Source organism: Desmodus rotundus, chromosome 10 (genome assembly GCF_022682495.2).
Source record: "Desmodus rotundus isolate HL8 chromosome 10, HLdesRot8A.1, whole genome shotgun sequence".
Classification (NCBI taxonomy): Eukaryota; Metazoa; Chordata; class Mammalia; order Chiroptera; family Phyllostomidae; genus Desmodus; species Desmodus rotundus.
In genome coordinates this window covers 4,205,998-4,278,086 of record NC_071396.1, presented here as the reverse complement: position 1 = coordinate 4,278,086, position 72,089 = coordinate 4,205,998, and the positions used below count along the sequence as shown (strand labels likewise).

The following is a 72,089-nucleotide window of genomic DNA, read 5'->3' as shown; positions in this document are numbered from 1 at the left end:
AGAGAAAGCTAGTTGATCCCAGAGAGGGACTGTTTGCCTAATATTTATACAGCACCCTCTGTATTTGACGTTCAAGATATTGCCGTTTGAGAAAAGAATATTCACTGTGACAAATCACAAGTGGGAAATGAAACAAAATCTAACTGGAAAAATGTTTCTGTGCCAGAGTCATATGTGCATTGCAAGAGGGAAAAATAAACTTCCCTTTAAAGTGGTTTTAATTATTCAGCATCTCTGACGTGATTTCAATATAATGCAACCCAAATGCTGCCTATTCTTCTTTGCCAGCTCTGACAAGGGGTGCAACAATGCATCCCACTGTCGGGCAAAGGGTCCTTTCCCTTTCCAGACTCTGGGCATGCCTTCTGATTCCCGTGAAAACAGAGTCACTCAACTGGAGCTTACGTTCACTGGGCTTCCTATGTGCCTCTGAAGCCCCTTCATGTGCTCTGTCAGAACAAACTTTTAAAGGCCAGCCCAACACAGTGTAAAACCCCAGACCCTTGGGCTGCCAGCCATCTGTATTGGAAAACTTGGCTAGATCCCTGGAAAGATACAAGTCCCACAGGATCTTCTCAATATTATGTTGGGTCATTCTCAATGGCTTTCTCTAGTCCACTGTTCTCTGACCTACAGCTCCTCGCTTCTGCCAGGGCTCCTCAGCTGCTGTTAGAGGCAGAGACATCTTTATTCACCTCCACAAGTTCAACACACCGAACCGTTTGCGAGAGCCACCCCAGTGTGACCCCTCTCATAATATACTCCTATCACTCCTTTCCCTTCTCTCTACACGGTACCACTCCCGCTGCACTAGGTGCATTTAATACGTGTCACACAACAATGTGACTGTCCTCGTGTTCCCCGGGTCACTGTAAGCTCGTGAGAGTAAAGGTGAATTGTACCACCTCGCGCTCCTCACTCTGCCCCCGCCCTCTCACCCAGTATCATTTTCAGAATTAGAAAATGGTCAGTAACATCAATTAAATTAAACACTAATGGTTTGTGCCATCCTTATCTGTAACATGCACGTGTTTCAATTAAAATGGTAGAAACCATGAACAAACTTGTTTTATCTAGTTGGTCTAAGGAGCAGCTTGTACTCTGTGAAAAGAAATTCTCTGTGGAAAATGTGAATGCCATCTATCTCTCTAGCAAAGTCCCTTTGTCTGTGTATCTACAAAGCTCCCCTTCCTCCTGGTTTGCAAGTTTCCGTCAGCACTGGGAGTGATTTGTAAATGACTCTGCCTTCCCATATTCCCAGTTGTGTGGGGAGGTAGATAAAGCAGGTGCTTTGCAGTCACACAGACCCAGTTCCAAACCACCTGGCTGGGCCGGATGACCTAACCTTGCTGCATACTCCATCTGAGTTTCAGATTCCTTATCTGGAATAGGAAAACCAAAATAACCACCACCTATGACTACTGTGAAAATTACATGGGAAAATGTGCTTAAGGTGCTCTTTACAATGCCTGGCATGTTAAATGTACTAAAAAATAATAAATCACAGGTACAGAGACCTGACTTTGGGTGGTGAACATACAATACAACATACAGATGATGTATTATAGAACTGTACACCTGAAACGTATATAATTTTATTTGCCAATGTCACCCCAATGAATTCAATTTAAAATTTTAATTTATTTTAAAAATTCAATTAAGCAAATATTGAGTGCCCACTAAGAGCCATGCATGAATTTGTTCTGAGGACCCAACAGGGAATGAGACTAGCCTGTTGTCAAAGAGCTTAGAGTCTCGTGTAGGAAACAGGTATCTGAACAAGCAAATACATTAGCTTGTGATGAGCCCCATGAGGCAGAAACAAGTACAGGTGCTTTTAGGGCACAAAGGACAGGCACTTATGGCATCAGAAGAGACTTTTTCACCTGGTATTTTCAAATCACAGTGAAAACTCAGTACCTATGAAGTCTAGTCATCATTAACAATAACACCTATTGAGTGGCCTGGCACTGGGGCCACAGTGCAAGGTGCCAGGTACCACGGAACCACATAGAATCTTGTTATAGAATCACCGTGCCTGGCAGGGCACAGCACATTCTGGAACTCACCAGCACAGTCTGGTGGAGAGAGAGGAATCAAATCTGCACACAAAGAGCCGTTCTTTAGATATGCAGACAAGCCCCAAGATAAAAGCATGATCAATACACATGTCTTGCATTTGCATATTTTCCTATCTTGGGTAACAACTTAAAACTCATGTGGAGAGACAGGGACTGGTGTGCGGTTTCCGCAAAGCAGATGCCCTTGTTATGCTTCTGAAGCCTGCCCGCTCTCTTTTCTAAAATAGCACGTTCCTTTTAAAAGGCAAAATAATAAAAGACATACAGGGTGGTGAATGGAAAAGTTTCAAAGCTCACAAGGCCAACTTCTCATTCTAAGTGGCCCCTGGGGAGAGATGAGAAACTCGCCCTGGGCTGTGCAACAGGAAGTTGGGTGTCTGCTTCACACCTCGCCATGCTGCTGAGGCCTCAGCTGACCAAGAATGTTATGGGGGAAAAACAACACGCGTTTAGGTAAATGAAGTCTGGCGGCTCACCGTTCAACGTGAACAACAGCATCGGCAGAAGGGCCTTGAGTTCATTTCCAGAGGCCATGTCCTCTGCCTCCAAACAGCATGACAAAGAGCTGTAGGAGGAAGGACCCCCTTCCCCCGACTTACACCCACTTAATTCACCCCGATCCTCTGTGCACCCAGTAGAGGCGTGAGGGTGCACATTCTGACTTATAGCCCAGTCCTAAACATCCTGGGCAAGCACAGCCTAGAAAAGATATATTTCCCTTTGTCTCCTTCAGTTGGTCAGCTCTGCTGGAATTGATTTCAAGTATTGTCCTTTCTTATCATCAAAATGTTCTGCTTGACTGTGCCTTCCGGGTGACAAATCACACACAAGTGACCATGACAGTTCCATCAAGTGATACCCTTGTAGCTCCCATCCACTCCCACTTCTCTCACCTGCATTCCTTGTTAAAGTGAGTTCGCACGCCAGTTGAGAGATTTGGCCAAGAGGAGTAACTGGGGAAAAGAAAGAAAATTAGGTAGGCTGAGTTAATGCAAACAGCAAAGAGGAGACGCTGTAAGATAAACACCCTGTAGTCTGTGCGCTCGTCAGCAGGAAGGGTGGGTGGCGGGGTCCCCACTCCGTGCACTGGCATCTGCTCACACAGAACAGCTGCTAATGGCCGCTGGAGGGCTGGCGAGGCCTTGAAATCGATCTCATTAAGAGCCAGGGGACACTGAGCCCAATTTCCTCTTCTGAGAAAAAGGAAGCTAGGAAGATCTACTTCTTAGGGTCATTGAAAGGACTGGGTGAAGTTCAAGTTCACTATGCCCATGGTCAGCCCTATGTAACGGTGCTTATCATTATTACTATTCTGATTAATAAACACTCCACAGTGATAACGCTGGGGCACCTGTCAACAGAGAACACGGCAAACCCCTGAGATACACGGACAATGACCCTGACTACCCAGCAGACACGTGTGCTATAGGGAAAAACCCTGGACCAGGAGCTAATAGATGCTGTCACTAGGCACAGTTCTACCCTGTTAGCTCTGACACCAGAGACATTCATTCCTCTTCTCCCTTCCAATTCTGTCATCTGAAATGTAAGGAGGTGACCTAGATGGTTTGTAATGCCTTTGAAAGTTCACAGAAAGCTCATTTTTAGGAACCCTCTAGATGAAGCAGGTCCAATCTACCCACCTGGGAGAACTAATGTCTTAGGTCTGACCCCACAGTTAACTTCATGAGGAAATATAACTACGTAATATACTGGAGCTTTGCAGGGGAGGGGGACAGGCAGTAGCTATTACAAGCAAGCTATGTCCCTGCAGAAATCGAAAAGGAACACTTGAACTCCTAAACTTCTACAGACCACATCCTCCTGGGCAACTCTACTAGACCCCAAATTCACTTATTTCTGTTCATAGAAAACAAGCTGCTGGACCACCTGACCAGAGCCTGTCTCTTAGGGGCTCGAGCACTTGACAGACGCTGTCACATAACACTGACTGTGATGAGAGGGCAGCGAGCACCAGCTTGTTCTGCTGATGACTCTGAAACACTGGAAGTCAGGTGACTTCCTCTGGAGCACAAGTGAGGCCAACACAATGCAACTCCCCAAATTCCTTTTAGTCATCGGGGCTTCTTATCAGGTGAATGGCAACTCTGATGTCCCCTGCGATGGACCTCTCGCCTGCAGGTCACAGCTCTGCGAGTCCCTCTGAGACTCCTCCACCTCACCTCTTCCACAAGTGGAGTTCAACACTACCCAGGCCCTCAGGGCCCCTCTGCCCATGCCTCTGCCGTCACCTCCCTGCTCGGCCACGCCACGGCCAGCTGCCCTCCTGTCGCCTTCTCCCAGCAGAACGTCAGGAGGACATTTAAATGCCGTCCCGTCATAGAGAATGACATGTTCCACCGCCCAAATGAAAACGCACAGATTTTGCCTCTGCCATCTGTGCCCTGACCTTTATGTCTCCTTCCAGCTCAGTAATGTCTGGGGCCCAGTGCAGAATGAAAACGAAGGCCTTTGATTTAAAACTATTAAGAATTTTAAGACGGAGACAACAGAGCATTAGACCAAGCCCTGGATTGTGCGTGACTGTGGGACACGCAACCTGCATGTGAAGCCGGACCCGCTTCCCAGTGTCTCTTCATCTGGGCTTGGAGCCATCTCCCGAGATGCACATGGTGGGGTCCTCACCGGCCCTGTGCTCTCCCCACAGCACCCCCATGGGTGTGCTGGTTTATATCACGCGCCCCTGACCTGTCTGGTCACCTGTCTCGATGTCGGAGACCATGCCGTCAGCCAGACTGACCGTGCCGTGTTTACCCAGAAAGTCATCCTCTCATCCCTGTGTCCAGTGTGGCCTCTGCTGTCCTGGCTGCATTTCTGACCAACCTGTCCCTCACTGACCCAGGGGAAACTGTGTGTGTGGACAGGGTGAATCTCAGTAGGGGTCACATCACCTTGCAGGTGGCCCACGTAGGGACAGGGCTAGACCCTGGAGAAAGTATCCTCGACAAAGCAATCGGTTTCTTTGCTGCAGGACGACAGACTTTTAATGCTCATTATCCAGACCCAATGAAACATCTGCAGGCCAAGAGGAGCTCTGCCCATTAGCCCGGGCGCAGCCTGATTCAATAAACGGCAGCCTAAAAATAAAGGCACGTGGTCCCTTTGGAACACTGCTTGACTTAAAACAGACCCAAGTGGAATATTCCTTAATTACTGCTGTTTCATAATACTTTTTTTTGACCCTCTCTTCTCAGGCTTGTTTGACTCTCCAGGGTATTTCTAGGCATTGCAATTTAGCAATTTAAATCCATTTCCAATCTACAGATAGTATCGTTCGTCCTACCAAATAATCCTGGGCCTTGGCAGAAAGTAAAAATAAAATAATAAGAAATATATTGAGTATATTATTGTTTACATGATCTGATAGAATGAGTATTTTAAAAGGTTGAAGTTATTTAGAAAAGTTTGGGTGTTTTTCATTTGTCATCAAGTTCAAATATAGTTTGCTTTATTTGAACTATTGGGCAGCAAATGAATTTCAGAAATTGAAACCATAGGAATTCATTAAAGGAATCCCTATGGAGTTTTTTTGTAAAAGTAAATTATTATTTTCAACATAAAAGATCACCCTTTAATTTATATTTTTATGTCGATACTTTAACTACTCTGGGAGGAGTGGGCAGCATATATTGTGTTTCTTTAGTGATGCCCAAAGTACGTAATTGGAGATGGCTAAGCTCCATTTACAAGTATCCTGAGTGCATTTATTCAACTCAGTAGAAACCATGTTAAAAACAGCACATGGAGAGACCAAGTCCTGGACATGAAGTTAATCAATTACAAAGAATACAATGACTGAGAACAGGGCAGAATCTGTGGAACACAGTGTCTCGTGCATTTCTGGGCAAGAAAGAAAAGGGTGTAGACACAAACACTCATGCGCCTGAGGGATCTTAGTGTATGGATTTCTCCAGGTCTCGAGCGGAAGAAAATCAGAAAGGGAAGGGAAAGCCTTATAGTGAAAAGAGCACAAACCTGGGGGGGGCGGGGGGCGTGGGCCTGGGTTTCAGTGTGATGGGGGCAACGGAGGCACAGCAGGCTAGTGTCCCGGCCACCAAAACAAAGGCTGTAAACTGAACAATTTCCAAAGTTCTTACAAATTCTTAGGAGCTGTGATAGAACTTTTACTTTAAAATGGGGCTGGAGAGGCAGTCTCTGTCACATGCTCTTCGACGTCCTACACAGAAAACCACGATTTACAGACACACCACCCTCATCGTGAAAGTCTCTCCCACGCGCTAGCTGCTCAGCGAAGGTAATGAGAAAACACATGCTTGATGCAGATGTCACCCGCAGAGGCACCCTCTGCCTCTCAGAGTGGAAAAGCAGTAGGATGGGTTCAGTGTCCACGAAACAGGGGCGTGTGGGAGGGGGGCAGACCAAAACGCCATGTATCATAAATCACTGTAGCTGAAAATTTTTCCATAGAGTTTAACAAACCTCAGGTCTTGTTAAATATCATTTTCTACAGTATTTGAAAAGTGTTTGGGGAAAAATGGATGTTTGTGCATAGCCTATCTTTCCACAGGTTTTTAAAATACAGTTTCATTATGTTATTTTCATATCCTAAGGGCAAACTCTGGCTTTGTGTTTTATTGTAGTTCCTTATTTGAGAGGAAACACAAGAACCCCATTGTTCGAATTTGCATGCTTCATTAAATACTGATTTGACTGAATTATACTGACGAAGCATAGCTCATCCGCTACCTACCACACTGATCGCAGGTCACAGAAGGGCTACAGAGGATGCAGCACAATCTCTAAGGAAGGTCCCCAATGTGGGAAAACACGCATCATCCCCTTTCTTCCCTAGCTCCACTGCACAACGTTCGCGTTCGTGAAAATGGGTTAAGAGCACAGTAGGGCAGTTTTTATTTGGGATGAATCGCATTGGAAAGGGAGTATATGTGTCCACTCTTCAAATATTTGTTAAGTATCCGTGATGCCCATCTCAGCGCTGTGCTCAACACACGCAGTTGAAACAGGTGTGAGAAAAACAGATCCCTTTGGTGAAGGAGAGAGAACACACAGGCCAACCCTGAGCTCTCTCCCCTCTCCTGTACCCCTGCCGGCTGATGGAAGGGCCTCTTTCTCCTCAACGTGCCCTTGCCTCTGCCTCACCACCTGTGTTCCTAGGCGCCTGGACACAACACAGATCCCCGTGAATGGGGCCTGGGGGGCTGTGCATTCCCCATTGCTCTGAGTGCAGACTTGTTTTAAGATTGTCAATGAGTTTTTAAATAGTGATCTGTAAAAGACAGTTTCATCCCTGTGATTTAAAAATAGTAAGAGTAAAACGGGAGACCTGGCAGAGGTGCATCTTGTCAGCCCCTCTTCTATAGCAGAAGAGTCACAGACTCTGCAGAAAGTGACAAGCGACACAAAGGGCAGGGCAGTAGCTTGTGCAGGAGATGAGACACCGGACAGGCCTCGGCTGGGCGCCCATGGAGCAGTGGGGCGGGCGTGCCGGGTGTTCCTCACTTAAAGATGCAAATAATGGTGCTTTCTATCTGTGGTAACAAGGGAAGTCTGAGGTTCCCATTTCCTTGATAAGTCACTGCATTTGGTTTTATTTAAAAATGAATAAATCATATAATTTTATATAAAAGAAAAGAAGTACGTAGCCAAGACCTATCTTGAAAGATCTTTTCACTACCAGACACCTCAAATTACTAGGAATATGTATATTCCTAGTAATATATATACATTCCCAGGAATATATATATTATATATATACACACACACACACACATAACAAGTAACTCCAAGGAAAAACAGAGGGAAGCTTCCATCTGAGTGATAAACTAGCATTTAGCATGTAATTGAGCTCAAAATTCCCTCATTTCAGTTATTTGAAGGGCTGGCTTTTAGTGGTCCTTTGTGAGCCAGAAAACGAGCTCTCAGGTGGGACAGGTAAGAACATGAACCAAGAACCCTCAACATGCTCCATCTTCAGTGAACGAATAAACAGGAAAAATGAGTTCCCTGCAAAAGCTGATGACAAAGAACCGTGTCTGATTCAGCATAATACCAGGTGTATGCTCTCCTGTGTTTATAGTTTAAATGTACCCTACCTGTGTGGTCTAGGAACCCTCCAAGCCAAGAAGATAACACAGCAGTCCTGGGTTGGAAGTGCCTGGGGCTGCTGGACAAAGCCAAGCTCTAGAGAGTAGGTCCCCTCAGCCCTGTTCTCAGGGGGCCCCACAGATAAACAACAGGAACATGCAAAAAGCTAATAGACACGTCCCACTCCAAATTAAACAACTGTGAGCTGACTCCTTTTTTCTGGGAAAAGAACATTGTTTTCATAGCTATTAATGTTGCCTTCAGTTCCCTAGGGGAAACAATAGGTACTAACTGATCTGTAATCTAGTTGGCAAGGACACAATGAGGCCCTAAGTGCTCAGGAGAAAATGGAAACCAGGCAGGGCTGCTGTTCTGTTCAATTGCAAACTGGGGGTCAGAACCCTGCGGGCATTACTGATTTCCTTGAAAGGCCAAGAGAATGGATTTAGAGCAGCCTCCGGGAAGAAACTATAAAGATTGGAAGAAGTTAGTTTAGCGACAGGAATTTATAGACTGGCAGAAGCATGATTGTAACAAAGTGTCTTTAGAGTAAATCATTTGAATAAACACAGGCAAAATTGTATCTAATTTTAATTGCTATGTAAGTGCACTCTGTGCTGGCAACAGCCGGGTGTTCGCCTTGTGTTGTCACTGTGTTTCAGCCTCACACAAGGCAGAGAAGCCAGAGTTACAGCATTTCTCGTAGGCAGCAAGCCAGAGAGGACACGGCCAGGCAGTGAGTCAAATCTCGGGGAGGTGAGGCCACACCCGGAGACTTGAGCACTGAGTCAGTTAAGATTCACTGAGCTCGCTCTGCAAAGATGCAACCCACAAACGTGATGCAGGCAGAAGGGACGGAAGGGAAAAGCTGGGGGTCAGATCCAGAGGTCAAGCACAGAAGGAGCAGACACCAATCATTCTGACAAAGGGGCAGGTGGAGCCTGGGGCAACAAAGAAAGCCAGATGGGTGTCTCAGGATTTGGGAAAGGCAATGGGGCCCTCATCAAACACAGGTCCTCCTCAAGGGAGCAGGGTTGTGCCTCTCATGTGGTGATATAATGGAGATGCTGGTGAAGACACTAGCAGTTTGGCGGTTTGACCAAGATATTACTCAAACATTTCTAAACTTTTTGTTAAAAACTCTGAATCTTTGTAAATAAAGACTTGAATAAAATATTTTTAATTCTTTTAATGAAGAAATGTACGGCTAAAATATTTTTTTACATCTTCTGTTAAAGACTCAGGAGGCAGTGTCTGACATGCTCACATCAAACGCTGTCTTTGCTGCTGCATCTTTCTCTACATTTTGTCCTCTTAAATTGCTAGGCAGGGCCTAGCATTCTGCTACAACATTTAAGTGTTAAGTACTATAGTAAATGTTCCCATAATTTATCATCTAACCTCTTAGTTTTCAGTTCAGCTACAGGAAATGAAAGCATACTTTAAATGAGTTTCCTTAAATATCAGAAATAGCTGCTGAGCAGTATTATCCTAGAAAACTCTCCGTGGAAGTTCTCGTAGTAACCACAGGACCTCAGAGCGGGGGATTATGCTTACAGACACGTCAGGAAATGTCTCCTGTGTGGGGATGGAAACAGTGGCACGAATTGCTGCCTGCTGGACACATGTCACTGAAGAGCTCACCAGTGCCTATGAGTGAATTCCAGAATATGTTAAAAACTATGATCTGTTACTTACACAGAAAATCATATTATATGATGCACTATATATTATTATATCTTTTAAGAACTACATGTTAAAATATGCAGAATATATTAAAAGGGGAAAAGTGGGTCAAATACATGGTGGAAGAAGAAGACGACTTTGTGTGGGGAACACACAATATGATACACAAACTAGATACTACAGAACTGTGCACTTGAAACCTGTACAATTTTATTAACCAATGCCGCCCCAATAAACTCAATACAATTTAAAAAATAAAGATTAAAAATCAAATTTAAAAATAAAAAAGGAAAGGAAAAAAAGTTAATTTTTATACATTTACACCCAAAAATAAAATTAAAAGCTCCCTGGGAAGCATGAGCAGGTGGCCACAACTATATGAAATAAGTAGGGTGCACTGAACACAGCAGGCTTACTTTTTACCACCACCAGTGACGGTAACCAACTTCCCACACCTCACTGTCCCATTCATGGGAAGAAGTTCCCTTTGGATTTCATCCACACAAGAGCACTGTGTTACATCTTCTTGCTATTGTACATCTGAATGTGCTACTTTGGACTTGGTTTGGCTGAGACAGAAACAGAACAAAATGCTCAGGAGTAAACAGATCCCAGCTTATAAAAAACAAAGGCACAGGCCACTCTGAGCCAGCACCACAGGGCACTCATTTGGTGACCCTAGTGGCTGCCCAGACCAGCATCCCTGCCTCAGCCCAGCCCCTCTGTGTACTGAGGATGACATTGCTCTGACCCACGAATGGTGCTCGGCCTACCAGTTTCTGGGGACACTAAACATGCTTAGACATCAGCCACGCCATCTCCACCAGGTTCTGGAATTCATCCAGGACCCACTTCTTCCAACCCCCTCCTATGCCTCTTTACTCCACTGTTTTGTTTCTCAGACCATGTGGATGCCCAATCTTCACAGGAAGACACTCATGTTTTATTCTGGTAATCAGGCTCTGACACGAGCCTTCTAAGAGGGCATCCCTTCCAGAATCGTCCTGCCTGCTCCTTGTACCCAAACCATAAGAACCAGGAACTATTGCTGAGTCTCAGGCACAGAGCCTGGAGAGACACTCACAGGCCCTGGGCCAGGGCGGGGGTGGGGGGTGGGGAACAACCAGAAACCCGTGAATATGAAGGCACCCAGCAAAAAACCTGCGTCCTTCCCAACAAACCCAACGCTCACCCTCCACTTCCTGCATCATCTAATGGGCTTCAGACTATGAATGTCCTGTTTTCCGATGTTTTCTAGTCCCAAACTTACGGACCTCAAACCCTGAAATACAAGTAAAGGTAATCTACCTCATTAGGCCCCTAAATACTTTAAGGGACACTCCATCAACTACATTCTCATCTTTTTCACTGTGTTATTCTAGCATTTCTCAACCCCCACAGCTCTGTTTCACACTCTCTCTCTCTCTCTCTCTCTCTCTCTCTCTCTCTCTCTCTCACACACACACACACACACACACACACACACACACACACACACACAGACACCACACAGGCAAAGGACATTAACAATCTCATCATGCTCGGCATTCATTAGCCCTCGTCTGAAATGCTGCATTCAGTCCAGATTTTGACAGGTATATGAAGAAACTGGAGAGTACTGGAGAGTTCAGAAAATGCCCGCCTGAAGACCAGTGAAGGAACTAGAAAAGAGACCTCTTTAGATCTTTCAGCTGTTACAAGGCCTTACTTGTCTTAGTAAATTGACAGACTGATTTGAACAGTTCTCAATAATTCGATAGCAAGAGTTTGCAGTGACAGCCTAGTATTCAGTTCTCGGCCTGTTTTCAAAGGGCGACTTTGCTTTAAATTAAACATTTTCTGAAACTAGAAAAATGAATTATTTGGGGGGAAAACTTTAACTATTATTGTATTGGAGAATTCATGGAGCTACTGCTTCCGATCACAGGACCCCTCAGAGGGGCTGATGCTGTCAGATAAACCTCTTTATCAGCGGTGCATGGAGTCCTCAGCACTACTTTCCATATTCAACAAAACCTCTCTTTGCATAGATACGGGCACAAAAACAGGACATTCATTCAGAAACCAGAGTGCCCTCAAAGGTCATCACAGAGGCAGTTAAGTTCTTTCATGCCAGGAAAAACAAAATGCTGGGTGCCTCATGAAATTTCAGACCTGACTGCAAAAGGATCCTACAGAGAGGAAATAAAAATTGGCATGGTGGACCGCTCTACATGATATGTTTGTAAGTATGAGATCCTCTAACATAGTTGATGAGTACAATGATATTAGCTTGGTATAAACGACTAATGGAATTTTACTTCAACGGCAGGCTGCTAGAAATGTCAGCAGGTTTCTTCTAAGGAAAATAAACTAGAAAACCCAGATGCTGGTCAGGCCTAGCCTTCCTATATCTAAAAATAAAAAAATAAAGAAAGAAAAGAAAAAAGAAAACAAACTTAGAGGCACACATACATAAATGGGGTTGTACATGGGGCAGGAAAGGCGTGTTATAGTTTCGAGTGGAGAATGTGTGGTCTCTCATTTTATGGAGTTTGTGTGTGTGTTCAGATAAAGGTATGAAATCAGACTTGATGGTTTCGAAAACCATGCATTTACGAAGTACTTAGTACCATTATTTAATTAATTGTACTGATCTCAGGTTGTAAGGTTTATATGAAGCATTGTTCATCTTGATTTTACAGAATTTCTTCCTTTCTTAATGTCCTGCCTAAGTACTACACACAAATTACTTGCTTTTTAAAAGGCAAGAATTTTTTGTGCTACAGCAAATGAAACCTCACAAAAATGTAAATTGCTCCAGGTTTTTCTAAATTTTATGTGACATGCTACATCATAATATAAAGAAACACACTTAAATACAGATGCTATGTATTAAATAGAAAGGATTATTAACCAATTGTCTACCAGACAGTAAAAAGTTTTAAATGTGTGAAAAGGCTCAATTTAAGAAAATTCATTTATCTTTTCATATGGTTTTGAGAAAGTCTTCATTTAAATGCTAGAGGAAACTTGAATTTATTTTCTGGCATGGTACATATTCAGCTCAATCCATCACTAATGCATTTATAACCACCAAGAATGAGATTCTATAGATGAAATGCATGCTTTCTTTAAAATAATCAGGAGAAAACACTGAGAAATAAATCATTATGGAGACCTAAACTGGTAATAAATACACTTAAATTATAAAAGTGCACATTAGTTTTACCAAGACAATGTTGAAAAATAAAAATGATAGGAGAATTAATGAATAGTGTTAACATTAAGTAAACAAAAATATTTTAAAAATAAGCAATGAGAATACAAATTAAAAGCATAAAAATTTTTACTAACATCAATCCAAAAAATATAATTCTAGATCAGAAATTAACAAATCAAAAATAGGGATAACCATAATCCAATCCTTACAAAGTGAATAAACTGTTTACTTAAAATGTAAGGCAGGGTATTTATAGAAATCTCTGACAAATGTGCATTCTCCAGGAAGCACACAATAAAATTTTTGTTTTTGTTTGTTTTTTTTTCATTCTTTTATTTTTAGATCAATGGTATTTTTCCACATCTCATACCACAAACATGAGAAAAAATGATTATTAATGATTGAAGCTTGGTAAGTTTCTCCAATTTAAATCTATCCTATATCATATCAGTTCAGGTCATCCTCTGACAGGGAACTCTTTTTGCCAAAATAGAATTGCAGTCCTATGGAATATTTTAGGGTAATTTGTATTTTTACTAGTGAATGACCACATGTGCTCTAATTCCAAGGCAATAATTTAACTGAAGATTATCTTAATTTCAGTTAACTATAAACCAAATAAATTTGAATTCATCAATGGAATATTTTAATCAAATTCTAATCCTGAAGAACTATACAATAAAACGAATTTAGAATTCACTCTTTTTGAGCGAATTTGTAAAAAGTACAAGTTCTTGTAAAAGTACTTAAGTAAACCCTAACGTTACTTAAGTGTGGAAGTATTTCACTCTGCCCTCTGCATTTTGGTATTATTAAACAGGTGTACTCTTCATGACAAATATTGTTGAATGTAGGATTGCATACCGTTCTTTTTAAAACACTAGTTATTTGGAAAATTCTCTGTCCTCAGACTATGAATTACATTTTCTTCATTTTTTCAGATGAAATTCCAAAGCCTACCTCTTCTCTTCTCAAATTAGAGGTATGTGACTTTGATTTCTATTCCTTCATTTGCTTTCCAAAATCAGTTTGAAATAGTTCAAACTGATTTTTCTATCCATATTTAATCCTTTTTTTTCCACTTCATGTTTAATCCTGGTATATTCCTTTACCATACTTCAGCAGTGCTTTGGTTGGAAGAGGTGATAAATGCAGGGGGCCGGTGTGTTTTATTACCAGAAGCTGGGTTAACGTTTGTGAACTGCTCTTGCTTCACATAGAAGGCATGAGGGAAACATGCGCCATGCTCTGTGATACCCGAGCAAAGGGGGTATGCATAGGAGAGTGAGTCCAGGAGTGGTCAGAGAGGGAAGCGCTAGCAGGCACCTGGACACTGAGTCCCAGAAGCCTTAGAAGACGGGCAGCAGGGCCTCAGGTACCTGATGGTACACGGAGCAGAACTCCAGCCTCTAAGTGCACCCAACAAGGCCCCTTTCTTAATGGACTAGAACACCAGAGAACTTCGTAAAACAAGACTGCTTTGTGGTCTCTTTAGTCCAAGCCTCCTACACCTTGCACATAGTTCTGCCACTAATTTTTTTAATTTAATCATTGATGCTCGTATGTCACCATATTCTACTGGAATTCCATAATTTAACAAATCTGTTAACATTTGACCTAGAATACTAGACAACATATAAACTACTTATATATATATAGTTGTCAAGCAGCATTTGAATACAACACAGGGAATTTATAGTTTAGTAAGAGTAGATAAGTCAGAAATATAAATAATATGAGTTTTTTATATTACATATATTTATATCACACCTCTTTTCCAATGTCACTCTGCCAATGAGCTACTTGGGCCAGAGAACCTCCTTCTGAGTCAGTTACACAGACAAGCTCAGGGCTCCTAGCCCTAAACCCTACAGCACTTGGTCTACACCAAGCCTTTGCTGGAATTCAGGAAGGTGGCCTTTCCCTGGGTGAAGCCCCACCCAGAGGCCTATCGCTTGGCAAGGGGAGTGCGGGTGAATCCAAGCATCTTCTCTCCTCCAGACCAGGCGTCTCTGTAGAGGGGACACCCTGCGTAATCGTACATAAGGGGGTGGGGCTGGCTGGGCTGTCCACTCAACACCTTTGCACTTTAGCTCTCAAACATGCCTGAGCTCTTCTGAGCAAACGAAGCCTTTCTTGGGGTTCCATCCCCTCAGTATGATACCCGCACCCCAAAGTGTCAGAACCCCTTTACCTGATTCTAAAGCTCAAACTTCAGTGACTAACAGAATACGTGAACAACAGAAATACAAGAACACAGTGACAAAAATGAAAATAAGGATAGCAGGGAGGAGGTCCACAAGTGGAAGAATGAATGAGCTTGACAGGGAAAGGGTACTAGGGCTGAGCTGAAATTTAGAAAGAGGAAGGAATGCGATCTGACAAGGCGTGGTTCCTGTACATACGAAAAAGCTCAGGAAATGTTTCCTGAGTGACAGAGCACACAAAGCTGAATGAACAGCAGGTTAACTGCATTGGAAAGTTTTGCGTGTACTTTTCTAACTTTTACAGTTCCACTTTGGAGAGAAGGAAATTGAGAATCAGCAACTTTTAATTACTATGCCCGAGATCACAAAACTAAGAGCCTGAACTCAGGCACATGTCTGCTTGGCTGCAAAGCCCAGAGGTATTTTAATATACTCCGTCACCTCTCAGGAGCTGCAGGGACCCCCTAAACCCTGGTCCACCTGGAAATTGCCTTTGCTGTGCTTCTGACCCCAGTGGGTGCTGCACACAAGGACTGTGCTGCCTCTGTTAAACAATTGCATTAAAGTTATACAAGAAAATACAGTAACTTGGTAAACAGACCTGAATTTTAGTTACAGAAATCACCAATGTGCACATGTAGCTCTAGCAGATCAGTGAGGAGACAGTGAAATATAAAAACCATCATTACAGGTGGAAGTAGTAGGGGAGAAGTCAAGACCCAAGAGAAGATGGGGACGACTAGATATAGTGACAGAAAAGACATGAAAAAGGAAGTTCTTAACCATCCTCTGACTTAGAAGATAAGCAGACAGCCGTTGGGTAACATGCAACTTGGAGGCGATCACAAAGATGAGGAATCTTAAAAGTTGAACTGCAGTCACGTAGCTTGGGGCCCAATTATACACAAGATCAGTTGTGGACAGCCAATCAACGGAACAGTTTTCTTAGTCTCAATTGCTTCACTGTTAATCATCTTCAGTCATCTGCATCTTTCTAGCAAAGGGCTCTTCTTTTCATCACACTGTTATTTAAAGACCTCGATGAATTATTACTACCAACAGGGTAGAGTTCAATGTTGAAGGCCATCTAGAACCTCACCACACACACAAACATGTCCTTAAAATAAACTCTCCCTTTTGCTTAAGCTGGCTTGAATCTATATTTACAATCACAAGAGTCCTAATTTTATGCCTTCCTGCAGGTATATTTTAACTACCTTGTCCCTTGGCCCCCCTTACTGCAGAGGCCCACACAGAAAATGAAGTCCACGCATCCACAATGTCCATAAGTTCTTATCCCCAAACCTGCAAAGATGCTTAGAGCTGCACCTACAATGCCCCCACCCCCTCCAGTTACAAGGAAATGGTGACTCTTCCTGTGCTTACACCTGTCCAGTGTCCTAGCCCCCACATTCTGAAATCCAGCTCCACCTTATTTCTCAGGGACCTGAAACGCTAAGATTTTCACTCTCTTCAATGTCATCAATCTCTGTCCATGGCCACCATCTGCCAAGCTCAGAAGTGTCCCCTACACTGCAGACTTCAGGAACAGGAACTCCTGGACTCCTGCAGTCAGCTCCTAACACGTCCCCCTAATTCCAAAAGCCAATCCACTCTCCTCAGAGAACCATTTCAGCCGTTACCATGTCTAGTCCATATTTTAAAACCTTTGACACATTCCCAGCTCCTTCCTATGACATGGATGGTGAGTGTGCCCTAACATGCCGGCTTCGGTCCCTCCTTACAACTCTCTCTTGCCCCACCTCCTCACTGCAGCGAACATGCAGAACACAATCACTGGGCCAATGCTAGCACCAGCCTTGTCTCTGAGCTCTCTCCCTGCTGTACTCTACATTCATGTGGTAGCTGCATTTTTGTCATTTCCTCAACTTGGACATGACTTATTGCCTCCCGAGGTTTGTGTGAACCGCACTCTTCCCTCCACTCAGCGGTTACTTTACTGGGGTGCCTTCTCTAATTACCCCAAGTCTGGTTCAGTTCTCTTCCTCTGTGTGCTCACAGTCCCCCCTCATATGAATTACAACTGCTTCTTACTGAAAATGGGAAGAACTGGCAGCCAGGACTTGCCACTTAACAAGTGTTCAACAGATGTTTCAATAAATCAGTAAAGACTGATACTAAAAACTCACTGTTTATCCTTAATAATTCATTATATATAAGTGTGAATATATGTTTAGCAAAATATTTCCAGCTCTCATTATCAAGTGTGGATTTAATTATTCTTAACAAGCCTATAAGTCATTCTCTCGAAGTTCTGAGTTAAAAATGAGCCTCCTTGCTACATAAAGCCTGGACTGAGTAATTCTAGCTGAATGTTAAAGGCAGAGTCACACAGCCCATGATGGGGGGAACAGGTAGGCAGCACCCTCTGAGAATTCACCATTAAGAGGCTTATTTTTCATTTGGCTATGTACTATTGTATTTGGCTAATTACAAAGAGGCATATTCTTCTTCTTTTTAAAAACAAGAATTATTCAAAAAGAGAAATCTTGGGAGTTGACATACTCATTGTCATGGCCCTACATGGGAAGACATTTTGCAGAGAGTTGTATTTTCTAAATGTCACCACTTGATGAACAGGTGGGCCGAATGGGTTCTAAAGTCACAACTCTAAGCACCTACATTGCCATAAAATATTTATGAGGTGAGGTCTCAACCCCCACACCGCTGATTGTATTTCATCACCTTCAAGTTTTAGAACTCTGTGTGCTCTTTAGAAATTGACTCTAGCCTATAATTATTTTAAATCACTCAATTATACCAAGTGCATGCTGTGTTTCTTCAGAAAAATGAGCGGGCGGACTTGCTGGATTTGCAAGATGTGCAGAGAGGCATCTGAAAGGCGCCCTGCACAGTAAGTAGCACCGCAACCCCACCCACTATCACAGAGCATGTCGCTTCAGGGTACACAGGAGTCTGTGTTTTCCACGGTATCTTCCTACATTTTGTTCAGAAAGTAAAATGAGTATTCACACATGAGTGCTCCCCCCCCCCGAAGAGCGATCATTTATTACACTAAGGTTTCATTTTCATTATTCATGGTTTACACTTGAGAATTCGGCAAGTTCAATGTTTTTAGCGAGTCTAGTAATAAACATTCTTAGGTTTGTATCTTAAAAGTTTTATATGGTCTATCTTAAAATGAGATTCTTCGATCCCAAATCCTGGTCCAGACCCACCACCTGCAAAGTGGAAGAAATCTTCACCCCCAGTAGGTAAAGGTCAGATGGGGTGGAGACGGGGTGAAACCCAGTGCTTACCAAGCTCCCAAGTCTGTTGGACACTGGAGCCACTTGGGGGAACAGTGGCCGAGTCAAAATGGCAAGCGTGATGCCTGAGAAGGGTAATAAGCCATTGAGTTGGACCTGCTCAGCTCAGAAAAGCTCTGGGTTGAGTGTCCCTACTGGGGTGACTGTATCTACCCCAGCCCATGTGCAGACCTTAGTTCCAACCATGCCTCCCTGCCTATGTCAGAGCATGCCCTGAAGTAGCTGAATGCTCCCAAATGCTTGCAAGGTGCTGTGTGTGGGAGGAGGAGCAGTGAGCCTCAAAGCTCGGCACATTCAATGACCAGGTGTGGCCACCGCACCAACAGTCGCGGTCAAGGAGGAAAAGCAGACAGCTGGTTGGGGGTCACCTTCCCCGCCTTCTGCTGAGGACTCCTGCCTAGCAACCCCGGCAGCATTCCCACATTGTCCTGCAGCCCACCGTGTGTAGCACCAGGGGAAGGGAAGGCAGAGGAGCAAGGATTCACATTCATGGCGTGTGGCTGGGTAACAGTCATTTGACCCATGCTTTACATTCAGGACCTAGTTTAATTTTCATGGTATCTTTCGGAGATAGATATTGTTATCCCCATTGCAGACAATAAAACTGAGGCTGGGAGATATTCAGCAAGACCCAAACAATTAAGCACGGCCAGGACTGTCAGATTCTACTCTATTCCTATTTCCGTCACAACATCTGAGAATGTTCCCCTGTCTGCTTGGTTCCTGCTGCCTACAACAGCGGAGAACTCCTATTTAAAAATCGGGGTGGGGTGAAGGGGTAAAGGTGGAAAATTCCAATTAGGGCACCTGGACAGCCATGGGAAAATGTAAAACTTTGTGAAATACTAAGAAATAATTACAAGCAAAAATGGGGTTAAACCAAAAAAAAAGTATAAATATCACAACTTTATCCCCAACCATAATCACTGCACTTTCTCTCTCCATAAATGTCACGAATCTTAGAGGTGCGCACATTCTCCCTCCGACTACTAGCGACACCAGGCTGGGAGCCAACCCAGGAGAGCAACGGCACCTCAGTGCCACAGCTTGTATTCTCCCTAGATGCCGGAAACGGGTGGAGTGGAGAGAGAAGCAGCGCGCCTCGCGAGCACTGCCCCACGTCGCTGGGCTGGAAAGGCTGCTTTAAGGCTGCAGTCTCTCCAGTTCTCATAAGAGAAGAGAACAGTGAGTCAGGCCCCATTTCACGGAAATGTTTTTGGAAAGTCATCCTCAGCAGTACACTGTTAAGCCTCGGCGCTGATGCAAACAGTCCATCTAAAACTGGCAAGAGCCGTCTGCATTTTCAGAAAACAAAACATATTTGACCTTTTTAGGACTGCCGCTGTTTTTTGTGTGTGTTCTAGGTTACACTTCAGCCTCTTTACCGAGTCTTCTTCCATTATGTCAGGTACCTACTAATGCCGCCGGCTGTCAGTTCAGCACCGGTGACTGGGCGAGCTCTTCCAGAATCCGCCGGGGCAGGGGCAGTTTGCATCCGCAGCTGCCTCTCAGACAGGCAGTTACTGAAAAGAGGGAACTGAAGAATGTACCATAAACTGAATGGCAATGAACACACTAAGTATGTCAAAAGAGAGAAAGAAAGATGATTTCCATGTAAGCATTGCTGAATCGTCCCTAAAGCCCACCCAAATGAACAGAAATAAAAGCCTCAGAGTCAGGACTCTTCACGGACATTTTCTAAATGATAAATGCTTTTTTTAAAAAAAAAATACTGTTTAGGTCAAATAGTATTGGACACTTCATTCACAGTAATAAAGTTAAAACCCTCAATATGTAAAAAACATAGCAAATAATAGACCGAAAATACCCATACGTAAGACAGAACTTTATTATATGAATGCACGCAAATAGGGTTTGTGGATAAACTCTAAGGTTCTACCAGAGAAGTGGGCAAATGTGCTGCCGCATGCGATGCTTAATGCTTTAAAAGCAAATTGCAATTTGCGCTGAGACCCTTAAACATGAGCATCTTTTGACCCACTTTGATTGTCTTTGGTGTTAATTAAAACAAGATCTCCTAAGGAATTGCTCTAACCATGGACCACGTCAGGTTTTAATGGTGAAAAATGAGAAATCATCAAAATGCTCATTGAGAATAACTATGTAAACTATGACACCACCCCTTGTAGAATACTCTTATAGTCAGGGAATATCAATGGTTACAAATTATAACTATAAGCTACAACACTATAAATGGTTTTTAAGACAATTGTGAAGACCTAAAAGTTCATCGTAAGAGTATGTGTGTGTGCCTGTACACACACACCAAAAAAAGTATACACACACAAATACACAAGCAGAGTGTGATAAAACTTACTTCTGGGATAAAAACACGCACACAACACAAAGACTAAAAACAAAGAAATCAAAATATTGATAGTGGTAACTTGGGAACAGGGAGATTACAGGGCTATAATTATTGTTTTAAAATGTATTTGATAATATTTTCAAGTTTATAATACTTTTATAATTTTAAGCATTTACGAAGTAAAAATAAAATGCAAAAGGTCACAGGAGGTAAATGTCCATCCCAAACCTCACACAAGCGCAGTGTGGTTGTATTTTGGTGTTATTTTCAAGACAGTGTATTTTCACTCAGTTCAGAAAAAGCTGGAGGCTCTTTCGGTACAACGAGCCCTCTTGTTTCTCTTCAAAGCCTTACTCTGGAGGAAGTGCTCACGTGGGCCCAGTCGTTTGAAAAGCTCATGTCCACAAAACGTGAGTATGCCGGGTGTGTCACCTTTGACTCGCTCTCAGTCTCATGCTTCGGGGAAGGGGGGCCCTGGGTGGTGACGGTGGGCCCTCTTCTCACTGCCTGCGAAGTGGCAACTGCCACGGCTAAAAAAGGAAAACCTGAAAATAGTTTGTCGTGCCAGCCGCCATGATTGTCTTTGGTGTTAATTAAAACAAGATTAGTCACTGTGACTATTTATTCTTCACAAGTCTATGTGTAAAAGCCCTTGGAAAATATGCTTAACTAGTAACATGTACTGAAATATACTGCCTTAGTGTAGTCAGCTAAAGTTAGATTACTTTTTAAATTAACAATTTGCTTTTCTTTTTAAAAAATATTTTATGTATTTATTTTTAGACAGAGGGGAAGGGTGGGAGAAAGAGAGGGAGAGAAACATCAATCTGTGGTTGCCTCCCACACACCCCCCTACTGGGGACCTGGCCAGCAACCCAGACATGTGCCCTGATTGGGATTTGAACAGTTGACCCTTTGGTTCACAGGCCAGCACTCAGTCCACTGAGCCACACCAGCCAGGGCAACAATTTGCTTTTCTTAGTGCCTTCAAAAGAAAGAATAAATTGGAGTCTTGATGTTTTAAAACTCCTCAAAGTTCACTTCTGACTTGGTCAGTGTCTCCTTCACGTGAGCCTTAGCTGCATACAAGTATCAACATTCAGATGGCCTAAATGCAAGATGACAGCAGCGGATATGAGGTCAATGAAGTTGTGGGCTTGATGCAAGAAGTACAAAGGGGTGTGCGCCTCCTTGTGGGCAGGCAGTCGTGTTTGGGGCCAGAAATTGGGAGGTTGTATAAAGAGATCAATACCCAGAGATGGGTACAGAAAAAAAAAATGCAATGGGTACTTGAAGAAAATTCTCATTTGCTGAATGTGGCACTTTTTTTCCCAATGAGTTTGTCCCCATCAAATGTTTGCCAGTTTCTGCCTATAGGTCTCTTTTGTTTGAGGCTCCCCGCTAGCTTCTCTGCACACATTTCTTCTGTTGGCCTCCATGGAGTGTGGCAGGGGTTGGCTGTGCTGCTTGGCAGTTTCATTAGTGGGATGTCAGGACGGAGATTCAGGATAAGGTTCTTCCTGTTCCCCCTGGGGGTTGCCGTGTTCCTGGGACATTATCCGCTCTCCGTGGCCCCTCCTGGTCTGGGGACTGCTCTCACTGCCTGGCCCCAAGGACAGTGGCAGCGGTGTGGCTGCTCCTCCTGAAACACCTCCGTCACCCTCCCAAGCTGGCAGTTGCTGCACAGTCCCTCCTAGTGCTGGCACGCAGGCCTCAAAGCTCGGCTCACTAACTGTGTGCCCCCTTCTGTGGCGCGCCTTTCCAATAGCATTTGAGACCATGGCTTCTTTCTTTGCCACCCTCAGTCCTGACTTCCTTCCAGTTTGTGATCCAGCTTGCCAGCATGACTGTGATTTTTTTAAAACTTATCTTGGGGCTAATTTAGGACTTTGGAATAAGAGGAAGAGACGAAAGTATATGCTCAGTCAGCTATACCGATGGATCCTCCACTAGTAATTTGGATTCCAGTCCCAACACCCTGTAATCGTTGTCTTGAAACGCCACCACATTAATTTCCCTCTTAGAGTTTCATATTCTCCACCTGTAAAGTGGGAATAGCATAACCTCCCTTTTCAGCATTGTGCAGGTTAGATTTAAAACCCCTAGCTCTAAGCCTGACACATACTATGCACATAAATGATGATTCATTATTTTTATTAGTAATGAAGTCCTTATCTCCATCATTCCTTTTTCTCTGCTGCCCACCAGAAAGTCCAAACTCTCCAACCTGGTCTGCAGGACTTTGAATATCCATGAGCTTTGGGGTGAGGCCAACATCTGTCCCCCCATATCTCCCTGCATGGCCTCAGGGTCACAGGTTGTTTTATACTGTGTTGTAATAACCAGTTGTCAGAATCTGTCATGTTTTCTCCATCACTAGCACAGAGAGCTCCCTTAAATCAGTGCACTCTCTGAAGTTGAGCCCCAGCTCTGCCCTTCCGTGTGATGCTTGCCCTACGGCCCAGGTGACCACTGCCCCATGCTCCGCATCTACGACTCTCCCACTCCAGGTTTTGTGTGAAGTCCTCTCTGTGTCTCCTCTATCTACTCTGCCCATCCTGGAAGGTAAAATTCAGTGTCTACCTTTTCCATGAAACCTCTTGGAAACATTTTTTCTCTGTCTTCTCCTTTGTGGGTGTCCTTATTTATTCTGCTTCTAACTACAGCTCTTTTGTGTATTGGGTATTTTCCAGAGCCACTTTCTCACTCTGTAGTGAACTTCCTAAGAGCACAATCGCCCCTCGCTCCCCTGTCATCCTTCCCTCCCAAGACTAACAGTGTGCTTTGTCCATAATGGCAGTCAATAAATGTCCAACGAATAACTGCAAGGCAAATATTAGTAAGAAAAGATCAAAACACCAAGGCAGATTACGTAAGAGTTTCTGTGCTGGTCTTGGAGGTCTCATAAACAATGTGAACAAAGGTCATTACTTGGTAATGATCTCAAGGGGGAGCCTACCTAGAATTTGCAACTTAGAGACCTAGTGTCATAAGAATAAGCAAAGTCCACAAAAAAGATGAGAACAGAAAGGTATAGTGCTCTTTATAAAATCCAGCAAAAACAAGGTAAGCCCCTTACCAGAAATTGACTTACAGTGACATCGATGTGAAAATTCAATAATCACGTAATAAAAAGGTGATGGTAACAATTTATTCTGTGGACCACCCAATCAGAAAGAGAAAACTAAGAATACAAACATTAAATGTGCCAGAGAATAAAATGTGTTTACGTTAACCAAACACACCAGCATAACGCATCCTCGAAGTAAGCTATGTAGATGCCTGTTTCCACACAAACTAAAAGACTTTCTAAAAACATGTGGTTTGGAAACCCACATGGGCATGAAACCTATTAGACTTGGTCTCCACAGATGAACAGGAACTGGCTTAGAAACCATTAAGGAGCAGTCGTCACAACCCAGTTCAACTTGACTTCCTCCCGGGAAAAGGGGATCCAAGAAATCATCAGTGTAAGGACAGAAGCACAGACAAATTAACTGACGTGTGCCAGCTAGAAATTAACTGTGCCAGCAACCTAGATGCACTCTAGATGTTACGTGTTGATGCATCATTGACAAACTGATTTTTTTAAGAGCAGCATGTGCCTGTGCTCAATAGATATTCGACAATCACTAAGCATGTCTGAGGTGCCGGCACTATGGCAGAGAAAAAGAAATCCCCTGTGCTCATGTGGCACATAAAGTAATAGAAAAAAATGGATCTTCAAAACTGAAAATCTAGGAGAGATTTGGTCCATTTGGGCAAAGAAGAAATGGTGATGGAAGCAACTTCTAGAAACACCAAAGACAAAGATATACTTATTTAAAATAATAGCCTTGGACAAAAAATTTCACCAAAGTCTGTGTAACTGACTCACAGGCAGTATTTTTTGTTGTTGTTTTTTTAATACATACATTTTTGCTTCCAGAATAAAAATGGTTTTATAAAGAGACACCTTTCCCTTGAAGAGTCTATTGTTACATTGGACAAGTAGAAGAAAGCTCTAGACATAGAAAGAAAAACACATACACACCCTTTTTTGACATAAAATTATGTGTAAGATCCTGCTAGGGTGGCTCATAAAAGATGAGGATTTAGAATATGCCCAAAGTTTGGCTTGCGACTGTCATAAACACACGCTTACGAAGTGCCAGGTGTAAAAGGCTGAGAATCAGAGGGCTGTACAGGTTGTCCAAAGAACAAGACATGCCCTGAGTGTTAGCTGAGGCTTTGTGAAGTGTCCTCTCTGAACAGTGAGGCGTTCACTGAATTCTTACTGCGCACGATGCAGGGAAACTGACCCTATGGGGGAATGGAAGGGGGTGTGCCCCAAAGCTAGTGCAAGGGCTCTCCTGAAGGCCTTCGTAATCAAGGACAGATCCAGTACACATGCACCACGAGCAGTTCAAGAAAACTACACAGAAGGGAGATGGAAGCAGCAGAGCTCACAGCACAGAGCGTGTGTGTGTGAGCCAAGGGGTGCAGAGAGATGGGGAGAGATGATAGCAGGCTTTGTGGAAGAGTCTCACCAAAGGCCGTTTGTAAGCTGGGGCCTACTGATTCACATCTCTGTAAAATAAGGAAGTCTGACTGGTGGTATTTTAAAGATAGGAAGCTGCTGGAGATGAAGTAAGCACAGCAAAGATGAATGAGTGCCCCTTTCAATGAAGAAACAGAGTGTATAGTTCCTTAGGATTTGGTGTTAAAAACTGATCTCATTAAAAAGAATCCCTACAATGAATTCAGCAGAAATTACCCTGCAAAATTTTCAAGTCCACAATGATAGGAAGTACTCCAAGTTTCCAAATATCAAAGTTTTCAGGAAAGAATTCAATCATTTTCAAATGGACATAAAAGTCATAGTAAGTTATTAATGAATCAGGAAAAAAATTGCCTGAGCTATTAGTCACCTCTTCATAAAAATACATGAGAATTCCTAACTATCTTTCCTGGAATGATGGTGACCCAAAACACAGCACAGCACCCCAAAATGTCTTCAAAGTATCAGGCATCCACCACGAGGAAAAATGGGGGGGGGGGAAGTCCTGTGGATATTTGAGATGGCTAAACCTGTTAGAACTAGAAAAGGTAAGAGCCATGCATTTGAAATGACAAGGGGACCAACAGTCCCCTGAAACCCAAAGGTTCTTCATACTGGGAATATCAAGACTGAAAAATAATCAAAATCCAAATCTATGATGTCAGTATAAAAATACAGAAGGCCCATACATCTATTTATTGGCCAATCCTCAAAAGATGAGAAGAGAAGCTGCCCACTGATATTTGAGCAAAGGATGTTTAATATAAACAAGAAGATTAGTAGCGCATGCCCTTGGATGACTCATTCAGTCCTGCCCTGTCTAGAAGACCTCCCCAGCACTGGGACACTGGGGCGAACCAGGCCAAGGTCACTGTGCTCAGCTCATGTGCTCCCTCTAGAGGGAAGAGAAGACAGCCAAACAAACGAATTCACTAATCAATTGATTCCAGAAAGTGGTAAGTACTTTGAAACAAGCCAGGCAATAGGACAAAGATAGGCAGATGTTAAGAGGACAACTGGATGATTAGAGAATGCTCAGAAGCGACAAAATTTGAGCTGAGACACAGCCATGCTGGGACCTAGGGACAGAGGCCCAAGCAGAGGAAAGGCGAGTTCAAAAAGCCCTAAGATATGAGTAAGGTTAGTCTCTTCAAATAACCAACAGTAGTTAACCTGCCAGGAGCTTAGGGTCTTCTAGGTGATGTGCACAACCATGGAATTCAGTAACAAGAGTCAATGTGCTTTCACAGGACCCCTCTAGTTCTGAAGAATAAAAGCAGAGGCCAGTGAGAAGCCTGTTGCAATGAACCAGACAAGACTAGACTCAGTGGAGAAGACAAAGCTAGGAGTGGTTAGCCTATGGACCCTAATACAGCCAGGGGCTCTGAGGTCACTAGGAGGGAGAGTTCTGAGTGAGGGGAGCAGAGAAAAACAGGTGCACACTTGTATTTCCAAATTCAGAGAAGAGGGATAGTCAGCAAAGGAGACAGAAAAAGGTACCAGGCAAGTTACAGGTGACCCAAACAGTGGATGACCATGAAGGTAAAGAGATCCTTTCAGGAAGGGAGCTGTGAACTGTGTCCAAGCTGCTAAGAAGTCAGGTTAGGTGAAGAAAGGGCTGTGGTGATGGATTTGGCCACACGGAAGTCAACGGTGCCTCGACAGGAATAGCCTCAGGGCCACTGTGGAGGTGGACAGGACAAGAGGAAGCAAGGCAGGCAGGCTAGGGTGTGATTTAACTGAATTTTGCTGTGAAGGTCAGAGAGGAAGGAGTATCGACTGGATGGGAATATGTGGTCAGTATTGGGAGGACAGAGTCATAGCTGTTATGGTTTTATTGCGAAATATGGCCACATATTGGTAGATGATGGCAATCATTAGAGAGGAAGAAACTGGTGATATACAGGAGAGTGGGGGCAGTATTTTTCCATGTTTCCTTTACTGATTTTAGAGGAAGAGGAAGGGGATAAGAGGAAGACATAGATTTGTTGTTCCACTTCTCTATGCATTCATTGGTTGATTCTTGTTTGTGCCCTTGTGCCCTAACTGGGGATCAAACCTGTGACCTTGGTGTATGAGGATGACACTCTAACCAACTAAGCCACAGGCTATGGTGAGAACAGGGACAATCTTAAGAGCAACACAACAGAGGAAGAAAAATTAGGAGGGAGTCAAAAAAGAACTGTCTGGCTGCCCAGAGAGGAACAGGGGTCCTTCCTTCTTGGGAGGAAAGTTAGGAAGGGCAGGTTTCAGGTGCCAGTGGACGAAAGTTGGGTTACTTTGATGGAGGGAAAGCAGGGAATCTCCACCTGATTGAATGAGCAAAGTCTGAGGCAAGGGCATCAGCAGAGAGCTGAGTGGAGTCTGTGTCGGCCTCTTAAAGAGGGAAGAGATGCAAACAGTTCCTGAAGATTCGGAGAGCTGGATGATCAGGAAGGACAGCAGGGTGACTGGGGGGCGTTGAGTGCCCATTCCAGCTCTGCGAGGATGCCGTCTGGTGACAAAGCACAGCTGCGTGTTTTCCTACGGCCTGTTCCATGTGCTCCAGTGCAGACGCACAGCAGACATGTAGTAAGCCACTCCAGATACACGAGTGTTCTGAATCACACAGACTTGATACCCATCTTTTCATTTTGGCCAAAATCATCCCTGGATGTCCTGTGTCCTTCCCTCCCCTTCTCAGTCATCACAGTCGCCTGCAGAGCACAGTGGAAACGCCAGGTTGAAGAGTGTAGGGTTACCCTATTGCTGAAGGCTGTCCATGCTGAGGAGCCACCCTCTGCTAGCCCAGGGGCCTTCCTCCTTCTTGTGGCACAGAGTAGATACCGGAAGGCACTGGGAGATGCTGTGCCCGCCCCCCTCTGTGCACCTGATGCAGAGGCTAAGCCGCCCCTCAGCTCTCTTCCTCCGGGAGAGGGTCTGGGCTGCTCTGCATGGATTGGCAGCTTCCGGCCGTGACTGTCCTGACCTCCGCTCCTCACTGCCGTTGCCATGGTCCCCTCCCCAGCCCTCACATTCCCTCCAGCTGTGCCTCAGCTCTTCTCACTTGGCACCTTTGTGTCCATTAATTTCTCGTGCCCTTTGTCGCATTGCAGGGAATGAAACAAAACAGCAAAACCTGGCCTTTAAGAGACATCACTGTTCAATTAGGGCATTTTTTGTCTTGTTCTCAGGAAACCAAAACAGAACAACATGCCAAGTATGATCCTCTGCTCGTTGCTGCTTCCTGCAAGCTGAGTAACTCAGCTTCGCTTTTCAAAACCCATGGGCGTCCCTGTATAGTGCAGAAGCATGAGGGACCCCAAACCGGGGCTGGCAGGTGTTTGTTTATTCAGTCCCTGCTGTTCTGTCCATCAGACAGGACGCGGGCACCGGGCACCTGGAGGTGAAGCACGTGCCGTCCTGACCCTCCAAGGGTGTGCAGGTGGGGACAGGGACAGAGTGAACCGATAAATGGAGCAGACTGTGAAAGACAGGGAGACATCATTAAAGTAAGAATGTACTGGGTGCTCTTTGTCAACTGACCGGAATGTGGCTGATTCAGAGAAATTTTCCCAGAAATGGAGAAACCTAAGCTGAGTCTCAGATCAGGATGTAAAGCCTGCCACACAGAAGGAACTCAGCTGCAGCACTGTGGGGGTAACATGCTGCACGGCCAGCAATAGGAAGGCGTCAGCAAAGACTGTGTTCAGGGGCGACAAGGGACTAAGTGGACAGCCCTGTATCCTATGGGCTCTGCAGCCACTTGCCAAGAGGTCCAGCTTTCACCACTAGGGCGATGAGAAAAGGTTCAAGGGTTATAAATAAGGGTCCTGATCAGATTTTTGTTTTAGAGATTTTTGTCTAATAAAAGTGCAGAGAAGATGAAAAGCAGAGTAAGATAGATGCATTGACGTGTTTTCCAGATTAGACAGTTTACAAATATTTCTCAAAAGTCATATACAAAAAGTAACATGTAAAAAAAGAACAGAAGATAATGTTATAAATATAACAGATAGAGTCTTGTGTACATAGAGAGATCTGAAAATTCAAGAAAACACTAACAATGCAAAAGAAAAATGAACTAAAGATTTGAAATTCACAGAAAGAAAAGGTCAGTAAGGAAGAAAAATGTTTAAGCATTACTATCTTAAAAATACAGATTAAAAAGGATGGAGTGAGTAGACACTTCAAAACCATAATAAAAATAACGAGATCATTCTGGAAGCAATTTTACAGTAGGTACCAAGAGTCTCCAAAAATATGACATTGCCAATCTAGCTTTCCGCTCCTTTAAATTCATCCTAAGGAAATAATTAGAGATGAAAAGATTTATAAACCAAAACATTCAATGTAGAATAATCTGTACCATAAAAAGGGGAAACAACCTAAATAGTCAATAATAGTAGGTTAGCTACGTAATTTAGAGTTGAGCCCTACAAGAGACTTTAAAAGTACAAGGAAAAAGTGTTTCCTTTCTACTGCATGATATTAAGTATGCAAGAGTGATAAGAATTGCTTTCACAGTATAATGCCAATAAGGTGATTTGTCTGTGCATCTGTGTTTGTATAGATAAATTAATACTAGTAAGTAGACAGTTAAAGGTGGACAAAGGATTAATAGAATAAATTAAATATTAGAAATTGTTAATAATGGTTTTTTTATTAGAAGTTTTCTGTATTTAAAAGCAACCCATAGTACTTTAAGCTACATTGAACTAGAGAAAAGAGAGTTAGGAGAAAAACCAGAAAGGATTAATGCCATAGCAGCCACACCAGAGATTTCAATAAAACAGAAAATTCACTTTAAACCTTCATAGAGGGGAAGGTAGAATTACAGAATCGATTGTCCCAGCAGCACAGAGGGAAAACAAAACAGGTTTTAGTTGGTTTAGATGCATTTCTGATGGAAGACTGAGGCACAGCCCACCTTTCGGGTTGAAAGATGGGGTGAACGTGGCTGCCTAGCAGCTCCAAATAACAGGCGGGGCCGTGTTCTGACTCAGCCAAGAGCGATGTCACACTTTCCTCCGGTACCAAGATGCCGGCATGTGTCATAGAAACGTTAATTTCAGTGATGTTTAAAAGGAACATACAAGAGACTCCCCAAGGCACCACACTCATTTTCAAAGAAAAGGCATCCACTGCGTATGACGTAAACCTATCCCTTCCATCTTCTCAATTTCGTGGCCAGCTCTGCTGTCCATCCCACTCACTCTGCTCCAGCAGAACCACTGTGACTTGAGTATGATGCTCGGGAAGGAGTCCCACTGAAAACGTCAGAATGAGCACCACTGCTTAGTTTGAAAAAGGCTTTTATTTTCTACCTTGTAACTCACTTGTGTGAGTCAGTAGAAAGTCTAGACTGAGCCATTCAGTTCTGATTTCAATAATTACTCAGATTCCGGGAACACTTTTGTCCATATGCATTTTCAGCTGCTAACTTGGCTTACGTATAAACATCAGTCTAATGAAGACAGAGTTCTGTAGAACATACCAATCGTGTGAGCACTCATTCTGCACACCAGAACCATATCTGAAATACCAGACAGGTCCCAGCGGCCCAGGTCAGCTTTCATGAGGTTATGATACAATAGCACACGAGATTAGCATCCCGGAAACTGGCAGGCAGCTTCTGGAGTGAAAATCTCTAAACCTTTTCCTATACAATCAAGTTGAACATGAATATAAACACAAATTTAGAATACCATGTCATTGATTTCCAAATCATCTCCCTACGCCCACCCACTCATCCACTCAAACCATCCAAGTAGCCTCGTGGTTAAGTCTCTTTCCAGGGCCTGTAGATTTTATCTGGTGTCTCATTTTTTTTCCTGTTTAATAGCTCCTTTCCTTATGTTAGGGTCCTTATTTTCTATTCTCGATGAAGCACTCAGTCAAAATTCCTCTGAGTACAAAATATATCAAATTGCTTTTTATTTTCTTAAACAGAACTCTGCTTCTTCCTATAAACAGGGCAAATCATTCACTTCCAGCTTTACTTGTGAATCTGGAAATGGTCTGCCCACCTATCCAGCTGCCTCTCCACTTGGAGAACCACCTGCTCCTTCTGGGCCCTCCCACCTTGGCTCTCTGGGCCTGGGCTGATGCAAGACAGCCCGCAGTCACTTTGGCTTGAAAAGTAACTTCTTGCTGGAAACTCAGGTTAACATACATCCTCCCCACTGGGTAGAAATATCGACCCCATTTTATTTTAGAGGTTACATTTTTATACATAATCTAACCCCACCATGTCTGTCCTCTCAACTCAAGTGATGGTGCTTTTGAACCACCTGCCACCCAGTGTCACAGGTAAAATGACAAGCCCTGCTCTAATTTGGGGTGTTCCCAGGATGGAACACTTCTTGTAGATTGCCAGCATTCCCCAACCCTAATGCCTCCTTTGAAGGGATCTGCCTCAATTTGAGCTTTTCTCTTGGATGCAAAATACCTTAATTGTTGTCTTTACTGTTCTATCACTACTAACAGAGCCAGCAGAAGCCACGGAGTCTAGTGCTAGGAAACCAATGTCTTACGTTAAGAACTATGATAATAAGAGTTTACTCACCATTGCCATTCCATCTGATTACCATTATTTCTTCCCTCAGTCAATGATACTAAATCAAGACATTCTTCATCAGAATCTATGCTCAGCCACCTTTCCAATGTGCCTATACACACATTTTTATTGCTATCAATCAAAGTTACATTGAGTCATTGTTCAGCAATTCTGTTTATCAGGGATTCCAGATGACCTCATCACCAAAGGAAGTAGACTATTTGTCTCAGGGTGTTCTTGAGAACACTTGCTCCTCCCAAAGGTTCTACTAATGTGTTACATTGGTCTGAGCTCACTTCACCCTCTTCTTCAGTCTCTAGCACCTACAAAAATAGCGCCTCCATTGGAATGGCCTTGCTCTCACAGCTGCCCTCATCTGCCCTCTCCAGAAAGGCTGCTTTAGACCAGAGATGAGGATGCTCAGCTCTGGCATCAAGTGTCATTGTCATGGTTCTGTCACATACACCCACTGCCCTGTTCTAGATTCTGAGGTGGTTTTCAACACCCCCTTTCCAATTCCATTCTTTCCCTGGTCCTCCATTTCCTAATAAGCCATAAACCTGAAGTTTAATTTTTCATCTGTCTACGTTCTCTGGCTCTCATTGGATACTGAGAACCACCACAGGCTGCACAAACTGATCGATTAATCACCTCTATGTGGATGGGTTATTTTCCTTTCAACCTTGCTCTTACCCTCCCTTAGTCTGAGGTCTGAGATTTTTCACGTCGGGTTCATGATCAGGCTTCTATCTACTGATCTGAAAGTAAGTCCTGTTTCTGGGTCCTTGCATCCTCTCCTATCCTAGACCCACACACCCTAATGGATGCTTTTCTCTCAGTGACTCAGAGTAAAGGAATGAGGGGTGACCACACCGCTGACTGGCACTGTCAAAACCCAGGTGGAGAGAGTTGACTGTGACGTGGTGTGTGTGTGACATTATATAGTAGTCACTTGTTAAATAATTTGGGAGCTCTGATTTATACTTCACATTTAAACTGCATTATGTGTTTTTCAGAGTTTTTCATGATTTTGACCCATGGAAACAAAGTGACTTCTCCATTACTTTTAGATGGTCCGGTAGTCTATGCAGCATACCTAAAAATGGAGCACAGTGATGAGAATATTAAATTCTGGATGGCCTGTGAGACCTATAAGAAAATTGCCTCACGATGGAGCAGAATTTCTCAGGCAAAGAAGCTGTATAAGATTTACATCCAGCCACAGTCCCCTCGAGAGGTAACTGCCCAACAGTGGTAGCAAATGGAAACCAGGGCGCCCACGTCTGTCAGGCGCACACACGTGCCGGGCACTTCACGGCCAGTGTCTCCTGTAGCTCCAGAAAGTCAGTATCGTTCACCTTATTTCACAGCTAAGAACCCTGGAGAGCTGAGACTTCGTTAACTAACCTGTCCAGTGGGACACAGCAATGAAGCAGGAAAGTTAGGATTCAAAGTGAGGTTCATGTAGCTCCAAAGCCTCCCCCTCTTAAATGACTTTAATTCCTAGAAAAGTTATTTAGAAAGGAGAATTGGCTTTGCTGGAAGGAACTACTGGTACCACAAATAGCAGTGCTGGGCAAAGGCTGTGCCTCCACACCAGCGCTCCCGGCTTACCGGAGTTGAAAACCAGCAAAACCGGCAGATGTTCACATTGATATCATTGGCGATCATTTAAAAACGCCTGAAGAAAATGGGGTCATGAGTGAAACAGATACACTGGGGCTCCTCCAGGTGCAGGGAGGAGGACGAATGAGCATTCCTGTCCAGGGGATAAGGGTAGAGGGTGGTACTTGAGATTCCTGTCGCCTAGAAGATCCCTGCCTTATTGATTGGTTCCTCAAAACTCTTGCCTGGAAAATACTTGTTTTGCTGAAGTGACCACTTCTCTGTTTCTCCAGGGCTCTTCACCTTCTTCCCATTTGGGGGCATATTCAGTTAAGTCACCACTGATGACTGTTAAGGAAGATCAAGTTTAAAATAGCATCAACTTCCCTTTTCTCCTTAGAAAAGACCTCCATCCTGTAAACTTCCTTGTTTGTAGGCTCCACTAAGAAACTGCTTGCAACCTCCTAAGTAAGCAATGCTTTCTGCAGGTTGCTGGGCCTTGGGACTCCCGTTATTTTTATCTGGGATGTGGAGGTGGATGTTTACTTTTGAAGAAGCAGAGAGTTTATCTCCTGAGTCTTTTTAGATGCCCATACAACTGCAAGCAAAATAACCCCACTCCACTGAAAAGGACCCGGGGGCTAAATTAAACTTTCCATTATGTTGTTGTCTTCCATTCTGCCTACTGATGTGATTTTACTTTTCAGATTAACATTGACAGTTCGACAAGAGAAACCATCTTTAGGAATATTCACGAACCCACAGAAACGTGTTTCGAAGAGGCCCAAAGAATAGTGTACATGCACATGGAGAGAGACTCATATCCCAGGTTTTTAAAGTCAGAAATGTACCAGAAACTTGTGAAGGCTGTGCAGTCCAGCAACAATTCCTGACGACCACTCAGAAGCTTACAGTGAAGATGGTATATGGAAAGTATTGGCTTTCTCGTTTTAATTTTTAAAAAAGAACACTCACAAAATGAAGAATAGAGTAGGAATAAAGTACAAGGAATCAAACCATAAATTGGGTTCTAGTTCCCCAAGGGAAACAGACCCCAAAGGGCATGGACCCTAGAACTGTGGTCCCAGAAAGAACACAACCTGTGGCTCAGGGACGCAGGGCTCAGCTGACTCGTACGAGAGAGGAGGGTCTTCCTCCCTGACCCCAGTGCTACAACGCTGTCCCTGCAGTGGGCACCTAATGGATGCTTCGTGCTGATGAAATTCAGTGTCACAATGTGCAGCTCAGTCCTTTAGACGTTATAGTTATGTGAGTTGTGTCTCTGGCATGAACGTAATCTACAGGGCGCTCATACCAATGTTAATTAGCAGACAAACTTAGTACCCACGGTACAATCAATGGTGTCATATCATGAGCGGTATCAAAAAGATGGGTTCTTGAGAAATGTTTTGCCTGTAAAATTTTCCTACTACTATGTGCATGACTGAATTTCTATGTTGCATTTATCTTCAACCTGTGAACAATTTCTGATGATTCTAAGCTATTAAAATGTATTCATTTCTTCATTTAGTTCTATACTTTTATCAATGTAAGGTTAGAAGATGTGGTTCCTATACTTTGAGATATTTTTTCCTTACAATGTGAATTCATTATGGTCCTAATAATCAATAAACCCAAATATAAATTAAAAACTTATGAATGTGTATTTTTAAGACACAATAAAGTCACCTTTCCAGTAAAAGACTGCTTTCAGTCTGTCCTGTCATAGTGGCGCCTTCGACTTTGTCAGAGACTCCCCAGGAAAGAACTCATGCGTGTTGTCTCTGTGTTCCACGCACAGCGTAGGGTGCGAGCTCCACACACACGGACAGAGAGCCCGTGTTTCTAATGAGGAATAAATACCTAAAGTACTGAATGTCACTTTTCCAAAAATCTTAACTGTAGGAAAATTTGGTTCAAGATCTCTAGTCTTACCTTGAAAAGTGTTTCTTAGGTCTCAAATTTGACTGAAATAGTATTACTATTGTAAAATGCCTCAGAACTCAGGCTGTAGCACATTAGAATTCTCCTCATGAAACAGAAGATTATTGTAACACTGAATAAATATTTGGGGGTTCATTTCTGAGAGAGAAAATTAGTTGGGCAAGAGAATGTTTTCTTTTAAAAAGTATGTGGTTGATTTATGGGGACTCTAGTTAGTTGTACAAGGTGTTACCACAGTAGTCCAAATTTATCTAACTTGCCTAATTTTATTTATTTTCTCTTAAAAATACCAATGTAAGAATACAGGTTGAAGTCTCAGATATCTGAACTTAATGATGTTCCCTAGACACAATGAGCCAGAAAAAAATAATGCTTCCACATGTTTCAAATAGTCTCCTCATCTCCCTCCACCAGCCGATGAGTGTGTTTATGGGCAAGTAGGAAAGGCCAGGTGTGCATGGACGTAATGCACGTGGTCCGAGCATCTTATGAACGCCTGGGGCCCTTCTCATTCAAATTGTACCAACTTGGCCAAACACTGACGGAGCTTAAAGGGAACTTACTTACTGACAATAAAAGATAGAGTAAGCAGCTTTCTTTAGTACTTATTTCTCCCCTTGACTCTGTCTTGAGCATTGTTTTTGCTTCTGTGCTGCTTTTCCCTCCACTTGGCTGACAGGGGACCTTCACCTGCTGTTGGGGAAACAAGGGGCCACATGGTGACGTGAAACAAAGAGCTGAGGGCTGCGGGACAGAGCCACCCAGGCCGTGCCTGTCCACTCACCCGCTGCCCTGGTGCCTTTGGTCCCAGCAACCCTCAGTTTCCGCACCTGGGAAGTAAGGGGGCGGGGCTGCTCTACTGTGGGAGCCACATGCAGCATGTGTCTTGGTGCGCCCCACTAGTGATGCAGTCATCGTTTTCCGAAGCTTGGACTCCTTCTGAAGAGACATTCCTCCAAAAACAGATGTCGTCATGGCAAAGTGGATGACCAACTATTAGTTTTGCGTTGAACACTGGTCCAGCGAGTCCTGAATGCCTTCACTGAGGAACAGAGAACTGAAGCTCTAAGAGCTGCCTGTTCAAGAATGCTGCCTGGACAGGCATGTTTCACATTGCTGGCAGTTGAACTGGTTTTCCATCATTTTAACTTAATATTCTGAATCCTGTTTATTTTCCTTGGGATATTTTTTAAATTAATATTTTGTTATAACAATTCAAACATTGATAATATTTACCAAATGGCTACAAGGATATGTCCACATTTACATAGTTTTACATACTTATTTTATCCTTAGTACTTTGAGATTAATGCATCAAAAACATATCGTTAGATTTCTGGTATCATAACCTGGATGTAGTCATGATTTTCCTCTATTTTTTAGATAGACGCTTCCAAACACTGGAGATGTACGTACAAGATAAGCCTTCATTGCCTTGCATAAAAATAGCCTTATCTTCCACAGGAGAGAGTGGCAGAGATTTGCACAATTCAGATTCCAGTATCTTGGCAGAGATGAACACTTTCCTATTTATAATCCATCAGTCACACCATCGTTTTATCAGCTGCAAAGGGCTTTCTATAGTAATTCTGGAGGACAGTTACAGACAAGACATACACAAAGCTTTCTTCAAAAGCATAATAGGGTGTGATCTGAAGGAAATCATAAGATCCCACTGTCCAAAAATATCTTCCTCAACTCTCGGACCTGAATTTCCCATCACTGGTCATAGAAGATAAAATATCTGAACTTCGGTTTTCAGTGAGGGATGAAACACTCATGCTGACCCTTTACCTGCAGCTGAGCAGAAAGTGAGGCTTGGGAAAGCAGAATGCAGGCTTGTAGGAAAACAGGCTGGAGTCACCAGATACTGAATAGGATGCAGGAACTTGGGGGACAAATGCAAACACATTTCTTATTAAAATCTCCCCACACTGTTAATGATAGAAAACCAAAGGGGAGGGGGCCCTAGTTTAAAAAGAAGGTATAGGAGACTGTTCTGTATGGCACAGGCCCAGCTCCCACTTGGAAAAGCCAGTGGAAAGTGAGGTCAGGCACACAGGACCCACGCCCACAGATAGGTTCTCCCGTGGGGAATCAGGCCTGCATTGTACCTAGGCTGCTATGAGACTTGCTTTTTCCTAAAACTCCCTCACCCTGAATTGAGGCAGCAAACATTTACTGTGTATCTTTAGAGTAACTTCCTAAAATCTATGCTAAACCTCCCAAGGACGAGTGTAACCAGTTCAACCACTTTTCCTTTTACATTTGCAAATACACCAAAAAGAAAGGGTCCTTTTTGATGTATTTAGCAACATCCTCTCCTTTGTTTTCTGTAAAAGGTAACCACCTAAAGAAAACCTGTGCATAATAAATGAGAACCATCCTCAATGTAATGTGCCCAGAAAAGCAATAGGCGAGGTCTGGGGGTGCTCTTCTCTAGAGAGCTTGGCCCGTGCAGTCCCTTTTCCACCACAGGACTCGGTAGTCTGTGCGAATCTGTCTCGTCACAATGCCACGGACATTGCAGACCAGTATCCGCATCAAGAAGGCACTCTAAGTTGCTAATTATACATTTTAGGAGGAAAACATGAATAGCATTCCTATAAAAATAAAACAGCAAGTATTCATTCCTCCATACACAGTGTTTACAGAAGCACCCCTTTGATAAAAATCCACCCAGATCTTTTCGAGTGGAGACACTCTATGTACAGGTGCTAACTGGTTAAGTTCTCTGCTCTCAAGCATGTGCAAGCTGGTCAGCAAAGGACAAAACCCTAATGGTCGAGGCTGACAGGTGGACAGGGTGCTGTGGAACCCCAGCAGAACCTGGAAAGAACAGAAGACAGGATGTTTAAGATCCTTGTTGAAGAGTAATTAAGAGCTCATTCAGAGAAAAGGTGAAGGCACTGTGGACTGGAACCAGGACTAAAGAAGAGAAATACTGTGGTGATTAGGATGACTTAAGATGATGGAGGCTCTGGAATTAGATCTAAATTCTAGTCTTGGTTCCAATACTTGGCAACTTTGAGAATTTAAGAAATTGCTTAACCTCTCTGAACCTTGGGTTTTCTTCATCTGTAAAACAACAACAATCACATTTATAACATCTACCTCCTGGGCTCTTATAAATGTAAATATTTAAGTTCTTATAAAGTCCTGATACTGTGTTCAATAAAAGGTAATCATATTACCAGTTGCCATCAAAGTCCAAATGAGGGACTGCGCCAGCCTGACACAGACAAATGAGGGAAGAAAGACGTTTCTGAGGGAGAAAGCATGAGCTGATCAGATCTGGGAAACAAAGGAGAGCTGGAGGCCGATCCAAGGTTGTACTTTGAGGGAGTACAGGTGCTGCTGACTGATAACCACAGTGGAGGAGGGTGAGCAGGCTGTGGGAGGTGTGCGTGTGAGGCACCTGCACACCCCCCAGTGGGACTCGAGAGAGAGGTGGAGGGCAGAAATGTGCATCTGGGGACTGTTAGCATGGAAGGGCCACGGACCAGAGGAGACACTCAAGGGAAACTATGCAGAACATAAGAGTAGAAACCCAAAGGCCCAATCAAACCTTAAGGTAAAAAATACCATGTGAGTGACTCACATTCTCATCGGAAGCCCATCTTGACATTTAGAGTATTGATAAAGATCATTTGTTGAGTTTTGCTCTATAGTGGATATTGTGCTAAGTGTCCAGATACATTATTCATTCATTCAACGAAGTTTACTGAGCATCTATTCTATGCCAACCTGGTTCTCAGAGATAGAGGCTCACCATCAAACTAAGTGGAAACTGTGGCCACCGTCATGGAACTCACGTTGCCTTTATGTAATAAAATAGTAATCAAATAAAAACACCACATCAGACTATAAGAGCTATAAAAAAAGAAAACAAAACAATATGTTCCTCCCTCCTGACCACCTGAATCAACAGTGAGGAATCAAAGACTTGGAGAAGTTAAATAACTCTCAGTGCCTCTTAGCCAGAGCCACCATGCTTCCAACTGGAACCCTTCAATCATTGTAAGTACAGCCTCTTGCAAACACGCTAAATGGAAAGCAAATGCACAGTGATCTGATATATAAAAACATGCATTCAAATGCATAATGCCACTAAGCACACAGACCTTTTTAACATGGAAGGTCTCATTATAGCTATTTCCATTTACTGCTTCTGACCAACTCAGACAGATGGGTTTAAAACACTCAGATGCTTTGGTCTCTGCCTGATGTAACGATGCCCAAGTTCCACTAATAAATGAAACATCTTCCCTTTGATTAGCAAACATGGTGTTTAAGCCAGGAATTTAAACACACATATTGGATAGTCAGTGTATACAGGCTTAGGCAAAAGTAGGTTTACAGTTGTTTATATGGAAAACACTATAATCATTAATGAATAATAACACAAGAATGAATCTGTGTGGTGTCCTCACCTCTGTACACCTACATTTGCCCCACCCTGTTCTCATGGAAGTGTGGTTGGAGGCCGTGGTCCTCAGCATCCCACGGCTGTGCCCAGTCCTGGTTCTGGGCCCTGGCTGTGGTCAGCCAGTACCAACTGGCTGCACCTCCAGTGTGAGACCTGGAGGAACAGGTGTGGGAAAACAGTGAAAATGTCACCAGGGGCACTGAAAGTCACAGGAAGTGTTCCAAAAACCTGGAATGGATGGCCCATGAATCTAGAGAAAATGGAGGAGGAAATCGTGAGAGCCTTTCAGTTCATTTTGACAAGCAGTGCATTCTCATCCAAGGCGGTCTGAGTCTCTGTCAGCCACGCGTACCACAGCCACTCCCTGCAGACACCTTGCCCACGACTCTGCTGAAAAGGAGAGACCCAGCACTTAGGGCTTCGACCACCTACCTAAGTACTGAAGCAGCATGTTCATTAAAAAAGATGTGACTAGTGGCATTTTCATACCTTAACAATTCATAGGCAGAGTGCTGGAAGAACAATTCATTTTCAAAAATGAACAGTCTTCAGAGTGCATGGAAACACAGATATGCAGTTTGTACCTAAGCCTGGCAAAAGCCCTCCTGGGATGCTCGATGGCCCTGGTGTACGGAAGCAGGGAGCACTCAGCCTCACAAGCAGGGCATTTGATGCCACAGGGGCCAGTGGTCCGGCCATGGGAGTCAAGCAGGGGAACCAAACTCAGGTCTCAGGGAGGTAACAGAAACTGCCCTGCAGGGCTGCGTGGATTAAGTGAATTGATGGATTCGGACATCCAGACTGCCTTCCCTGGCAGACCCTAGAAAGTAGTCATCATAGAGGGCATGTGCCTTTAAACAGTAACGGCTGTGAGTGTCAACACGGATAGGGCAGTACTCAAGCTGTACGAAAACAAAATGAAACGCATCAGGGGAAATGGAAGAAGTTGCCAACTGAGGGGAGCAGCAGCCTCTGATGTCAAATGCTAAATGGGAGGAAGGGGACAGGAAGACAAGCTGACCCCCCCACCCATGGAGACAAGAGGGCTCTGATAGTAAACAAGGCGCACTTATGATGATAAACACCCTTCATTAGAGAGCTTCCACCCTTAATAAGGAAAGGAAACTTTCCAATACAAGCAAAGGAGATGCCAGATCTATAAACATACTTACTTTGAAACTTAGACTTTAAAAGGAATGGTTTACAGCGAGAGGTGAGAAAATCTGGATAATCTGACTTCTTGACAGGATTATAGCTCATCTTGCTGCTTCCAATTAATAATGCATTTAGCCAGGTTATTGGACACTTTGATGTGCTTCTCTGCGGGCACTTGGCACTAAGTTATCCTCACCGTTTCTGTGAGTGAGGGCAATAAAGATGGTGAAGGTAAACACAGCCTGTGCTTACGCCTCACTCCTCCATGACTCATACACAAGTTACGTCCCCAGCAAACAAGGCTAAAATCGGAGTGGATGTGCTAGCAGAGTTTTAATATCTTCGTTTGGGGGTTTCTTTCTAAAGTCACCGCAGATGAATGTTACTATTAGCTAAAAGTTTTGCTATGAAGTGTCATCAATGCTTATTCCTTGAGAAGGGAGAAAAACAAGATTCTGAGGTTCTGAAGCTCCTAGGTGCCAGGCACTTGGTCATTTTGCAATTCTTGTCTCATTTAAGTGTCACAATAAATGTGCAAAGAAGTTATTACTAACTGCACATTATCCATGAGAAACCTGAGGCTTGGAGAGATTAAAAATGTGTCAAAGCTCATGCAAGGAACCAAGAAACCAAGACAGGTCTAAAAACTAAGAACTTTCTGACTCTGAAACCCATGCTCTTCCCATAAATCCAATGAGATTTTGCTCATTAAGGATCAAAACTGAAACCGTTTTGGGCTCATGCTTGCAGAGCAGCTTCTGACATTGGGGAGACAGGTGTGACTGAGTAATGATTGCTTTTCTGGATAAATATCCAAAAAAGCTAGTCATTCAAATGGCCCAGTTAAGGGTGGCTGCAGGCATCACTCTAAAGAAGCCCAAGTTAGAGACATCTTTAAAGCTATGCCACATGCAACAGTTACTGATCTCTGCACTCCACGGTAAACTCGAGGGGAAAAATTACAGAGACCTCATTTTCAGTGTGATTACCGTCTTTGATGATGCCCTGTTTCCCTGAAGGCAGGGAAACCACTCAGATGAACAGAATGGAGTCACCTGCTCACTCTGAACAGAGTAATTGTCCAGAAAACAGGGGGATGGTAGGGCTCCCTAGTCCAGCCTCCTCTTGCTCCCTAGGCTTGTCTTGATGGTCTCTTACCAGAGGCGGCAGCACTGGTCACCTATGTCTCCCCAGCCCCGTCTCCCACTGGAGCCCCAGACCTCAACTGTGGAATGCCACCGCATCTCAGAACCCCCATTCAGGTATCTTCATCACCCAAGGGCGATGACAAGGTACCCTGAATAGGCCCCCTAATTCGGAAGTCAATGATCTTGCCCTGGCTGATGAGGCTCAGTTGGTTGGAGCTTCATCCCATAGACCAAAAGTTTGCAGGTTTGATCCCCAGTCAGGGTACATATGAGAAGGCAACCAGTCGATGTTTCTCTCCCTTCTTCTCTCCCTTCCTCTATTTCTAAAGTAATTTTAAAAAATGTCCTTGGGTGAGAATAAATAACAATAATAATAATAATAATAATAATAATTTAAAAAAGTAGAAGATGTTGCCGTTGCTTTGTGGCTTTAATAAGTATATATTTTCAGGAAGAAAACCAAATGCATTAATAGAACCCATAATGAAACAGAACTCTACAATAAATAATGATAAATACTAGACAAGGATTTCTAAATATTTCATGAGTATCAGATAAGGATTTCTAAATATCATGGCTAGTAATAATCCTGAAAAACAACCGGGCAGTTAAAAAGTACAACATGGAATAAGAGAATTATTGGCAAATAAATCACTGTAGGATTAGAGATGAAGAAATCATCTACACATGAAACAAAACTAAAAAAAATACAAACAAAAAGATTATAAAGTACTTTGAGTACAGTTCTATCTGTCCTTGGTTTACAGCTACTGACAAAGAACTCTTACAAATAAAAGGAACATGAAATGCCTCAGGAATTTTACATAGTTAGTGTATCTAATAAAACATTTCAAAACTGAGTTGTCCAAAAATGGATTCTTGATCTCCCTCCAAAACCCATTCCACCCGTTTTCCTCAAGTACCGAAATACCATTGCTTCTTCCCAGCTCTGCCCTTTTCCCTTAGATTCTACCTGCCCGAAATTTCTATCCCCTCCTCTTTGCTTTAAAAAAAATTATGTTCCTTCCTCTTCCAGTTCAGACCTCGCCATGTCTCCCCACGTCCTCCACGATCAGCCCAGATGAGGATGCCATCCCTCCTCGCTTGTGAGTGCCCACGGCAGCCAGCACCAACGCCGCCCAGGGGCCATAACAATGTATGGACTCTGCTCTTTCTGTCACGTCCTACATACGAGCCATCGGTCAATCTGGTCATCTCTTCCTTTGAAATGTACCCAGAATCCTGTCCCTGCTCATCTTCACGAGCTTGACCCACTCTCAGCGCCCCCTGGGCCAGCGCAGTAGCCCCCCGTCACCACTCTTCCCAGCACATGCACTGGCATGTGCGTGCGTGCCAGGGTAGTCATTCAACAACGTGTCAGACTGTATCACTCTTCAAAATTATTCAGTGATTTCAATAGTACTCAAGGAAAAAACACAAAATCTTTGCCACGGACCAGTGCCTAGGCTCAGCAGTACCCCACCTGTTTCCTGGGTCTCCCAGCACTCTCCATTGCGCTGGTACCATGGGCACAAGCCCATCCCCCTTCCCTCTGCGCCAAACCCCGGGCCTCCTGCCCGGCTGGGCTGAGCTCATCATTCCTTTCTCCCTCCACCCCAAGCCTGAGCCTCTGCCAATCTCTGGACCTGACCCTTAGTTCAGTTCTCCACACACTGCCTTAGCGAGATAGCCCCTGCCTGCCATTGCAAAGTTAACATCATCACCACCTCGTTCTCCTTTCCTTCCCTTCCAACACCTGTCAGTCCCCAATACTCTGTCTTTATTTTCTGCAGACCCCTATTAGACAAAAGCTCCCCCCACGAGCAAGTACTTTGTTGAGAAATCTGCAACATGACCAACAAAGTATGTATTTTAAAATATTCTTAGTTCCCAAAGTTCCAAGACAACCCTGTGAAAAGAACACAGACTTTGTTCAGGGAAGATTTGGACTTTTATCTGTATCCTACTACTTTTTTTTTAACTGCACTTAATTTGGGGATGAAATTTAATGTTGCGAATCTCTGTTTTTTTACCCCAGAAAAGAAAGGGGTATCAAAGATGCTATGAAGGCTGATGAAGAGAAAGGTAAGCGACTAAAAGTAGTACCAGTGAAAACTTAATAATTACGTGGAAACCTGCACATGGAAGTTTACAGCAGCTTTACTCACAAACTTGCCCAAACTTGGAAGCAACCAGGACATCCTTAAGGCAGTAGGTGAGGGATAAATAAACTGTGGTCCACCCAGATAGTGGAATGCTGCTCGGGGCTGAAAATAAATGAGCTACCAAGCCCTGAAGAGAAAGGAGGATACTTAAATGCATATCAGTAAGTGAAAGAAGCCCATCTAAAAAGGCTGAATACTGAATGATTTCAACTATGTGGCATTCTGGAAAAGGCCAAACTGTGGAGATATTTAAAAAGATCAGTAGTTGCCAGGGGTCAGGGAAGGAGGAGGGATGAATAGGTGGAGCGCAGATCTTTACTGCGGTGAAAATACTCTGGGCAATATTATAATGGTGCAGACATGCCATTACACACTTGTCCACACCCACACGATGTGGAACACCAGGAATGAGCTCTGATTGTACACTGGGGACTTTGGGTGATGATGATGCTGTGTCAGGGTAGGCTCATCAACTGTAACAAATGCACCACTCCGGCAGGGCACGTCCATAGTGGGGGAGGCTCTGTATGTGTGGGACAGGGAATATATGGGAAATTTCTGTACTTTCCTCTCAGTTTCACTGTGAACCTAAAATTGCCCTAAAAAATTAAGTCTTTAAAACAAAAAGTAGTGTTAGTAGATGAAAGTCACTTCACACAATTGCTGCGGAGATTGATTATATTATCCTCAATAACATCTGTGCAGCCTTTAATAAACTAACCAGCCTATTATGAGCTTTCAATTAATGTTCACAAACACACTTTTTTCCCTATTGCTTCCATTCTATTTTCTGGCCTGCATCCTGAGAGATGTGAAATGCAGTAATTGTTGGCCTGCAAACTAAAGAGAGATACATGCAGACCCATTAGTTTGCATTGTTTAAAAAAATAATCTACATCACCGACTGTGTAGAAAAATAACCTCCTAAAGACCCAGAATATCATGATCTTCATTACAGTATGGTCACCTACACCTGCCAAGGTGTTTGGAGGGCTAATTTCCAGGATAATTTTATTTTAGTAAACATGTTTATGCACATAGTATTCATGTTACTTAATATTTCCTGGAAACTCTGATTAGTTAGAAAGAAATTAGTGGATCCTGTGTCAACAGTTTAGACCCGTATCTGTTGCCATCTAATGCTTTAAGAACCATCAAACATTTTCTGATTACAATTCAAATTTAATGCTAAGAGTCAAGCAGCACACAGAGAGCCCATCATCAGGTTTTTCTGCCAACTGAAAGGATAAGTAATATAATGAGGCGTGTTAATTATTTGTTCCCCAGCAGCTGTGGTTGATTAGTTTTGACTGGTACATCTCGCTAATGTGGTACAGTACAGTAAATATTAGGGCTTATTTTTTCCTAGGCAAGGAAACCATGGTGTGTAATGACTTGCTTCATTTACAGCTTTCTCTATTATCTACCAAAGTCCTGCTGGACCCAAGTTAATCTCTTTACCAAGGGAATGCCATGTCAAGAGACTCATCCTTGAGTGGAGGGAGTCTGCTAAGTTCTTAAGAGTCTTGGAAAAGTTGCTCTCTCGCTCGCTCTCTCTCTCACAAATACCATATGCTTTCTTTTATTCTTTTATATCATATTCTTTCTTTTTCTTTGCTTTCACTTATACGTGGAATCTAAAGAACAAAATGAATGAACAAATAAAAATAGAAAGAGACTCACAGATACAGAAATCAGACTGATGGTTGCAGAGGAGAAAGAGTTGAGGACTGGCTGAAAATATGAGGGGAGTAAGAAGTACAAATTGGTAGTCACGGCATGTAAAGTAGGGCCTGGAGAATACAGTCAATGATAGTGTGCTAACTGTGTGTTGTACCAGGTGGGTACTAGACCTGTTGGGGGAATCACTTCGTAAGGTATATAAATGTCTAACCACTATTCTGTACACCTAAAATTAATAGAGAATAATATTGAATGCTAACTGTAATTGAATTTTTTAATTTAAAAAATTTTAAAGAAAAATAAGTAACTATAAAATCTAATTAATGGTGCCTCAGATGCTTTTAGGCTCCAGCTAGGAATGGCAGCTATCTTACACAAAATTCTAAGGAGAACACTGTCTCATATTGTATATTATTTTTTATTTTATTTTTGAATTTATTGGAATGACACTGGTTAATAAATTATATAGGTTTCAGGTGTTCAATTCTGTAACACATCATCTGCATATGGTATTGCGTTTCGTCACCCCAGGTCAAGTCTCCTTCCATCTCCATTTATCCCCCCTTTCCCTCTCTTCCCTCCTCTACGCCCTTTCCCTCTGGTCATCACCATACTGTAGTCTCTGCTTAAGTTTTTTTTTCCTGTTTTACTCAATCCCTTCACCTTTTCCACACAGCTCCCCAATCCCCCTTCCTTCTGATAGCTGTCAGTCTGCTCTCTGTATCTATGAGTCTGTTTCTATTTTGTCTGCTAGTTTATTTTACACATTAGATTCCACATATCAGTGAAATCATATGGCACTTGTCTTCCTCTGACTGCCTTATTTCACTTAGTGCGATGCTCTCCTTGTCCATCCCTGATGTCACAAAAGGTAAGATTTCCTTCTTTTTACAGCCAAGGTGAGAACACTTAAGATCCACAATCTGAGCAACTTTCAAGTACACACAACAGTGTTCACTGCAACCACCAAGCTGTACATTAGATCCTCAGAACTCGCTCATCTTATAACTGGAAGTTCGTACCCTTATACCAACATCTCCCCATCTCCCCCACCCTCTACACTAGGCTAATGGCAGACTCAACTAGCCTCTGGTCAAGGTCAGCCAACTAAGTCCTATGATGAACAACTGAACACAGGTCAGGTTCAGAGACCCAAGTTCAGCACGCCATTCCAAGCACGTGGTCTGCTGGGCCTCTGCACTGAGCTTGTGCACCAGCTGCCATTCCTATACAAAATGTCAGCCATCATTTCATGGGTTCAAAGTAATATCTCATTTCCAGTAACCAATTAGTAAGGCAACAAATATAAAATGAAATAAAGATAGTGAAGCTCTCTGTCTACCTGGAACTCTGGACTTTAGACTAACCACCTCTGGAGTACATATTCCTGATGGAAATATCTAAAATGCTAACCAGTGGACCTAGGGTATAGATAAAATGAACCGACACCTTCTATGCTGAAGTATTTTAACAGGAAATTGCAGGACATAATGACTCACTTTAGCTTCCCCTAGCCTTCAATTCACACACCCATCTAGAACAGGGCTTCTCTACCTTGGTGCTGCTGATATTTTGGACTGGATAATTCTGTGGTGTGGGGGACAACCCATGCATTGGAGGGATGTCTAGTGCCCACCCCCCACGCCTGCCCACACAATGCCAGCAGTGCCCTGCTCCAGCTGTGATAAGGAAAACTGTCTATAGCCACAACCAGCTGTCCCAGGAGGTGATGCCCCTCACTGCGCTCCTCTGCTCTGAGCCAGGCCGTGCCCACCCACCAGGCTGTTTCTCTCCTTGCTTTTGCTTAGAGTTGTCCCCTGTCTTAGAAGTTACCTTGTCCACTCTCCTGTTCTAAAGTGACCTACCCTTTAAGACAAGGTGGCTATAAGCACCTCAACTACCTGATGAAGCTCTCAGAAGTGATTTCTTTGGTCCATATAAGTGGAGTCCCCAGACCACCATAGTCCCAACAGCTCTGAATAGCCTATAGTTTCCCACTTTCCCAACTAATCTCATTTACATTAGCTTCCTGGCCCTATAAGAATTTACTTTGAAACCGATATCTTAATGTTAAGCACCAATAAGTCTTCCATGAAATTATTGACTCATTACAATCTGAAGCAAACAAGAAATTTAACATAATTCTGGCACCAAATGTCCTGAAACTTAGTTGCTCCTGTTAACAGAAGTAAACTATTAAACCACAATATACAAAAGTCATTTATTCTTTGAAACAGTCACAGAAATCACAAGTTGTTCATCTGGGTTATGAGCTGTCCTACAATTTTTATTAACTGATTGATTGATTTGAGAGAGAGAAAAGACATTGATTTGTTGTTCCACTTACTTATGCATTCATTGGTTGATTCTTGTATGTGTCCTGACCAGGGATCAAACCCACAACCTTGGCACATCAGGACAATGCTCTAAGCAACCGAGGCACCCAGACATGGCTGGCCTGCAATTCGTAAAGGACCGAGACCCATGGAGGACACAGTTCTTAATAACAGTTCATGTGGAAATGCCCACCTACATAGCAATCTATGAAGCTGTTGGCATCAGGCAAAGGGCACAGGTAATAATTTTTTGTGAACTACCAGGTAAAAAAAAAATTAACTTCCTTTAGTTTCTAAAAACAAACCCTATCATATTATGTCAAAACCATCATAAAAGCATGTGTTGGCAAAATATAAAGTTAGGTGAACAGTGGCTACTCTCAACAGGCTTGATAAAAATAACAGGGGTTACAACAAATTAATAATTAATAAAAGTATTTTGAAAACACAGTAATAGACCTGTGCATATTTTATAAATATAGGTTAAATCACTTAGAAGTAGTTCTACGTGAATCCAGTTTGTCAAATGTAAGGAAGATTTTACAATTTTCCCAAAAATACAAGTGAGATAAAAATTTGGCAACATTTTATTAAAGTATCATATCTTACCTTCCTATTTGTTTTATTGCAAATGTCTTTAACAGCACAAAAACGGTCTTTCCCAAGCGGTAAGAAATATATTAAGAAACACACATGCATGCTAAGATCTTTGTAAGCAACCTACTTTTACACCTATAAATTATAGCCATTGATTATCTCACTCCTTTCCTTTTCCAAGTGACATCATTTCTCATCTTCTTCCTACCATATCGAACGCTTCCACGTCATAGCGCCACCAGACTCTCCTCCCCCAGGAAAACCCCTTTTTGGATCATGTGGCATTTGCTAATCCTCACAGTCACAGCTGGACAGGAAAATGAAATCTCAGAGGATGTAAGACTATCATCTGACGTCTTACGTGGAAATGCAGAACCCAGACTCAGGTGTATCAGACTCCAAGTCCATGGTCTTAAAGATGTTCATGCTGCAATCAGCATTCTGCCTCTCAGCAAAGCAGCCCTGACTCTGGGGGTCCACCGGGGCCACCCAGTGCAGGTATTGATACATAACCTTCCCAAAGGGTTCTTTTAGTAACAAACTACAGAAATGATCCCTGAAAGTATAGTCTTCCAAAGCGTTCTTTTAAAAATTTTTTGGCATTTTATGAGCTAACCAAAACTTTGAGAATGGAAATAATGAATAATACCTAGTTTGAGCAAGATATATATGGCTATGTGTGGAGATATCACCATCTATTAGAATACATTAAGCAAATCATACAGTATAGCATTTATGGTAAGTATCTAGTGGATGAAGAGGAGGATCTGAGTAGACTCCCATGCCTTCCTCACCGTGGGACTGGCAAACACCTCATAGGGCTAAGGGAATGGTCTCTCTTCTCAATTTCTTTCTTTTTAATGAACACATCACTATTGTTGTGCCATTCTAGACTAAAACGTTGGACTATGGTGTATCAGGATCCTTCTTTCCAGTCTATAGTGTTTCACATGCTGAAAGTTCAAGTATAGGACCTATCATTACAACCTAATAATAGTTACTCATAATGATGACTCAGCATTTGTCAATCACTGTGTTAAATATATTTATTATCTCATATAATACCACAAAAACTTGCACAGTAAGTGTTCTTCTTGCTTTTACTTTATAGTCAAAAACACTGAGGCTTACTAGCACTGTATGAATTCTAAAGTCGCGCAGTTACAGAACTAAACGTCAGATGCAGAACTAACTCCAAGCTCTGTATTCAACCATGTGGCAGTACAGCTGGGGGTGGATGTTTCTCCAATAACAAGCTTTGTAAAATGTCAGCTTCACGCTTCACTTGCTAACCAAGACTTACGCTCTTCCTCTCCTCATGTGGCACTCTGAGCTCTGGGTGAGGCAACTACTCTGTGCCAAGGAAAAGAGCACTTTACTCCATTCCCTATGAAGGAAAGAGGCCTAAGGTTCTCACTGGAGAGAAGTACAACTTCTGGAAGCGATGACCCCTTGGGCAAACATTTCCTATCATGTAGCATGAAGTCTTCTTCAGCCACAGTGATTGTGCTCCGGGATGTTCCAAGTTAATTCCATGTCCATGGATGTTACATTTTAATCAATTTATCAATTGTATCAATTTATACACTTTATACAATTTATATATTGACAGTCTACAACTTATGTAGTATCACTTTCAGTGAATAATGCGAAACAACCTTAGCTGAATAAAATAAATTATAAGTGACACAGAACTTAATTTTCACCCTAAGTTCAACTTTTCCTAGATTCAAGGATATTAAAAAGGCTTAAAAGTGCTTCAAGTGGAAATGTGAACTTCTAATGGAAGATGCCATCATGTACATACTTAAAAGTACCCTCCCATGTACAAAACTGAACTTGTGACCTCCTTCAATACGTTACATTGAGCTTCCCAAGGAAGAAGTGGAAGAAGGATGCTGCTATTCTGTCTCCACTTCTTACCTGGCTCCTAGTGAAAGCAATGATGGGCGCTTCTAAAAATTCTATAATAGTATGAAGCTTACTGGCCTACCTGAACCAAGTTCATAAACTCAGTTTTCTTGACACCATGCTAAACCGGCTGAATGATCTGGCCTTATAAGCAAGAAAGGTTTCCTCTGCCAGTCTAACTGCCTAGAGAAATCACTACATAGTAATTTTTTAGTTTTTTTAACTCCTAATTAAATACAGTTTTAAAACTTATACAAAGAAGTCTATTTTGCAGTGGAAATTCATTCCCCAGATTATCTACTGGAGGTTTTTTCCCCCTAAATATTTACAAAGCAGTATGCTAGAACTCACAGATGAGGGATCTATTGTAACACACCTTCTAATAGGCACATGGGCACATTTTAGCTAAAACCCACATACTTGGCTGGGAATGAATGTACCCACTATTTATGATTAAATACTTCCTCTGCCTGGAGGGATTCCTGTCCAGGGAGGCATTTCAGAATATCAAGCACTAATATACACTTTAAAAACAGGGTGGGTGAATCTGCTAAAGTCCCGGACAGGAAGAAGAGAAACGCTAAATACACTTTGAGAAACTCGCTCTTACTTGGGAGATTAAGTCACACCTGAAGTCACAGAAGCTTTCCACCACAATCTAGTCAGTTGTGTTTTCAAAGTCCCACCTTTGCTGTTGACATGCAGGAGGCAGAGGGCAGAACACACATTCACACCCCAGTTTCCCCACATGCATCGAAACAACAACAGCAGCTTGCATTTATTCCACACCTACTGTGCACCAGAGACGGCTGTGAGCGCTGCATGTGTGAGAAACAGAGAAATCGTGTGTGTGTGTGTGTGGGTGCGACTGAATGTTTCTCGTCTGATCTTTGCAACAGCCCTATGAGGAAGCTACTGTTATTATCCTCACTTTACACATGGGGAAACTGAGGCCCAGGTTCACACAGACTGAATGCAGCAGGGCTGGCATGGAAACTCAAGCCAGCTGAACTCCTGCATCTGTGTCCCCAACCACGACCCTCTCCTGCCTGGAGGGGGCATCTACCCAAGACCAATGCCAGCTGGGGGGCACGCCTCTAGTCCTTTTCCCAGAGAAACACCAGAGGGAGGTCTGTGCTTCCTGAGAACACAGTGGGACTGCTGTCCCTACTCTTTCAGGTGGCCCAGGTGGCCCTGGGGCCTCTGGAATTCCCAGCCTGACCCTCTGAGGCTCCCGCTGTGTGACTGTGAGAACTTCAGAGACTGAAGCAATCAGGCAACAGGGCTGGACCTCCTGCTCCTTGGAAGGGCTGCTGTGAGCCCTGAGAATGGGCAAAGGGGAGGGAGGCGTCCCTGTGCCAGGGCACTGCAGAGACTGAACTGTGCCCCCACATTCAAGTGCTAAAATGTGGCCCCTAATGGGACAGTGCTCAGAGATGGGCCTTTGCAGGGTAAATGGGTTTAGATGATGTCATGAGGGAACCTCACCATGGGATTCGTGCCCTGATAAGAAGAGACACCAGCAAGCTTGGTCTCACTCCCTCTATGTCCTCCTATGTGGCATAGGAGGTGTCATTTGCCAATCCAAGGAGGGAGCCCTCACCAGGAACCGTGCTGGCACCTTGACCTAGGACTTCTGGTCCCTAGAACTGTGAGAAGATAAATTTCTGGTTTTCAATGACCTCAGTCCAGTCTTTTGTCACAACACAGATACAGGCGGCGTTTGATAACAGAGACGGGACAGACACTTACGTCTGCCCTCACGGAAGAGACTCAGGAGTGAGAAACCACGTTTAGAGGCTCTGCGGTGGGAATACTGAAGCGTTTCAATAGAAATGGTAAACAGAGAAGGATGGGTGTTTGTCACTGAGGCAGATAATTATTAGCATTATAGTTACTCTTGCTCCCATTTACTGAATACTGAACATAACTCTTCCTCATTTAATCCTTAAAACAACCCTATGGGAACACAAACTTACAGAGAGTAGGTAATTCCCACCAAGCACAGAGCAGTGACTGGCAGGACAGAGACGAGATCCCGACTCCGACTGCGTCATGCGGGATGGGGCAGGGCATGCCTGAGCTTTTCTGGCAAAGCCTCCAAAGCAGCTGAAATCTAGGAGGGTAGAGACCCAGCAAACACTGGCTAGATTCAAAGCTTTCAAAAAAAAACAACAACAAGTAGGGACTTCCTTTAACCTCCTGCCAAGACGTAGGTGAATAGCAGCTTCTTCTTGGTAAAGGGACTCTCTCTGTTAAACTAGTTTAGGGTGGATGAAAAGACAGACTCAGCCAAAACTGCACATGAAGACCGCGGTCAGTCTCAGGAGGCTCTGAGAGGGGCTTTGTCTGATGGAGGCTAATCATGTGCTTGCTCTATTCAATCTTAGATCACATTCCCATCCAGACAAGTGAGAAAACTGGGAATCATTTGATGCTTTAAATTTAGTAACTATATATCAAGATTTTGGGTTTCAAAGCCAAAGTTCTCTATTCTCCCTGCTCTTAGAAACCCTGTACTCTGAAGTGAATTTGTTGAGGCCTGAAAAGTCTCCTAACGCCTACCCAGTCACTACAGTGTGGCTGTAATTTTTGTCTCACGCTCTCTGCCTTTCTCAGGAATGGCCCAGAACTTAAGAAAAATTGCCCCACAAATCAGTAAAAGCATTCTTTGTCAACCATCTGGAAGGCTGCAAAATGGGTGATTTTTTTCCTTCTTTTTTTCTAGGTCAAATGATTTCAACACAATCTACTAACAGATGGCTTGTGTCTGTGAACAAATGAAGAGAGGAAGCCATTTGTGCCTATCCACAAAAGCATAAATAGTGAGTTACCTTGGCTCTGTTTAAAGGAGAAGGCACCCAAGTGCGGTACCCTGCACACTGAGACACACTATTCCATCTTCTTATGGGTATTTTCTATTCCCCCAGATTATTCTAAGGAGTAAGAAAAATGGTATGTTCAGAGACAAGCAGATGATAAATGCTGGTTCTATTTGTTTTGTTATAAGAATAAAGTTTTCCTCGGGATTTATAAATTATTCATACATAGCAGAATTCAATACCATACCCAAATATGCCTAAAGAAAACCTTCTGCTGATTAGCATTTAAACATATGCATCATTTGTTGTTACTCTGCAAGCTAAATAAGCAAATTTAAATTCATATTAATATGTGTAATTTTTAATTCTTTTTTTTTTAAAGATTTTATTTATTTATTTGTTTTTAGAGAGAGGGGAAGGGAGGGGGAAAGAAGGAAGGAAAGATCAATGTGTGGTTGCCTCTCTTGCGGCCCTCACTGAGGACCTAGCCTGCAACCCAGGCATGTGCCCTGACTGGGAATCGAACTAGTGACCCTGTGGTTCACAGCCCGCGCTCAATCCACTGAGCTACACCAGCCAGGGCTAATTTTTAATTCTTATACAAATGACTTTTAGTGTCAAAAGATTTACATCCCTTCCTTTCTCCAAAAGAACGGAAAATAGATGACAACAGAATATACAACTTTTGCCTACCCAACCCAATGCTGTGAGTGCCTCTTGTATTACAGGGAGTGAGTCCAACACAGGCTTATGGCAGAAATCCTTTATCTGGATGTGGCTTTACTGGGAGGCAGATTCCAGCAGATTTTTCCACACACTGTTTAAAAATTAAAAGCAACTCTTCAAAAAATACCCAATATGATCATGACCTTTTAAAACAAAAAGGCATTAATACTTTGACAAATATTTAAAAACACAGAAGTTCCTGGCAAAATCAATAGTTTGTAAACTAATTCAACAAGTCTTAATCCTCACCACTACCACCTCCATCCTGGCTCACACATATTCATCCTTGAAGATCCCTTCTGAAGAAAGCCTCTCAGTCCTTACATTTTCAGGTACATCATGAATATCAGACTATCTACCGGAGTTGTCAGAAACAAATATTTTGTGATCACCTATTTACAGAATTATGACCTAGCAAAAACTAAAGAACGGTTTGCCTAGGGAACACCACGTAATAATGATGTAATTCATCAGGAACAAAAGGTGAGGCCACAAGATCCAGAGGAGATCATGAAGATTTTGCCAGAAGATGGCAGTGACTTTAGAGCAAATCTCTGGCAACATGTCAACGGTGACAATTCCTGGTTGCTGAAGCCTGGGGGTAACTCTGTGCATGCGGATGGTTGTGGGTGATCAAAGAGCTTCTTGAGACGTTAAGTTACCTGTGAACAATTCAAGAAATGTCTTCCTCTGGAACAGACCAGTCTCAGACATGGTGAGCACATCATCTTTAATTTCTAGATTAAGGCCTTACCTTAAAATCTGAGGCCAGCCACCCAGCGACTAGACTCTGCTTTCACATGCTGCATCCTCGTGCTGAACTGACCTTTGCCTCTCCCAGACAGAAGGGTCTATCTGCACAGAAACACTTTGGAGGGAGGAGGGATAGAGTTCTCACATGCAGGGGAGGAACTGCATGGTGATCACAAACACGGAAACTCAGGACAGAGAGCTCTGAAAACAGGCGCTGTTGCTTCATTTCCTCATTTAATAGTTGTGAGGTGGTGTGACAGTCCCAGCAAGATGAAGGATGCTTGGGAAGGCAGGGAGCAAACCAGTGGGGGGGGGGGGGGGCGAATCTTCTGGTGGCTGCAGCATGGCAAGGCCGGACCGCTGGGGTGGAATGCCGCACCAGTTCATGCACGTGAACTCAATTACTTCATCGCGCCATACTTCCTGCGTGAAACGGGGGTCATACCAACGTCTACTTCACAGAATCATTTTGAGGATGAAAGAAGAAAATATAAGCAAAGTGAAAGAATGATGCCTAGCATACTGTAGGCATTATATAAGTCGCTGCTGTTATTATTCCAATGTTTCTTTTATGTTAATTTGCAGTTAACATTCCCATAATTGGAGGGCAATGGACGAAAATAAAATAACTTGCATCCAAGGTTGCAGGGGACAGAAACCCAGGTCAGGCCGGATTTTGTTCCCAGGGAACTGGGCTCAGAGAACCTGAGGACGGTGTTTGGCTGAGTCTCGGACACCAGCAACTCAAACACCACTCAACTGCCCACCAGCTCTTGTGCCCGCAGCTCCCCTCTTCCCTTTGCCTTTGCAAAGCACTTCCTCCTCTCCAAAACCCCTCCAGGACAACTGAGGTGATGCACCATGCACCTCCCAACCTACGTTGTGAGAACTTGGAGCCTGGTTTGCTTTTCTCAGTCACAGTTTAAAATTCTTCCCAGGGGAGGCCTCCAGCGGCCCAGCTGGGCAGTTTCAGAAAGTCTGGGTGGAGGCGGGCCACAGGGCATTCCCGAGCACTCTTGAACATCTTTAAAATGCTTTTAGCTTGAAAACAAGACGATTTAAAGACAAAAATCAAGTCCTTTGTCCGAATCATTGCCTGCCATCCTCTCTGGCAGGTTTCCTCCATCGGCTTTTCTTATTAAGTGCAGGAGGATTCCAGGAATAACAGGACATCTCTCGGCTCCCAGGAGCTATTCCACACTCAGAGCACAACTGTTTGCATGATGCTCATTTCTCAATGGTTCCTGCTTGTTGTATATTATCTGTTTGGTCTAGATTCCAAGTCTAGATGCTTCGGTTAGACTAATCTCATTCTCGGTCCTAACCACATGTTTTTGTTTTCAAGTTGAAACTCAGAAAATCACGTTATTGGAGTCCTGTAGTTGAAATGTTGTGGCTATTAATCACAAACTGTGAAACCGAGTTTGAGTAAACAAAATCCACCCTGCATTCTGTTTAAAAGTTTGCTACAATCTGTTTAGCATGTACGGGTGTGTGTGCATGGACTTTTTAAATGGCATTCTCAGAACTTTTATTTTCACTAGAAGAATAATGTTTCTTCAAACTAATCCCTGGTGCACCATATAGAAGACACTGTCATCCTCTTGTATGTCGGCTCCACATGGAATGCTTTGTACCCAGATGTGGCTAAACAAATGATTCTTTTAAAAATGAACGAGGGAATGAGTAAATGAAGAGATGAATGGAAAAAGAGGTAACATCTCTCCAATCCTAGTGGTTACAATTCAAAAATTATCATGTGAAGAATGGAGGGGAGGGGCAGGTGGTCGGGGAGAGCAGTGCTCTAGATTAAAAGCAACTTCAAACCAGATGCAATGAGTGGTACGGAAGGGGCTCTTGGTTTCGGGGAAATACAGCTTCCTGAACTACGGGTTTTCAAAAAAGTTATATCCATTCTACATTAGTCAGAAATTGGTGTTAAAAGCAAAAGCATTATAAAATAATATAGAATGTCTAAAGCTGATAATAACATTGATATTCATATCAATTGATGGGGTTCTAAAATAGTTTATTCATTCAAATAAATATACTTTAAAACACTGGCTACATACTCATGTTTTTAAATCTATAACAGGTAGTTTTTTTAAAATAGTTTTTATTTTAAATCCAAAAGATATGTTTTTACAAAAGCTGAAAGCTTTTTCCTTAGATGGGTGCCGAGAACATCAATCACTCACATGTTACTTTTGTAGACATCCCTCGGGAACACGAGCACCACCGCATCGTCACCACTGCCCCTCCCGTGTTCCCTTTCAACCTGGTTTTTCACCCAGAATTTCACACACGGGCTTTTCAACTGGACACGTAAGTTCCACCACCAATCGTGAGTCACTTCACAAGCAGCAGTGAGACTGGGAAGAGGTTATTGTCATGTACTTAACAGTTTTAAAAATAAACTGTAGCACCTTTGAGAAAGCTAATTTTAGACAGTAAAGCTGCATGAAATCACCTTTTGGAAGAGGCAGTAATTTATGTAAACCAAGAACTAGGAAAGCAACAACTATTTTAAGGCAATTGCTAAATTTTAGATAACCCCTTTAATATTCTGTTCAGGTAAGTTTAGAAACTCCCCAAGGTGAGTTATGTCTTCCAGGTAACTAGTTTCCCTGTGTACGCACTGCAAGTTTTAATCTGTGGATTCCCCAAAGTGACATAGTCATCTTCCTTTGTTCTACCCAAGCCCATGAGGCAGGCTGTGTGATCAGATGAATTATTTCCATAATTACCAAATGCCTTTGAGTTCCAATAAGGAAATGACTGAGGAAACTAATAAAAGAAATAAAAAGAATCATAACACACACGGAAAGTATTAGATGGGCTTCTTGGCCCAGTAGGCTCCCATACAATTCTCTGTAGAAATCAACTCATTTCTTACTCTAAGTAAATTCAAATCAAATTAAGAAGGGCATGGCATTTCCTTCGAGTGAAGTAGCTCTAACCTTTCATTTGTTACATGGCACTTTAAAGGCAATACAGGATAAGACCTCTTCAAATTGTTAGTTTCCTGAAAGGATCTTAACTGTTTTTGTTTCATTTCTTGCTATATATCATTTCTTGCAAAAGTAATCATTTTAAAAACCTAGCAACATATTTTAAAAAATGTGAAGCACTTCAGTGTATTTTTCCCAGCCATTGAAAAAATCTAGTTAAAAAACTTTCAATTACAACATTCATAAAAGAATATTGAAAATAAGTCTCTCAACTTGACTTGGAATTGACAAAAATAGAAGTCAGTATAAAAATCTACTAGGTGGCTTCGTAGAAATATATTTCACAGTCAACTCTGCTGTAATAAATGTATTCTACAAAGTAATACTGTTCTACCGTATGCCATATGTAGCTTTGCCACTCTTCTTTCACAAACTCTGTCTCACTTTGATGAGCACTTTTCTCACCCAAAGGAAAGGCAGACATTCAGAGTCATTGACACTGATCTAAGCTTCTGATCACACAGCTCACAGCTACACCAGTGACAGCACAGTCTGGAATGAAGTACACGAAAGCCTTGGGTGAATTCTGAGAATGACTCCTTCCCACCAGCTTCCCTGCTGCATCACCTGACTTTCTTCAGCTTCTGAATAGGAGGCCACTCACCTTTGCACACTGAACATCTGAGGATGCCTGCCCCTGCTTTGAAACCCTCCATCACAGGCATTTCTGCAGGACAAGTCCACTTGGGTGGGTTTTCTTTTTAATTTTCTGAAGCTTTTCATTTGTTTTCTGTACCACATGAGGGAGAAACTCAAGGTTCTTTTTACTTCTCTGTTACCAAATATGGCAAAGTCACTGCTATCAAAGCTAAAATGCAAACACCAATCCCTCACATCCCTGTCACAGCCACGTGCTTTTGGTGAATTATCCTGGGGTGGAACTTCACAGTGGGGATGTGCGAATTTCAGCTATGGTAAATATGTTTAGCAAAAACCCTTGAAATCATCTAATCCAAGACTACAGAAATTATGAATTTGATTCTCATGTATGTCATTCAAGTTCAAAGAGTCAAAAATGCATCGGAAATCTGAAAAGTCACTCTTCTCCATGATTTAAGAACCAGCTAACCCTAATAGCCCCCAATTTTTATTCCCAGTGGATGGGCTCAGTGAATATAAAAAACACAGTTTGGTGAATATCAGTGGGTTCTCCTTTTTAAAAAAGTGGTTTGAGTAGCTATCTAAGGAAATATTAATGTGAAGTATCATTAAAAGAGGAGAGAATATGAACAAGAACCCGTATCAGATTTCACTTTGTCCGATATGAAGCGTCAGTCAGAGGGTGGTCTCCTAACAAGGAGAGGTTCCCCCTAGAGAGGAGGTTGCTGGGCATCCCCACAGAGGATGGACAACCTGCCACGGGAGCTTTCTGAAACTGATTCTTCCTCCCTCACCCTCCTAAGTAGCCCAATACGTTCATTCTATTTGTGTTTTGGCACAAAGTTCTCCTCACCCACTCAAGTTACAACCAAGCCCCAAGGTGAATCAGTTTAGAAATCAGGCCTATAAGGGAAGAATTCTTTTATCTGCCAAGGCAATGCTGATGAGCCATTGGTTACACCTTTTTGTGGACAGTTACCCTGGAACTCGAGGAGCTACCCTGGGCCTCCAACGAAGTGCGGTATTCAACATGTGTGATGAAATGCTAAGGTGGTATGAGAGAATATATGAGTGATGCCATAGGAACACCCACCCTAACTTTCCGATACACAGCACTTGGCTCCTACAGTAATGGTGAATAGTAAGAGGTTTTAAAGAGATGATGTAAATGAGCATAGTATCAAGGATTTGTTTAGCAATGGACACAAAAAATAGTTATACACACACAGACGTTATCTCCATTTTCAGTGACAGAGATGTACTGCTAAGGTTGAGATCTTGTTCATTCATTTTTTAAATTTTTTTCTCTCTCTACTAGAAAAAAAACTAAGACATTTATTTTCCTTTTATGAAAACATAGTGATCTTGTAGCATATAGTCATCTTTAATGTTCATCTCTTCTTTCCCATCACTTTTGCTTTGCTCACACACAGACCCCTTCCCCACCCCGACGCTAAACTGATCAAATACTGGCCGTAGAACCTGGGACAGACATGCTAGGTGTCGAGACTCCATGGACATTTCTTTCCCTTGTGCTGATTCCTAGTTCTCCATGGAAGCAATTTCTTTTTATTTTTCCTACAATTGTTCATTGGTTTGTAATGATGTAAACATACTTTGCACTGAATGGAATTTTGCCTGAGGTTTATTATATATGTTCAAAGTCTATCAGATGATAGACCTTCAAAGTCCAGCAGATGACGTCACTAATAAAGTAGCCCAGAGGTGAGAATATCTCAATGTTTCTGAGTCAACATTCGGTAACATTTTCTAAAGCACTCATAGTCTGAATATCTTCTATCACTGAGATATCTGAATACAACATTGCTTATTACAGAGAAAAGTATGTTTCCAGAAAAAGGAAAGCAAGTAAGATATAAATCCGTGGTAAAAGTACATTGATACATCTTTCTTTAAGGAACCAATATTTATGGAAATTCGACCAAATGCAGAGCATTCTGCTAAGAGCCACACGTCAGAGAGACAGAAGACATGCGGGCTGGGGCAGAAGCAGGGGTGCAGTTGTGACCATGCAAAACAGTTCGTTCCCGTATTACTGTTTATTAACTGTCATAGTAGTTTCCATAAAACAACCAGAAATCTACTTTTGCCCTACCCTGTATTTTGTAACACTCCACAAAGTTCCAACAGAACTGATCATCTACAGCAGGGGTGTCAAACCCATTGTCACCAGGGGCCACATCAGCCTTGTGGTTGCCTTCCAAGGGCCGAATGTAATTTTAGGACCGTGTAAATGTAACTACTCCTTAACAGTTAAGCTAGAGTTTAGCGAGGCTGCTAGATAGAAACAAGGTGCTGGACCAGATAAAACAAGGTGCTGAACCAGATTAAACAAGGTGGAGGGCTGGGTTCAGATCTCAGCCCTTGTGTTTGCCACCTGTGATCTACAGGGAGGGGAAGATTAAAATAGATGAAAGGTCAATTATTAATATCAGGTAATATTATTTAGTAGATAACAATATACATTTGAATCCAGATTACACCAATTGTAGACAGTGACTTTCATTTCAATTCTGAGATGTTTTCTCATCTGCGAAATGGGTATAAAAATAGTACCTTTCCCATGGGGTTTGTGTGGCACTTAGTAAGCACTCAGGAAATGTGGCATGTTGTTATTAGGTGACAATGAGTAACCCAGGTGAGATCATGAAAACCTGGGAGTGGAATTAAAGTCCCAGGGGGCAGAGCTGTCAAAGAGAATGTCAGTCACAGGGAGGACTCCAACAGGAACTTGAAAACTGGTCAGGACACAAACGGGCAGAGATGACTGGAGACCACAGCAGTCGGCCGGGATGGGGCCATTGGGAAGGGTGGCATGGCGCGTCTGCTGGACCAGTCTGACTAGAGTGGAAGGTGTGGGTTGAATTCTATGAGAATGTAGTACAGTAAAAGAAAGTAGGTGCCAAATTATGAGGGACTTGGAATAAAAGGTAAAACAATCTGCAACTTATTGGTAAGAGGGAGTAACTGGGTGTGGCTGCCTCTGCTCTTTTCTCAAAAATATGTGCACACCTTCAGAAAATTTAGCTTTTTGACAACAGACTCTCCGGAATGTTGGAGTAACTGGCCCCCGCATAAGCATGCAGATTATGTAAGCCATTCACCACAGGTCTGCCCTCTCACATTTCATCTGCAGATGGATCGGCAGCACTCCAGGTTCCAATGCAAAATGCAATACAGTTCGTCTATTTTTACCTGCTGAGGTCTCTTAAGTCCAGGAGGGAACACAGTGGTAAATACAAATTACTTAGTGAGTCAACCGTCTGTCTAGTCTTGAACAAAATGTCTTCAATGTTACATCACTCCGATTATAAGCCAGGTACTCATCAGTTCATCAGATAAACATACCATGTTAAGTTTCATAATACTTAAAAGTCATTTTAGGACATACCAAAGATTCCTATATATTCTATATCTTCTGAAATAGTACAAATAGAAATGAGTAAGGGAAGATTTGAGTTTTAAAATGCTGTAATTATGAAAAATTTCAAATTCAAAACCTAATACAGACTTCCATGTATTTCATTTCAGGTCTAAAAATATATTCTTATCATCTGTGATTAATTAGAAGATATCAAAGCTTGGCATCTATGTCCTTCTTCAGACATCATACTTAGAAAAATCAGTAATGTTTGGTTTTGGAAGAAATTCCTCTTTTCTGCTGGAACAAAAGTTTAGTAATAACTATGGAGAATTATCATGGATCCTCTCTGACCTGCGTTCATTGTTTTCTTTTCCTTCAGTATAGATATGGTTCAGACCACACTGAGAAGTGTGATAGGAAGCATCTCTAAATCAGGTAGCATCTTTTACCAAATAGCTTTCAATTTCAGTTCCCAGTCCCTTGAAGCTGAGAATTTTAATAGCAAAAGTTAGAACTGGCCAGAGACAGAACTGTGGAGGAAATAGTTTTGGGTTTGGGTTCCTTTTTAATATATCTCTAATCCCACGTGTCAGCCTCCGGAAGAACAAAGGTGACTTCATGCAAAGAGCTTCATGCCCAGAAACCAGGCTCCTGCCATCCCTTCAGTCAGTCCTACTGACGTCAGTCCTGTGAATTCACTGGAGTCCAGCTGATGAGCTATGCCATACTCATAAGATTCAAATGTATGACGACAACGTAAGGTCCACCTTGGGCGGCTATAGGGACTGAGGGACCCATATTTTAAAAGGTATGTTTTCAGACAGGCTGCATTAACCATTAGAAAAAGAATCTAATGGCTGACTCCCGAAACTAGAAAGGCACTTGGGGAGAGATAGTCTCTCACACTATTTGTTCCCTAGATAGTTCCCTCAAATCAAGTCATTCACTGACCCAGTCACTTACCAGCAGTTCCTGAGGATAAAGGAACCCTATTCCCACCCCCAGTCAAGTTCCGTGTGAAGGGTCAATGACCCCCGATTCCTCACATCTGCACACAGTTTAGTGGCCCGCATAGGAGGGCCCTCATTCCTAAATAGTTCAGCGCCACTGCGTTTGAATAAAATGTCATGTGAGGCAATGACAGAGTCCCAGTTCTCAGGCTGGCTGCCTGCTGACGCAAGGACCTGCTGCAATCCATCGTGAGAAATGGGTGGAGTTGTGACTAATAAAAAAGTTGCTCATCTACGCAAGCTTATTTTAGTTCTTCTACATCTTGATGGCCCAAATCTTACTAAACCCTTGGCATGGCGTGTGTGCAAATGTGGGGTGCAGTGCAGCACAGGTCAAATGCCACTGACAGGCAAGGTGAGACATGGTCCACACCCTCCTGCATGCACAGCAACCACTGCTCCCAGACACCTCTCCACCAGCCAAAAACCTGCCCTTGAACTTCAGGAGCACAGGAGTTTTGGAAGAGAGTTCACAGAACAGCTGTAACCTGACAAAAGTCATACCAATAGTCCTAATCTTAAAATAGTTGAAACCTTCTTACTTGCAAAGATACACACATCCTTATGTTTGCTGCAGCATTATTTATGGTGGCCAAGACGTGGAAACAACCAAAGGGTCCTTCGAAAGATGATTGGATGAAGAAGATGCGGCACATACATACAATGGAATACTACTCGGCCATAAGAAAAGATGAGATACTACCATTTGCAACAACGTGGATGGATCTTAGGACTATCACACTATGGGAAATAAGCCAAGAACCACATGATGACACTCATAGGTGAGATATAAAACTGAAAGCAACAAACAAACGAAACAAACAAAAACTCATAGACACAGACAACAGTATGGTGGTTACCAGAGGGAAGGGAGGAGGAAGGAGGTAGAAAAGAGTAAAGGGGTCAAATATGTGGTGAGAAAATGATCTCTGACTTTGAGCGGTGAACATACAATGCAAAATACAGATGATATATCATGGAACTTTACACTTGAAACCTATGATTTTATTAACCAATGTCACCCCAATAAATTTAATAAATGTTTAAAAAGGAGCATGCAAAACAAAAAATAGCTGGAACCAGTATAAAATATTACTAGATCAACAACTTCTTGAGTGCAATGACTATGTTTCATAATCCACTGTAACATTCAGCATAATCTCCGATGTCTAATGCTCACTGAGCCCAGTAAGTGAACAATGGAAGAGCCTGGGAAATGAGGGCTTGTTGAGAACAGTTAGACTAAGTACTGTGTGACTTTTAAACTGCTTTAGCATCAGGATCTCCTATGCAATTGAGGTCTCCAAGGTAGCTCAATGGGTAAAACAGAGAAAGGGCCAAGGATTGAATTTGGAAAAAAGATAAGCCAGGAACTTCCAGACCCTCTCTTCTCACCCCCAGTTGCCCTGATGCATCCCCAGACCCTTCTATTCCCTTGTGCTGGAGGAAAATGGAAAATTGGATTCCCCTCCACACTCATACCTTAAGAGGGAGCTGTGCGTTCGTTATTCTTCTTCTAGGGAGTTACCTCTCTCTGCTTACTGGCTACAGCTGCTGTAGTTAAGTCTTTCCTCGGGTTCCTGACCCAGCTTTGTTCCAATTTCACATTGCCCTTGGTCTACTCAAAATTTATCTTCCAAGACGGAGGCACAGGTAGACAGACTGTGCCTCCTCGCACAACCAAAAAGACAACAACAATTTAAAAACAAAAAAAACCCAGAACTGACAGAAAATCGAACTGTATGGAAGTATAACAACCAAGGAGATAAAGAAGAAACATTCATCCAGACCTGCAGGAGGGCTGGAGATGGGCAGCCAGGCAGAGAGGACTCAAGGCAAAGCGGCAGATTGCGGAGCGGGGTGGGCAAAGCTGCAGCTCACAGGCCAGGCAGCAGCTGGTGGACTGGGTGAAAGGCAGTGCAACCCAGAATTCCAGTGCAGGGAAATAAAGCCTCAAACCTCTGATTGAAAACACCTGTGGGGGTTGAGGCAGCAGCAGGAGAAACTCCCAGCCTCACAGGATAGTTCATTGGAGAGACCCACAGGGTCCTAGAACGCACACAAACCCACCCACTCGGGAACCAGAACCAGAGGGGCCCAATTTGATTGTGGGGTAGCGGAGGGAGTGACTGAGATCCGGTGGAGAGTGGAACGGGCGCCATTGCTCCCTCTTGGCCCCTCCCCCACGTATAGCATCACAGCGCAGTGACCAGTGTTACCCCGCCCTTGTGAACACCTAAGGCTCCACCCCTTTAAGTAACAGATGCGCCAAGACAAAAAAAAAAAAAAAAAAGGCCCAAATGACAGAACACTTTAAAGCTCCAGAAAAAATACAACTAAGCGATGAAGAGATAGCCAACCTATCGGATGCAGTTCAAAACACTGGTTATCAAGACGCTCACAGAATTGGTTGAATCTGTTCAAAAACCAGATGAAAAAATGAAGGCTATGCTAAGAGAAACAAAGGAAAATGTACAGGGAAACAATAGTGATGCGAAGGAAACTGGGACTCAAATCAACAGTGTGAACCGGAAGGAAGAAAGAAACATCCAACCAGAAAAGAATGAAGAAACAAGAATTCGGAAAAATGAGGAGAGGCTTAGGAACCTCCAGGACATCTTGAAACGTTCCAACATCCGAGTTATAGGGGTGCCGGAAGGAGAAGAGGAAGAACAAAAAATTGAAAACCTATTTGAACAAATAATGAAGGAGAACTTCCCCAGTCTGGTAAAGGAAATAGACTTCCAGGAAGTCCAGCAAGCTCAGAGAGTCCCAAAGAAGCTGGACCCAACAAGAAACACACCAAGGCACATCATCATTACACTACCCAAGATGAAACAGAAGGAGAGAATCTTAGAAGCAGCAAGAGAAAAGGACACAGTTACCTACAAAGGTCTTCCCATAAGACTGTCAGCTGATTTCTCAAAAGAGACCTTACAGGCAAGAAGGGACTGGCAAGAAGTATTCCAAGTCATGAAAGGCAAGGGCCTACATCCAAGATTACTGTGTCCAGCAAAGCTATCATTTAGAATGGAAGGGAAGATAAAGTGCTTCTCAGATAAGGTCAAGTTAAAGAAGTTCATCATCACCAAGCCCTTATTATATGAAATGTTAAAGGGAGTTACCTAAGAAAAAGGAAATAAAAAATATGAACAGTAAAAATGACAGCAAACTCACAGTTATTAACGACCACACCTAAAACAAAAACAAGAGCAAACTAGGCAAACAACTAGAACAGGAACAGAACCATAGAGATGGAGATCACATGGAGGGTTGTCAATAGGGGAGTGGGAGGGGGAGAGGGGGGGAAAGGTACAGAGAATAAGTAGCGTAGATGATAGGTGGAAAATAGACAGGGGGAGGGTAAGAATAGTGTAGGAAATGTAGAAGCCAAAGAACTTACAACTATGACCCATGGACATGAACTATAGGGGGGGAATGTGGGAGGGAGGGGGTGGACAGGATGGAGTTGAGTGAAGGGGGGGAAATGAGACAACTGTAATAGCATAATCAATAAATATATCAAAAAAAATTTTTAAATTCTAGGAATTCAAAGTATTCTCTTGAAAGATGGGTACTGGTAATTCAGACAACTTCTCAGGTTAGCTCAAGAAACATATCTGCAAAAACCTGAAGACACTTGATCCTCAAACCCTGTGACTCCTCTCTGTGGCATTTTTTCCACTGAAAAGCTCTGAAATTCTCCACAATGTATTGTTTGACTGGAGTCTACACATTTGAGCAATGAAAGAAAATTCGCCTTTTTATTAGCATCTTGTCTATCCACATACCCAGTTGTAGCCTGAATTTCTGCATTTCCTTGAACAAATTGGTATTTTCATTTTTCTCTGCTGCTTAGAGTGTACTGTGCTCAAACTGCTGATCATGCCATACAGAAGTACAATTTACGAACCACACATATCCACCAAGTTGGCTCTCAAAATCTTTTGAGAGAAAAACATACTTGATCTGAAAATAATCAACTCAATGAGCATCTTCAGTGACCTTCCATCCCCTCTCCAACTACCACCACATTCTATTTCAGGTTCTTTCAACTATGTCAGGAACTGCTAAAGACAGGAGAAGAGCGCACCATACCTGATTACTTCTTCATCTGCACTATTACCTTGGCTACAAAGTGTACCGCACAAACGCTGATCACCTGTAACACGGTGGACGCTGCACACAAAAGGAGTTGTTTTTAAACTTTGATAAATGATTAAATTCTCTTTATTACAGATGCCTTATCTGTGGCAAATGAACTCAGTTTTTATTGCTTCTAAGATGATGGAAATTTTCTCTCGATCTTGGCAGTAGTTAAAATGTTAAAAAGTGGTATTTGTGGAGAGAGTGATAAGGCTGCACACTTAGATTTGAGTTTTTTACTCTACATTAATTATACCCCACTGAGAATTCCTTCAAATCGCAGAATGGCTCAATCTTTGCAAAATCAACCTGGGTTTCAGTTTTCACATATATAAAATAGTGATAATATGCTACCTACATCTCATGCCCATATAATCTTTTACCATGTGAAGAGCTTTTTTCTGTATGATAAAAATTATGCCAATACCAGGTGTCACTGAATTTGAACAAAGCTGAAAAGATTCCATTTCCAATTGCTTGGAAACTTCTGCATTGTTACCATGTCCTCTAACCTCCTTTCTCCTTTCTTCCTAGGGTAAAATACACATTGGTCCAGCCCACTCCAATACCTAGTCAGCCAAGAAGCTTAACCTGGGTCCTGTCGTAGCCCCAAGCTTTGAGGCTGCTGGGTTCCAGTGCTGGTGCCAGCCTCTGAATACTGGGCAGGGCACTAGGAACATTCTCGTTTGCCATTTCGGAAAGCAGGCATGGCCCTCCCGAGCCTACTGTTAATTACAATGTGGACCTGCAATGGGACACCCCTTTTATCTCCAAGTGTGTGTGTCCTAAATGATTCACTGGGTCTTTTTTTCTTGTGTTCTCATCCGTTTGTCCAAAAGGGAAAGAGAACGAAACGTGAGCTGGAAGCTACCCAGGTGACAAGGCCTCTCCCCTTTATTTCGAAACCAGGAACCACTGGGGAAGCAGTTGCATGCTGACTGCAAAGAATTTTGTTCTAGGCTTTAATATAGACAGCTGCAGTCACATTCTGGTAACTAAGATTAACAACTTTTTTCCCAGAGAACGCTTTCCATGCTAGTCCAATTTCCCTCTGCAACACTTAAACTAAAATCCACATATAATAAAACCAGATTTAAGGACAATTATGCAGTGCTTTCTTCACAGAAAGCAAACATTTTAAACCAAATCAGTCTGTAACATAAGCTACTCTTTGAGTAGGATCGATGTGTCTTCCCACTGCCAGAGAAATCTTTATAGCACGACTTTCACATCTGATGCTGTAATGATAGTTTCAAAATGGTTTTCCTAGCCATCGGTTTAATGTTATGAACTGGCCATATTTATGGCACGCTGCCAAACACCATTACAATTTTCAGCAAATTATACTGAACTGCTCTTGAAACTGAAGCTGGAGAGCCAATAACCTTTTTGCATAAATATATTAGCTCTTGAAAGAAGAACCTTTAAAATCATTTCAATCAACCTATTTCCTAACACATGGTATATTCAAAATATCTTTTAAAGCTATTTAAATAATTTTTATCTTTCCTTGGTTATTGATTCTATGGACAAGAAATGGTATGAGGTATGCATAAATTAAAAATTAGCATTAGGTAATATCTACTGATTCTTTGCTGAGACAGACTCTGCCCCGTTAACTCACAGACTCCATATTAAATTAACTCCCTTACTCATCAGCAAAGTGCTACAGGTTTGTATCATCACCAGCCCTGTTCTACAGATGTGGACATTGAGACTCAGAGAGTCCAAACAAGCTGCCCCAGTTACATAGCCGGTCATTTTCATTCAGGCAGTATGGTTTAAAAACTTGTGTGGACCGTTGAGTAGAGGTTATTTACATAAATTTCCAATTCTTTCTTCAGCCTTTGACTGTGACAGTGGGGCACAGGGTCAGCTGTGGGCACGAGCTGAAAATGTGTGCCCAGTTAGGGCACCAATCAGACTTGCACTGGAACCCACGCAATAGCTAAGGCCGACAGAAATTCAGTCCCAGCAGAACACAACTGTTTCAGTGATCTGGAAGACTGAAGATGTTTCCAGAAATCAGATGAACTGACCTTCATGTTCTGCAGAGAGCTGCTCAGCCAGGACACTCTGCTTCCTGAGTTACTCGTTCTCTTACTCTCCTAGATGACTTTCATAACCACCCCTCACTCCCCGAACTTCTAACAGCTCTTTCCCAGGCTCACTGCCATCTTCCTGCTTCTGAACAGCCCACCTGAATACGTGCCCACACATCCTCGCTTCTCCCCAGTTACCACCTAGAAACACCTGTACCGCTGGCAGCTGTGAAATTCATCCCCTCTCCTGGGGCAGCCTGAGGACTCTGCCCAGCATTGCCATCCACCATCTCTCCCCTATTTCATTGGATCTCTGGATTTTTCACATCCACACGCCAACACTGTTACTTTTCACTGCCCAAAATAAGGTACTTTGATCCCCACTTTTTCTTTCAGCTACAGATTTATTTCTTTGCTCCACTTTACCCACTTTATAGCAAATCCCTAAAAATGTTGCCTATCATCACCACCTTCAATTTCTCCCCTCTCATTCTATCTTAAATCACTACAAATTTTATCCCCACCACTCCTCCAAACACCACTCCAGCTTAAGATTGCCAAAAACTCAGTCCTTGAATCCACTTGTCAATTTCTTGGTCCTCGTGTTGCTTTACTGAACTGCAGTGTGTGACACAAGTGATAGTTCCTCCTCCTGGAAATCTCCCCTCTCCCTTGCTGCCCAGGACCCAGCTCCCTGGATTTCTTCCTTCCTTATAACCAAATTCCCTCCTCTGCCCTCCTGCCTCTTAGCCTTGGCGTGCCTTCCTGTCCCCATTCACTCACTCAGTGATGGCTTTGAATACTGTCCTCATGGTGTCAGCCCCCAACTTTTCCTCCCTCCAAATCCCTCTCCAAATGGTTATATCCAGCTTCCTACTGAATAGCTTCACTTGGACGTCTAAAGGGCATTCTATATCCAATATGCTTAGACACTTCCAAAGTCTTACCCCTACCCCCACAAGCACTTGTATCTCTATTGATGTCAACTTCATCCTTCCAATTGCTCAAGCCAAAAATCAGGAATCACTCTGGAGGCCTGGTTGTGTCTCAGACCCCACACCCAACCCATTCTTATCTCCATGCGACAGCTGAAGACCTGAAGCTTAGAGACACTAAGTGACTGCCGAGAATCAAACCCAGCCTTCTCCAGCTCGAAAGCCTGGGACCAACAGTTAGCAAGTCTCCTTCAGTCAAATGAGTCACCCAGCCAGCCACGAGAATAGGAAAGGTTGTCTGGGATACGCAAATATTCCCAAGACGTTTTGAGGTGATTGAGTTGTAATTCTTACATATTGTCTGTAATGCCTTAGAGTTCCACGGCTGATAAAAGACATTTGTTCTACAGTGTTCTCATCACACTGACATAAGGACACTGCATCAGAGACATAACTGGGGCTCCTTCTGCTCCTATCGCTACAGAAAATCAGGCACAAAACCTTCCTCACCACACTGTCTAGAATTCAGATGAGCAGACTTCACAATGCTCTTCCCAGAAGTGACAGTCACAAACATCCTTTGGTCATCCTCACTCTGACTCCATTCCTTGTCATATGACTTTCCAAGACAGGCAGTTGACCTCATATGTATGAAGCTGCTGGAAAACACCAGTGGTTCCGTTCCATTCTTTGCTCCCTCGTAGTTCTCAAACACAAGCATTATCAGAGTGTCTCAGAAATGCTGCCTGTCTAACTGTTTTGACTCTCTGCCCTCAGTGTTTTTATAGCACACGCTCTACGTGATATCAGGACCTACTGCTCTCAGAACAGGGCTTAGAGAGGCACTTAGCTCACTGAGCACACGCATCATTCAAAAGCTTTGAAGTAGCTCAGTTTCTTTATCAGAGCCTACTTCCAGAGCATTCGGTGGCTTCTCTGAAGCTATTTGGTTTTAATCCCCAGTATTTAGCTTCACGATCCTGAGGCTTTTAGGAGTTAGTGGCTTACATATCATTTGGAGATGGCAGTAGAATACTGGCAGAATACGTTTAAAGAACTGTTTCACGGCTCAGAATTCTTCAAACAAAGTATTACAAAGATTGGTAATATATTTCTGATGATTTTTAAATAATCGAATAACTTCTCCATTCCTCCATTAAAAGAAATTGCCTTCTCCACTCCTTCACGGCTTTTCTTTGGAATACGGAATGACCAGCATTACTCCTCTTGAGCTTTGGGGTCATTATGAAGTAAAATAAGGGTGATGTAAATGCAACCACTGCAGTACCTAGACATCTGATAACCGAGACGGCTACTAAGGGATGGATGGTTGGGGAGCATCGACAGTGTGGAGACACTGGACAAAGGGATGATTCACATTCCGGGAGGATGGAGCAGGACAACATGAGATTTCACCACACTACTCAGAACACACGCAATTTAAAACTAATGAACTGTTTATTTCTGGAACTTCCCATCTAATACTTTTGAGCCACAGCTGACCATGGGTAACGGAAAATGCAGAATGAAAAACTAAGATGAGGGCACACTACTTAATTTAGAAAATGGAATGAATGGGAGGAGTCTAAATTAGTGTTATGGGGCAACAAAGTTTAGAACTTGATGACAATCGCCCTGCCCCGCGATGCTTCAGATGTGGGAAGGGACTCAAAGCCTGCCAGAGAAAAGGTCCGTTCAGACTCGCACAGAGCTTGAGGCCCCAGCT

At 42.9% G+C, this 72,089-nt stretch overlaps 1 protein-coding gene and 1 pseudogene across 2 annotated transcripts; one reads left to right on the top strand and one right to left on the bottom strand.

The window, feature by feature from the left end:
* The first annotated feature begins 11,936 nt into the window (after window positions 1–11,936).
* On the top strand, window positions 11,937–35,254 carry RGS13 (regulator of G protein signaling 13). 2 transcript variants are annotated; one of them, XM_024576168.3, is made up of 7 exons: window positions 11,937–12,078; window positions 13,399–13,467; window positions 13,998–14,038; window positions 18,070–18,138; window positions 21,231–21,292; window positions 33,031–33,197; window positions 34,273–35,254. In XM_024576168.3, exons 4-7 carry the CDS (start codon window positions 18,074–18,076, stop codon window positions 34,456–34,458), a joined length of 480 nt encoding a protein of 159 aa, XP_024431936.1. In that variant the 5' UTR covers window positions 11,937–12,078; window positions 13,399–13,467; window positions 13,998–14,038; window positions 18,070–18,073; the 3' UTR covers window positions 34,459–35,254. The 2 variants fall into 2 exon arrangements, with proteins under 2 accessions (XP_024431936.1, XP_045040459.1); XM_045184524.2 differs by having other exon boundaries at window positions 32,977–33,197.
* A 14,229-nt stretch (window positions 35,255–49,483) lies between these two features.
* On the bottom strand, window positions 49,484–49,594 carry LOC112318949 (small nucleolar RNA U3; annotated as a pseudogene).
* Between the last annotated feature and the right edge of the window lie 22,495 nt (window positions 49,595–72,089).

What these genes read in the sequence shown, in the direction of transcription:
- RGS13 (XM_045184524.2), top strand. Translation starts at nt 18,074, where the DNA reads ATGAGCGGGCGGACTTGCTGGATTTGCAAGATGTGCAGAGAGGCATCT. An exon ending in TCTGAAAGGCGCCCTGCACA is followed by an intron (nt 18,139 to 21,230) that starts GTAAGTAGCACC and finishes TTCTCTTCAAAG; the next exon opens with CCTTACTCTGGAGGAAGTGC. An exon ending in AGCCACAGTCCCCTCGAGAG is followed by an intron (nt 33,198 to 34,272) that starts GTAACTGCCCAA and finishes TTTACTTTTCAG; the next exon opens with ATTAACATTGACAGTTCGAC.